The sequence below is a fragment of the Callithrix jacchus genome, chromosome X, assembly GCF_049354715.1.
Source record: "Callithrix jacchus isolate 240 chromosome X, calJac240_pri, whole genome shotgun sequence".
Taxonomy (NCBI): Eukaryota; Metazoa; Chordata; class Mammalia; order Primates; family Cebidae; genus Callithrix; species Callithrix jacchus.
This window is the reverse complement of record NC_133524.1, coordinates 2,745,086-2,805,966: the sequence shown is the minus strand read 5'-3', so window position 1 is coordinate 2,805,966 and position 60,881 is coordinate 2,745,086. Positions and strand designations below refer to the sequence as shown.

Below are 60,881 nucleotides of genomic sequence, written 5' to 3'. Positions count from 1 at the left end.
CATAGACTAATGTCTACGTTGGCAAAATGCCCTGAGATATGGAGTTGCAAAAGAGCCACAATTGCTGTGAAGATTGTAGAAGCTAAGGTCTGCAAAGCACTGAGAGTGGCGCCTGGCTCCTGTCAAGGACTGAATAAATGTCACATCTGTATTCATCATTTTTACCCTGAGGCCACATCCTGGCACAGGGAGATGGGTGATTATCCATTATCTAAGCTCTGGCAGTGGGTTGGGATGGCAGTGCATTGGCTGGTTTTTACGTGAACATAGAGAACTCGGCTCAGGGGCTGTGTCTTTGCAAGCTCATGTCCTCTGAGCAGCTGCTTTAGAGCAGGTGAAAATTGGCTGGACACAGTGGTTCATACCTGTAATTCCAGCACTTCGAGAGGCCAAGGTGGGCAGTTTGCTTAAGTCCAGGAGTTCAAGACTACCCTGGGAAACATGACAAAACCCCCTCTGTACAAAATATACAAAACTTCAATGGGTGTGCTGGTGCATGCCTGTGCTGTCAGCTACTTGGGAGGCTGAGGTAGGAGGATCACTACAGCTTGGGAGGCAGAAGTTGCAGTGAGCAAGACTGTGCCACTCTACTCCAGCCTGGGTGACAGAGCTAGACACTGTGTCAAAGAAAAAAAAAAGCCAAGCGTGATTGCTCACGCCTGTAATCCCAGTACTTTGGGAGGCCAAGGTGGGCAAATCACCTGAGGTCAGGAGTTGGAGACCAGCCTGGCCAACATGGTGCAACTCTCTCTACAAAAAATACAAAAAAGTGGCCAGGCATGGTGGCACACACCTGTAATCTCAGCTACTCGGGAGGCTGAGTAAGGCAGGAAAATCTCTTGAACCTGGGAGGTGGAGGTTGCAGTGAGCTGAGATCACCTCACTGCACTCCAACCTGGGCAACAGAGTGAAACTCTGTCTCAAAATAAATAAATAAACAGAACAGGTGGAATAAATGAGACTTCCCTCATCCCAGATGTTTTCATCCCATTGTGTGTGTGTGTGTGTGTGTGTGTGTTTGTGTGTGTGTGTGTGTATCTCACAGTTCTTTCATCCAGTCACTGATTGATGGGTATTTGGGCTGGTTCCACATTTTTACAACTGTGAATTGTGCTCCTATAAACATGTGTGTGCAAGTGTCTTTTTCGTATAATAACTTATTTTCCTCTGGGTAGATACCCAGTAGTGGGATTGCTGGATCAAATGGTAGGGTACCTTTTTTCTGAATGTACCTTATTTCTGAAGGTACAGGGATGCAGAGGAATGTGAACGAATTTTTTTATGTTTTTAGTAGAGACGGGGTTTTGTCATCTTAGCCAGGCTGGTCTTGAGCTCCTGACCCCAAGGGATTTAGGGTTTTCTTCTGCTCCTCATTTGGTGACCCTATGATTGAACCTCTTTCTCTTCTGTTAAACTAAAATCTGACTTGAGTGCTTGTGGGTGATCCCTAACCTGACTTGGTAGGTAGGCAGGCAGACGGCAAACCTAAGGCATTAGTCTGTTCCTGCACTGCGGTAAAGAAATACCTAAGCCTGGGAAACTCATAAACGATGTTTAATTGGCTCGTGGCTCCACAGGCTGTAAAGTAGGCATGACTGGGGAGGCCTCAGGAAACTTACAGTCACGGCAGAAGGCGAAGGGAAAGCAGGCATGTCTTACCATGCATGGAGCAGGAGCAAGAGAGACAGCGGGGAGCTGTCACACACTTTTAAACAACTGGATCTCGTGAGAACTCCACCATGAAACCAGCACTAAGGGAATGATGTGAAACCATTAGAAACCATTGCCCCCATGATCCGGTCACCTCCCACCAGCCCCACCTTCAATACTGGAGATTACGATTCCATGTGAGATGTGTGAGAACACAGATCCAAATCATACCACCTAACTTAAGAGTGTGCTTCTGCACCCATAGCTACATCTCCACCAATCCCAGCAGCCATGCTTAACCACTCACAGGCAGCCAAGTCTTGTAACCATGTTCAAATAAGGAAAACGCTGAGCTGTAACCAACTGAATTTCTTTCATTTTCTTTCTCTCTTTTCTTTCTTTCTCTCTTTCCTTTCTTTCTTCTTTCTTTCTTTCTCTTTCTCTTTCTTTCTCTTTCTTTCTCTTTCTTTTCTTTCTTTCTTTATATCTTTCTTTATATCTTTCTTTCCTTCCTTCCTTTCTTTCTTTCTTTCTTTCTTTCTTTCTTTCTTTCTTTCTTTCTTTCTTTTCTTTCTTTCTTTCTCTTTCTTTCTTTCTTGACAGAGTCTTGCTCTGTTGCCTAGCCTGGAGTGCAGTGGCGGGACCTTGGCTCACTACAACCTTCGCTCACTATAACCTCAGCTCACTACAACCTCCACCAGCTGGGTTCAAGCAGTTCTCCTGTCTCAGCCTCCTGAGTAGCTGGGATTACAGGCACCTGCCACCATGCCTGGCTAATTTTTATTATGTTTTTAGTAGAGACGGGGTTTTGCCATCTTAGCCAGGCTGGTCTTGAGCTCCTGACCCCAAGTGATTTAGGGTTTTCTTCTGCTCCTCATTTGGTGACCCTATGATTGAACCTCTTTCTCTTTCTGCAGCCCTGACTCTTGGGTTATAGACATGCTGTGTGTAATGAACCTGTTATGGTTACAGTTTAGCCTGGAGCAGGCAATAGAAGTGGGTCCTCACCAGACACTGAATCTGCCAAGGCTTGACCTTGGACTGTGAGCCATAAACGCTGGTTGGTGTAAGCCCTGCAGTCTATGGTGTTTTCTTATAGCAGCTTAAACTGAGAAAGCTGGGGAGCATTTGGCAGGTAGTCTCAGAGGAATGGCTTTGCCTGCGATGTCCCGTAACATCTTTGCCTGAGTTGGTCCAGGTTTCCGTTTTTCCATCTTTCACAATGGCTCACCTTTTAAATTTTATTTTATTTTATATTTTGAGATGGAGTTTTGTTCTTGTCACCCAGACTGGAGTGTAGTGGCGTGATCTTGGTTCACTGCAGCCTGAGCCACCTGGGTTCAAATGATTCTCCTGCCTCAGCCTCCCCAGTAGCTGGAACTGCAGGTGTGTGCCACCATGCCTGGCTAATTTTTGTAATTTTAGTAGAGACAGGGTTTCACTATATGTTGGCCAGGCTGGTCTCGAACTCCTGACCTCAGGTGATCCAGCTGCCTCGGCCTCCCAAAGTGCTGGGATTACAGGCATGAGCTGCGGCTGAGCCCGGCCTGGGATCCCTTTTATGAGGACACTTATCCCATTCATGAGTCTAGACCCCAAAATCACCATCTCCTAATGCTATTGTCTTGGGAATTAAGTTTCAACACACGAATGCTCAAGGCACCCATTGTTCAAGGCAAGCATTGAGATGCTAGCAACAGCCAAATCCACAAACCCTGCCAAAGAATGCCCTAACAGCTGCTGTTGTCTTCTACGAGGCTCTACGCAGCCTCCTGAAGGGCAGAATGCCTGGACTGGCCTCTCTGCCAGCCAGCCAGCAACAAGATTGCCGCTTGCAAGGCTCTCTGCTGACCCTGCCCTATGAATTCTGGCTAGCTTTTGACCCTTCATCCCCAATGGACCCCTCTCTAAGAGAAGAAATCCATTTGAATGCAAGATCACTGACCAGTGTACAAAACGACAAATAAGATATCTCAGTGTTCTTGGACAGAGGCCAAGTCTCCAAGTCACATGACCTGAACTGGGCTAGAAGGTGGTAATGAAAGAAGAAAGGAGATGGATGAGCCCTGCTGAATCTGTTTCAATCTTGCCGTCAGAGGCTTTTGAACCACAGCGACTCCATCTTGAATAGGGGCTGAGTAAAATGAGGCCAAGACCTGCCAGGCTGCATTCCCAGGAGATGAGGCATTCTAAGTCACAAGATGAGATAGGAGGTCAGCGCAAAATACAGGTCACAAAGACCTTGCTGATAAGGACACATGCACACCAATGTTCATTGCAGCACTGTTTACAATAGCAAAGACCTGGAACCAACCCAAATGCCCATCAGGGATAGACTGGACAGGGGAAATGTGCCACATATACACCGTGGAATATTATGCAGCCATCAAAAATGATGAGTTTGTGTCCTTTGTAGGGACATGGATGAACCTGGAGACCATCATTCTCAGCAAACTGACACAAGAACAGAACATGAAATACCACGTTGTCACTCACAGGCAGGTGTTGAACAACGAGAACACATGGACACAGGGAGGGGAGCATCACACACTGGGGTCTCTTGGGGGGAATAGGGGAGGGACAGCAGGGGGTGGGGAGTTGGGGAGAGATAGCACGGGGAGAAATGCCAGATATAGGTGAAGGGGAGGAAGGCAGCAAATCACACTGCCACGTGTGCACCTATGCAACTATCCTGCATGTTCTTCACATGTACCCAAAACCTAAAATGCAATTAAAAAAAAAAAAAAAACAAAAAACAGCATGCAGTAAAGAGGCTGGCCAAATCCTGCCAAAACCAAGATTGTAACAATTGTGACCTCTGGTTGTCCTCATGGCTCCATATATGCTAACTATATAGCATTAGAATTACTAAGAGACACTCCCACTCCTGCCCTGACAGTTTAGAAATGTCATGGCAATGTCAGGAGATTACCCTATTGGTCTAAAGGGGAAGAATCCTCAGTTGTGGGAATCGCCCACCTGTTTCCCAGAAAACTAAAGAATAATCCACCCTCTGTTTGGCATATAATCCACAAATAACCATTAAAAAAGGCACCGACAGCCCATGCTGCTGCGCGGCCTGTGGTAGCCATGCTTTCATTCCTCTACTTTCTTAATGAACTTGCTTTCCCTTTACCCTATGAAGTCACCCTGAATTCCTTTTTGCACGAGCTCCGAGAACCTTCTTTGTGGTCTTGATCTGGATTCCTTTCTAGAAACACAGCTATTAACCTTAAAGTGTTACCGACTGCAAACACCAGGGAAAACATGAAATGGCGAAGTGTGACCTTCCGGGGCTCTCCAGCAGAAAAGGAAGGATGCCTCAGACAGGCATTCACACAATCCCTAAACACACTGCACATCCTCACTTCCCAAGGGTAGGGAGTCCACTGCTGATGTGGGCAGCGCACCCGAAGGGACAAATCACGGGTACAGACTGTAAACCCCCAGGATCCAGGTTCAACTGCGTCGCTCTTGCTCTCTTTACCTTCAGGTGTGCACTTGGGTCTCTCCCAACAGTACCTTCCTTTCTTCCCTGTTCTAAGGCTTTTTTTTTTTTTTTTTTTTTGAGACAGAGTTTCACTCTTGTTACCCAGGCTGGAGTGCAATGGCACAATCTCGGCTCACCGCAACCTCCACCTCCTGGGTTCAGGCAATTCTCCTGGCTCAGCCTCCCGAGTAGCTGGGATTACAGGCACGCACCACCATGCCCAGCTAATTTTTTGTATTTTTAGTAGAGACGGGGTTTCACCATGTTGACCGGGATGGTCTCGGTCTCTTGACCTCGTGATCCACCCGCCTCAGCCTCCCAGAGTGCTGGGATTACAGGTGTGAGCCACCGCACCCGGCCTCTAAGGCTGTTTTAAATAAACTTCCACTCCTGCTCTGAAACTTGCCTTGGTCTCTTTTTCTGCCTTATGCCCTCGGTCCAATTCTTTCTTTTGAGTAGGCAAGGATCGAAATTTCCGCAAACCCATACAGACCTGTGCCAACTCAGATCTCTTCCACTGCTGTCAGGTACAGAGTTTCAGTTCTGCAAGACGAAAAAGTTTCGGAGACGCACTGCCCAGCAACGTCATCAATGTCATTAGACTTTACTGAGCTCTTAACTCTACTCCCCGCATTTTCTTTTTTAAATTTTTGTAATTTTTTTGTAGAGATGAGGTTTCTTCATGTTGCACAGGCTCGTCTCTGTGCCCTGAGCTTCAGAGATCCACTCACCGTGGCCTCCCAAAGTGCTGAGATTACAGGCATGAGCCACCACAGCTGGCCTGAGCTGTACTCTTGAAAATGGTTAAGATGGTAAACCTAATGTTTTGTGTTTTGCACAATACGAAATAGGGAGACTCCAGTTTATGCTGCTTGGACTCTTGTTCCTTTTCCTAGACTTTTCTGTTTTCTCCTCTCTGCCTTTTTTGCTCCCTCCTTTCCTCTGAGCCTTGACATATTGCAAAGCCTGTGACATAAACTGTCCTGAGAATTGCTGAAAAGGGACTGCACCAATAATACCAAGAAAGAGGCGTTTACTACAGTGACGACAGTCTCCAACTGATACGATGCCAGGTTTTGCAACAGCTGAAGGTGAGGAAAAGTGTAATTTGTTTTTTGGTCTTTTTCTTTGAGATGGAGTCTCACTCTGTCGCCCAGGCTGGAGTGCAGCGGCACGATCTTGGCTCACTGTAACCTCTGCCTCCAGGTTTCAAGCAATTCTCTGGCCTTAGCCTCCCGAGTAGCTGGGATGACAGGAGCATCACCATGGTGAGTCACTTCTTTTCCTGGACCACATGCTGAAGCAGAATCAATGAACAGGTATCTACCAGGTTTATTAATATTTCTAATACTTTTTCTTTCTGAGATTGGGTCTTGCTGTATTGCCCAGGCTGGACAGGATGTGGTGTGATCATGGCTTGCTGCAGCTCAGCTTCCCAGGCTCAAGCAATCCTCTCACCTCAGCCTCCCAGGTAGCTGGGACTACAGGCATGCACCACCAGGCCTGGCTAATATGTATATATTTTTATAGACCTGGCATCTTGCTATGCTGTCCACGGTGTCCTCAAACTCCTGAGTACAAGTTATTCTTCCACCTCAGCTACCCCCCACACCCAGCTAGTTACTGTCGTTGTTACTGTAGAGACAGGGTCTGGCTATGTTGCCTAGGCTGGCTAAATCTGCAAACTTTATCATACACAATCATAAACATAAACTTTCTTTTAAATCTTAGTGGTGCTGCTCCTTTTCTTTTCTTTTTTTTTTTTTTTTTTTTTTTTTGAGATAGGGTCTCACTGTGTTGCCCAGGCTTCAGTGCAGTGGTGTGATTTTGGCTCACTGCAGCCTACACCTCCTGGGCTCAAGCAATGATAATTTTTAAAATCCCAAGTTCCTGGCAGTATCTCTAAAGATCTCAATAAGGTCAAGCACGGTGGCTCACGCCTATAATCCCAGCACTTTGGGAGGTAGAGGCAGTCAGATGGCTTGAGTTCAGGAGTTCGAGACCAACCTGGGCAACATTGTGAAATCTACCTCTACTAAAAAAAAAAAAAAAAAAAAAAAATTAGCTGCACATTGTGGTGCATGTCTGTCGTCCCAGCTACTTGCGTGGCTGAGGCGAGAGTATCACTTGAGCCTGGGAGGCCAAGTGGTCAAGACTGCAGTAAGCCCTGATTGCACCGCTGCACTCCAGCAGAAGCAGCATAGTGAGACCCTGACTCAGAAACGTTTCGATCAGATGCTGATGAAGGGAGCAGCAGCTCATGCTTTCGTGCTCAATAGGTGCCGCACATTGTGCTAAGAGCTTTATGTTCATTGCCTGGTTTTATCCTCAGAAAATGCCCATGAGCATGTGGTGTTATAATCCCTATTCTACAGATAACGAAAGAAGATGTGGGCTTAGTGTTCATTTGTTACAAAGATGTTTCAGAGCTGTTTTTTAAACTACTGGCTGCATTTCCCTGATGAGGTATGAAGTAAAGTTAGAACATCAAAACTGGCTTGTTCTTAAAAGTAAGAGCCACTCACCATCACTTCCATTACACCTGACCTCTACCTCCTGGCAGAGCAGCAGCGGCATTAGAGTCTCATAGCAGCGCAAACCTTACTGTGAGCTGTGCATGCGAAGGATCTAGGTTGATGCTCCTCGTGAGAATCTAGTGCCTGATGGTCTATCACTGGCTCTCATCACCCCCAGATGGGACCGTCTAGTTGCCAGAAAGCAAGCTCAGGGCTCCCACTCTTTCTGCGTAATGCTGAGCTGTACAATTATTTCATGACATGTTACAATGTAATCATAATAGAAATAAAGTGCACAAAGAATGTTATGCACTTGAATCACCCCAGAACCAGTGCCCCCAGCCTGGTTTGTGGAATCATTGTCTTTCATGAAACTGGTCCCTGGTGCCAAAAAGGTTGGGGACTACTGATATATAGTCACTGCGGAATGACTATAGCTCAAAATAATATATAGTTTCAAATATATGCATATAAAAGGAGAGTACTGAATGTTCCCAGCACAAAAATGATACAGACTTGAGATGACGGATACGCTAGTCACCCTGACCTGATCAGCACACGTCACATGGATTGCAGCTTTCCTGCATGCCCCGTAAGTGACATGACAATTAAAAAACATTTTAATTAAAAAGTAAAATAAAATGTTTATTGCTTACTTTTAAATTTTTTCCTTGCAGTTCCAGCTCAAATAATGCTTATCGTTATTATTCGATTTTATTTGTTTATTTATTTTTTGAGACAGATTCTCACTCTGTCGCCCCAGCTGGAGTAAGGTGGTATGATCTCAGCTCTCTGCAACCTCCACCTCCCGGGTTAAAGCAATTCTTATGCCTCAGCCTTCCCAGTAGCTGGGATTACAGATGCGTGCCACCACACCTGGCTAATTTTTTGTGTGTTTTTGGTAGAGACAGGGTCTCACCACGTTGCCCAAGCTGGTCTTGAACTCCTGGCATCAAATGATCCACCTGCTTCGGCCTCCCAAAGCGTCAGCATTACAGGAGTGACACAGCCAGCCTGATGCTTACCATTTTAAAAACAAAATGCAACAGAAAAGGCCGAAAATAAAATAGGCCCTACCCTTTGTTTAATATAAAACACAACTCTGATATCACAGAACACAGGCAGACACGCACTGGAAGGAGACCACATGACTGTTTTTTAACGTTTTAATTTAAACACGTCAGTGTTTGTCCAAATGAGATGATGCAGTCTAGGACGCACAGCAGGATTCCATACTGGACTCACTCCATGAGCCAACTCATCGCTGCCTGTGAACATGAATTCTGGTCCCAAGAGAAGCTGACATTCTTTCCATGAATGTTCCCGCGGTCTCCCTCTGAAAGCCGACGACCGTCCGACCCTGACTCACCTGAGACTATATCCGTATGGCTATTTTAAATTAAGCCCTGAAATGTCCTATGAGCACTGCCTTCTGAGACTGCAGACTATAACCACTCAGATGGAAAAAGAAACAGTCCCTCCATCACCCACATCTTGCGCAAAAAACTGCCACCACTAATGCTTAATCCAACGGGCTAAACTGCTTCAGGTGACATAGAAAGTGTCCATGCCTCTCCACGGAAACACATCCAACCAACACAGGCCAGGAGTGAGCTCTCCCACGGCCTTCCTATCCCATCTCTCATTTCCTCTCTGCTTTTCCCTGGCATGTGCATGGTAAATAAACCTTCCAAACATTTCAAAAATCACACTTTCCTCTCTTTATTACAACGATGCCCATGTTAACGACACTCTCGGTGGCCCCTGATGGCCACCTGGTGACATACACAGCACACTGTGTCCATTAAATGAAGATGCTCTGACAATGAGCCTTTCTCATGGAATAAAGTGTCCTGTCTCATAAAACTGAGAATTCTCCAGAAAGAGCTGAGTGGGAATGGCTTTGAGGAGCACAGTAATTCAGTAAGTTACTGAGAACTGAGGTAGAGAGGGTAGCCTGACCGCACACTGATCTCTGTCGTCAAGCACAGAGCATCTCTAGATCCCGTTATCGTCAGCAAGTTGTTGCTCTAAATCGTTTGGGGGCAAACCCTTGATTCTTCTAAACCAGGAAGTGAATCGGTTTAGAAGAGCTCACATCCCCCGTGCCACCTACAATCTTTCTTCCCAACATCCACAAGTAGAGTTTCTGTCAACAGCACTAGAAGTCCTGTTAGGATTTAAAGCAGAGACCACAGCCGGGGTGTTTCTCAAATACACTTCACCAAACGTCCGAATGTTTCCTTAGCCCTACAGAAATGGGTCTCCTTTGCAAAGGCTCAGAGGTGCTAAATACATATATTAGCGTTGTTAGCTTAGTGATGGGAGGAAGTTTGCAGTGAGGTTTAATTCTAAATAGGGTAGGTCTCACAGCACCTGTACGACACGGCGCCACCGTACTTCAGAGGTCCTTCGGGCAAGAGCAGAGACCACCGCCAAGGGTCTACTGGAATTTTGCTATTGCTCGCTTTTGCCGACAAGGTGAAGGGTAGAACTGAGCTCTGAAGAGAGCCCAGAAGGCATTGGTGCAGGGGTTGGGGCGAGGGGCGTTAAGGTGGATTTCTATCCTCTACATTCCTTGTGTGAGGCACTCAAATGAATTAAGCATAAATAGAGGCACAAGGTTCAACAGCATTTCCCTCTGAAAGGACCAGAGGAGAGCTCCACGCAACACGACCACCCAACAACAGAACATTGTCTAACTCCACACAATGCCCATCACTGCCAGACTACTGCAGGAACCGGTCCAGCTTCTCCTGGATGCGGGCAAACGCGTCCTTCCCCATGTAGTCAATGCGGCCTTCCTCCCACTTCCTCCTCTCTTCCTCGGGGCTCAGTTCCTTCACTTTCTCTTCAATGGAGATCTGGGAAACAGACACGGCCAGGTCGACCTGGGGAAGACAGTCAGTGAGAGATGGTTTTTGCAGCTGTCCATTATCAAGGGAGAGACTGCTAGAATCCACCCAGCATAGGTTTCTGCAGAAAGATGCATCCCAGCTCTCAAAAACAGAGGGCTAATCACTAGCACTTTGTTTTTAATGAGAGAGGGTCTCACTCTGTCACCCAGGCTGGAGTTCAGTGGGGCAGTCATAGCTCACTGCAGCTTTGACCTCCTGGGTTCAGGAGATCCTCCCACCTCTGCCTCCTCAGTAGCTGGGACAACAGTAGACATCACCATGCTCAGCTAATTTTTGCTTTTTTTTTGCAGAGATGGGGTCTCATTGTGCTGCCTAGGGTGGCCTTGAATTCCTGGACTCAAGCAGTCCTCCCAATGTGCTGGGATTGCAGGCATAAGCCTCCACACCCAGCAGCACACACACTAGCTTTCGTATAAAATGCTTAGAAGATATTTTTTTGCTTACAATTTTTGAAATTTTATAAAATGTAATTGTATATGTTCTCTTTTTATGAAGAATTCTTTTCATTCTAGCCACTAAACCATTTTAAACACACACGCACACATGCACATGCACACACACACATGCACCCTACTGATTTAATATTGTCACCCATCAAAACTTCTGTTTTGTGTGACGGTGAATAACCAAACTATGTTAAATGAAACAAAACCTGACCTCATGTAAGTCAAGCCTAGAATAACTTGGACTGCTTGGCAAAGGAATTTAAATAGTAATTCAAATAGTTCTTTCAATGGCAGAGCGTCTGCCTTCTAAGGGACATATGAAAAAACAGATGAATACACAAGTGTATAACAACACACACACGCATACACACTTTCGTTTGGCATTGAGATGAGTCAACAGAAAGAATAAATACATTTGCTTTAAACACTTCCTACCAAGTACTAGAAAAAGACTTAAAAATTTAAAGATGGTAACAACAATAGACACACACATCTATCTGCCTATCTATCCATCCATCATCACCATCATCTATCTGTCTACCTGTCATTATCTATCCATCAAATCATCATTATCTATCATCTATCTAATCATCACTATCATTATCTATCTAATCATTACTATCACTATCTATCTAATCATCATTATCTATCAGCTATCTCATCTATCAACCATCTATCATCTATCTCATCTATCTACGTATGTTCCACCCATCTATACACCCATCCATCCATCCATCTGTCCATCCATTCTTTTTATCGATCAATCATTGGTTATCTATCACTCTATCATCTATCTACCTATTTATCTATGATCTCTATCTACGTATGTATGTTCTATCAATCTATCCATCCAGCCATCCATTCATCCACCCTATCATCTATCACTCTATCATTCGCCTACCATCTCTATCTATCTACTATCATCTCTCTCTTCTATATTTATGTATCTATCATCTAGATGTGCAGATGAATGGATAGATGAGACAGATGATGGATAGAAAATAGACAGATAGTGGATGCAGTGGCTCACGCCTGTAATCCCAGCACTTTGGGAGGCTGAGGAGGGCAGATCATTTGAGGTCAGGAGTTCAAGAGCAGCCTTGCCAACATGGTAAAACCCCATCTCTACTAAAAATACAAAAAAATGAACTGGGCTTGGTGGTGGGCGACTATAATCCCAGCTACTTGGGAGGCTAAGTCAGGAGAATCGCTTGAACCTGGGAAGCGGAGGTTGCAGTGAGCTGAGATCGCACCACTGCACTCCAGCCTGGGCAACAGAGTGAGACTCCATCTGAAAAAAAAAAGAAAGAAAATAGAATAGATATATAAGAGGTAGATAGATAGCTACATGATATGTAGAGAGACAGATACATATAAAGATCAAATTCAGTTTTATGCCACGGGCATGTACTATTTTCTTCTCTAAGTCCTTGCCACAGTGTTTTGAGAGGTTTCTACATACCACGCTCTGCCTTCTATGCTCAGTCCATATATTATGTTTCATTCAAAGACAGCCATCTTATTGATCAAGGTGATAACAAGGTTTAAAAGCTAAATGAAAAGGTCCACTGCAGGATACTGCAGCATCTCTCCCTCTAAGAGCACTTGCATTTAGATCCATGAGGTTCCTGAGAATGAAATGGTTCTGGAATTAACAGGACTGACAGCACCCTACCCCATGCTGGTTTTCAAGATAAAATAGTACCGTGATTGTGACATTTGTGCTACAAGAGTTGAGTATCAAGGGAACAATGAGCTGCTCCAGTGCTGTGAAGTAGGGCATCACACAAGATGCTAAATGAACAGGGGACGGTCCCCTAGAGGACAGCGTGGACACACAGGAGAAGGTCAAAGTGCCCCTGTTTAGCAAATCAGTGACCGAAAGCTTCCTAATCTTTCTGAGCCAGGCACTGACAAGGGCTTTCCCTGGACCACTCTCCTTTCTAATACCCCTCCTTCCAGTTCTGTGAGGTGGGCAACCCGATCTCCACCTCATGAACACTGAAGCACAGTAATGAACTCAGACTGGGCACAGTGGCCCATGCCTGGAATCCTAGCACTTTGAGAGGCCAAAGGAGGATCACATGAGGCCAGGAGTTCGAGAGCAGCCTGGAGAGTGTAGCGAAACCCCAACTCTACAAAAAATAAAAATAAAAATAAAAAATTAGCTGCTTGCAGTGGCCCCTGCCTAGTTCCATTTCCTTGGGAGGCTGAGGCAGGAGGATTGCTTGAGCCCAGGAGATGAAGGCTACAGCGAGCTATGATCATACTTCAGCCTGGGCTACAGAGCAAGACCCTGTCTCTAAATAATAATAATGATCACAATTTTTAAAAAGAAAAAGTAATGAACTCACCCAGAATCCCAAATCTACCACATGGCTGAGCTGCCCAGCACAGGTCTATCCAACCTCACACGGATGCCTTGTCACCCACAAATAACTACAGATTCGATTCATAGAGCCTCAAATAATGACCACAAGGGTGGAACATGCTGAAGGGGTGAATCCACATGTTTTGAAGAAAGCTTGACATCAACCAACAGCTATAGAAATTAAGTTCAAAATGCTGCATTGGAACAGTAACCAAGCAAGAATGAGGAAAAAACATTCAGGTTTTCTCCAAGGGTGACTGACTGGGGAAGACATTTAGCCAATGCAAACGTTTAGATAAAGTAGGTCCCATTCAATGGCATGAATGGCACACATGGTATCACTGGTATGAATACCACCTTTCAGTCTCCAGCTAGACCTAGCTCTAGAGCTGGATTGATTGTTACTTAAAGACCAAATGGCGTTATTAGATCATGCTTAAAGAGGAAGAGAAAACATTAGCAATTGCTTTCATTAAATCCATCAATGGAGAATGTAGTTGAAGATAAGAACACTGCTGAGAGGAAGGAACAGAAAGCATGCATCTCTCATTTCATCCTGAAAGAAGAAATTATTTGCATGCCCCATTTGGACTGGAACATTCACGTGCCCCCCCGCCCAACAATTTTCAGCTTTTAATCTCTCAACCTCCCTCCTGTTCGCTTTGGCAGAACAGCTTTTAAAGAGTGAAAAGGCATGATGATCAGAGTTGAAGATGGCAAAAGAGAGTCAGCCGATCACCCCAGGCAAACGCCAGAGAGAAGACAGAAGAATCAGAGGCAGGGGGAGAAGGAAGCCGATTCTGATTTTTTGTTAAATGAGGCTGAAAAATGAATTAACAGCTGTTGGGTGCATGCACTTGACCCCAGTGACAGTGGATGGCCTCCACCAGGAGCCTTGGACACGGGGAAGAATTCAGATACCACCTCCAGAGCATCCTGTGGACTGGTGTCCCTGACGACCTCAGCAGGGAGTTCCTGGCTCAGTTGGAAGGTTTCCTCGGACGGGACACTTTCGACTTTATTTGCTGGCTGCTGAAACATAACCATTCCATCATGAGTCTGCAGTGGGCTGCAGGGAACTGTATCCCTACCCTAAATGATGGAGAACTCTTTATCCTCGGGTAATATAAAATCAAATTAATGGGTTGAGACCAGGCAAAGTGGCTCATGCCTGTGATCCCAGAATTTTGGGAGGCCAAGGCAGGAAGACAGCCTGAGCCCAGGAGTTCGAGACCAGCCTGGGCAAAACAGCAAGACCCCATCTTAATTATAATTAACTTTAAAAAAAAAAACAAAAACAATGGGCTGTGCTTGCTCCTCTTTTCTGGGAATGCTAAATAAAAATAGCTCAGCTTCTCTCCCCTAACTTACTCTGAGCCATCCACCATGTGTCAGACAAGAGGAGATGCTACAAGTTCTTATGCAATTCATGAAAGTAAAATTTTCAGAGTTGACTTATTTATACCAAATGCCTCCAGACGCATTTTACTAAGATACTCTCTCTGAGAGATTAAAAAAAAAAAAAAAAAAAGAGGGAGAGGGTGTCCATAAAGCCAGTTTTTTGATGATATGTGGTAGTAAAAGCCCAGATTCATAAGGATAAATTTAGGGAAAACAGAATTAAAATCAAATCTGTAGTCATGGAATACTGACTTTAGACATGGTGCAAGTTCTATCAAAATTTTTTAAAAATTAGTGGAGACATAGATGCTATCTTGACATTGTATGTTTTTCTTCTTAAATTGTTTTAAGCAAAGTGGAAGAAAATAACAAAATGACCAAAAACAAAACCCCACAATAAATTTGAACAGACAGCCAGATTCCGTATCCACCAGGATAATAGAGAAATGGACTAATTCTAACACAACGTATTCCAGGCAGGAGAAGCCATTCAAAAAAGAAAACGGGAGGAATTTCAAAAGGCATACTGTGCCCCCACTGGTATGTAATGGGGATAGACACTGTGAGAAAATAACAAGCAATAAGAGAGGTGGCCATGTGTGAGTCATATAGATGAGGAATACCAAGGTGGTTTCAGTCTTTGTGAAGCCTGCAAGCTGAGGGGAAGGCTGGGACAGTGGGTCACACGTTATCACAGCAGGAGTCTCAATTTCAGGACAACCTATCATCTGTTATAAAGAAAGAGAGCAAAGGCAAGTTAGGTCAAACCTTTGAGCAAATAAATGCACTTAACTGAAAATACCCACTCTATTTTTTTCTTTCTCCATGATGCAAACACAGCTTGATACGGGGTGGGTCTGGGGCAAGGTCATAGGCTCACCAATACCTGTCTTCATTTCTTATTCTTCTTCTCATGCTAACGTCCAACTGCATTTTGTGAACTCCTTGTACCTGGACAGGACCATGGAAATGATTCTCACAAGCAGATTGAGTGAATGTGAAGAACGGACATGAGTTACTTCTGGGCTGGGCAATGAGAGAAATAAGATTTTCCTACTCCCTCTTCTTCTACCAGCCAGGTGAAAAACAAGGTCCCTCCACATCTCTGAACTGGGCCTCCATAAGAAAATAAAACCAAAGAGAGAACACATCAGGTGACTCTTTTCTCAGCTCTCCCAAGGGTGGTCCATATCTAACACCATTCTAGATGTGGAGGAGATAACTGAATTCATTACATACAATGGCTGTCATCAGCATCAGCATCTAATCCTCCCAAGGAGTTTCGCTTGAGAAGAACTGCTCTAGAAGGTGGAGCACAATAATAGCAGCATCCTGGATCTCTGAAAGACTGCATGGAGTCGAGGATACCTTGGCCACCCCAGCTGGCTGTGACACACATGAGAAATAAACTTTTATGTATTTGAGGGCTGTTTGTTATAGCAGCTAACCTACCTTGACAAATACAGGGTCAAGAAGCAAACTTGTGTCCAAACACTGGAGTCCTCATCAGGTCAGGTCACAAAGCACTTAGCTTAATGAGTGTGTGCAACAGAGATAAGATAACACTGACATCCTCACTGAAAACACACTGTGGAATTCTTGGGAGTGGATGCAGCTGAGCCTCAACATGAGCCCCTCTTGCCTACACCAGGATGACTTAAGAGAATTGTAATCATTCAAATGCAGACTCCCAGGCCAAGGTCCCAGAGATATTGAGTGATGTCAGCTGGAGTGGAGATCAGTCACTTGGATGCCCAGCTCCCAGATTTCTGATCCTAGCTTTCCCTTTTAGAAGAATGTGCAGTTAATTCTCCTAATTGAGGCATGAATGTATGCATTTCACAGGTGTTTACGGAGAGGTAGGCAGTGAAGATCAAACAACGGCCTACACAGATATCATCTCCACCTTCATGAAGCTTACTGTCAATGAAGACAGACAGTCAACTAATAACAAACACAAAATGGCAAACCATTACAAACTCGAGGAAAGGAAATGCTATTGTTATCAAGAGACCTCACCTGGCCTAAAGGGGGAGACACTCCTGGGAGAGCAATATCTAGAGTGAAGCCTGAAAGATGAGTAGCAGCCGATGATGTAGAATGACTGGAAATAATACAGTAAGAAGAAGAACATACTGAAAAATACACATGAAAACAGATCAGTATGTGCAGCACCCTCAGGCAGAGGAACAGGAGCACAGAAAGAAATAGAAAAAAGGCATCTGCAAAAACTGGACACCCACAAAAGTCATTATTAGTGAGATTTAGTGAAACTTTAAGATGCAAAACAATGTAACTATGAACTTGTTTTTTTAAAACAATCATGAACTTGTTTTCTTTAAAAAAAAATTGACTATTCTAACTCATAATCATGAAAGTATAAATTTATTTATTTATTTATTTTTTGAGATAGAGTTTCGCTCTTGTTACCCAGGCTGGAGTGCAATGGTGCGATCTCGGCTCACGGCAACCTCCGCCTCCTGGGTTCAGGCAATTCTCCTGCCTCAGCCTCCCGAGTAGCTGGGATTACAGGCTGTCGCCACCACGCCCAGCTAGTTTTTTATATTTTTTTTAGTAGAGACGGGGTTTCGCCATGTTGACCAGGATGGTCTCGATCTCTTGACCTCATGATCCACCCGCCTCGGCCTCCCAAAGTACTGGGATTACAGGTGAGAGCCACCATGCCCAGCCTAGGAAAGTGCAATTTAAATAACTCACAGAAGAATGGAGTAGAATGTTGGTTGCCAGGGGCTGGGAGGGGCTTAGAATGAAGACATGTTGGTGAAGGAAGATGAAGTTTTAGTTACACAAGATAAATACGTTCTGGGGAATCTAACATACAGCATGGTGAGCACAGTTAACAATATAGGATTGTATACTTAAAATTTGCTATGAGAGTAGAACTTACGTGTTCTCATTATCAAGAACTGAAGGAGGAGGAGGAAGAGGAGGAGAAAACAGCGTTTATGTGAGGTGATAAAAATGTTAATTGGCTTGATGCAGTGATTGTGTTACAATGTATACACACAGCAAAGCATCAAATTGTACTCGTGAAATACGTATCAATTTTTATTTGTCAGTGGTACCTCAATACAGCTGGAGACAAATTTTTAAAAATTAACATTAAATAAAATATGGGCTCCTTCTTTGAGATCTCAGCTATGTATGTAAAATCCAAACATAAAACTAGGTTCCAAGAATTATGGTGTAAAGCAAAATTCTAAGTTGTCAAAGACGTCAGAAAATCATGATAATAGCACTCGTTTTTCAGTGGACGCTCATGGCTGGCTGCTGAATGGCACTCATAAGCTTCTCAGCCATGATTCCTTTTAATCCCGACAGCCCTATGAGGCAGACAGGTTGAGCCTTCCTCTTACTGCTGCAAAGTTTAGCTTGCAGACAGAGATACTTGTCCAACATATGAGAGATAGCAAGTGAGAGAGCGGGATTTGGGTATGCGCCTCTGTGTCTGCCAAACCTTGCCCTTGAACTGTATGCAATGTACATGATTTTCCAGGGTCTGCAAAACACTGAAATGAGCCTTGGGATAAAATGATGAATGCACTAAGTGCATTATCATGAACTACATGAATCCTGTAAAAATGAATCGCTTCTTTCTTCAAGCAGGGCTGGTAGAGGGATGTCCTGGATTTGAATACTGACACATCAAGGACAAGGATCTGGAGAAATGACTCTGAGCTCTGCGGCTTCCAGTGGGATGTCCCACAGACAGTTATTGTGATGGATAAATGAAGCAGCCAGGCAGGCAAAGAATACGTGCTGAAGAAAGGATGCATTGAATTGGATTAGGGAAAATGTCAATCTGTTTCTGTCATCTAATTTCTCCCGACAATGAACACATAACTAAGTTAAATGGGGCCAGTCATGAAGTATAATCCTTCATTGGAAGGGATTGAACTCGGGGTTACGTGCTTGATTACAAAGGGTGAAATAATGATGCAGTTTTCAGCTTGCCTTCTGCAGATGTGCTACGATCTTATGAATTTCAATGAGGAAGAGAAGTTCAGTCAGCCCTTGCTAATGTTTCTCATCAAGACCCGCGGGCTTACTAAACACTGAATATTAACAACTGAAATATAAAGCAACGTTTATGAATAAATATCACCATTATTCTTACCAGTCAGAAAAGAAACTTCCTCCTTTGCATATCATGCACTGAGAAATTTTTGGATGAGATGGCAACAATCTCAGAGTCTGCTCTTAAGATCATTGTTGGCAAGCTCGTGAATACATGAATATAAAATGTGACTTTTACAAACTGCATTGATTTTTAGCCTTAGGTAACAGCTATTCTACTGATTTATCCCCTAACAGCCTGACTGAAGATGGGGTCACCTTGAAAGAAGAGACTCCAAAGCTGGAGGCAGGCCAGAGAATTGTCAGCTCAGTACAGAGAGAGGCTGAGATATGCAGAGATGCTTCAAAGCAAAACGCTCTGTGTGGGAAGAGGAGAGCTGAGAGGACATGGTAAAAGCAGGTGACGCAGGGAAGGATATACAATAGACACGGAGTGTTCCAGTACACAATCCAAGGACATACATTTAGAGCAAAAAAGGAAGCACTCCTATGCATTATGGACTGTACATTTCTGAAAGTTAATTACTGCCAGGTAAATGCTAAAAATACAAATAGCTCAGGAACTGAAATGAGATTTTTCCACTTTCAGCAATTGATGAAGCTGTTGTTTTACACTATGTCTTCTTCTGCCAAAAATACCTAAAAAGGCTACACAAATAATGTATATAAAACTGTTTTTTTTTAGATGGAGTCTTGCTCTGTTGCCCAGGCTGGAGTGCAGTGGCACCATCTTGGCTCACTGTAACATCTGCCTCCTGGGTTCAAGTGATTCTCCTATCTCAGCCTCCCAAGTAGCTGGGATTACAGGCATGTGCCACCACACCTGGCTAATTTTTGTATTTTTAGTAGAGACAGGATCTCACCATGTTGGCCAGGCTGGTCTTGAACACCTGACCTCAGCTGATCTGCCTGCCATGGCCTCCCGAAGTGCTGGGATTGCAGGTGTGAGCCACCGCGCCTGGTCTAGAATTTTTTTTTAAGTATATCAGCTACAAGGCAGCAAAAACATTAAGAGTAAAGACAGCAGAGACAAACAGAAGAGTAATCCTTACATTTGTTACCTTACTTCAACTCAGTGCAAATAAGACTGGGCAGCTGAGAAACTGAGCAGAGTTTCCAGCAGTGCTAGGAGGCTGAGGGGCCCATAAATATTAATAGCAAGGACCGATGAGGGATAACCGGAAATGGACTGGTTCTCACAAAAACTGAAGCCCAATTTCCCTCCAGCTCAGCCCCAGATAGGATCGGGCCAAACCACCTCAGGGTATGAAACCACATCAAATCACATCCATTTTAAAAACCATCCTCCTTTGGAGGATAATATGATACGATAATATGATTCAGAGCTACAAACTGTCTCTGCGAAGTTTTTCTTCGTTTACCGTGTGTGGCTGTCAAGGGAAAAATTAACTATTACACAAGAAAAGACCAAATGAGCGAAAATCAAGAGCCCAGTGTGTGATTTCCCAGACACGGGCAATAATTACATGTGAGAAACACTAAATAAACTGGGAGGAAAATAAACATTTTCAAGGTAGTATTGAAACTCCACCCAAAAAATCTGATGTTAATTTGCACTAAAAACATAATAGCTGAAAACTAGAATGTGGGGTTAACAACGGATTAGACATGGCCAAAGAGATGAGTTAATAGTAAATAGGTCAGTAGACAGAAGTATGCGGAGAAAGACTGACAGAAATGCAGATAACTGTGTCACAGACATACGGGACACAGTCAATGGTTCCACTAATGTTAGCGGAAGCTGGGCATGGTGGCTCACACCTGTAATCCCAGCACTTTGGGAGGCTGAGGCGGGTGAATCACCTGAGGTCAGGAGTTCGAGACCACCCTGCCCAGCATGCTGAAAACCTAGCTGTACTATAAATATAAAAAGTAGCCAGGTGTAGTGGTGGGCACCTGTAGTCCCAGCTACTCAGGAGGCTGAGGCAGGAGAATTGCTTGAACCTGGGAGGCAGAGGCTGCAGTGAGCCAAGATTGCACCACTGCACTCCAGCCTGGATGACAGAGTGAGACAACATGTTTAAAAAAAAAAAAAAAGCAGGACACACTTCAACAGAAAAGTGTATTATAAATAAAATAAGATTCTCTACAAACAAGAGCAAAAAAATCTGAAGGACAACACTAATCTTTTAATTAACTACATTCCCCTACCCCAGATACTGGAAGGCAAAACACTGGAGAAGATACTAATTGCATTTTTTTCTTTAATACATTAATGTATGTGGAGAAAATTAACATTCAGCTTTACTTTTAAAAACACAGACCTGGCACGGTGGCTCACACCTGTAATTTCAACATTTTGGGAGGTCAAGGTGAGTGGATCACTTCAGCCCAGGAGTTCAAGACTAGCCTGGGCAACATGGCAAAACCCGTCTCTACAAAAAATACAAACTATCAGCCGGGCATGGAGGCACCGCCTGTAGTCCCAGCTACCTGGGAGGATCACCGGAGCCTGGGAGGTCGAGGCTGCAGTGAGTCAAGATCGTGCTGCTACACTCCAGCCTGGGTAACGGAGTGAGACCCTGTCTCAAAAACAGGAACAACATCACAAACCAGAGCACAACAACCTTGTCGTCATTATATATACTAAGGGAGCCACCTGGATTACAGAGCCCCAGGATGCACCCTTGGCTTTTATGAAGTTATTGCGATTTATGAAAATAACCTTTTTTTAATTCAATTTAGGAATTCAGCTCCCCTAAATAAAAAACTCAGAGTAACTCAGTAAATGGACGACAGCAGGTGAAAGTGAAGCTGTGAAGCTGCATGATTCATTTCAAAAAGCACCTGGGGTGTGAATTAAGGAAATGGAATTTCTCTTGATATTCATGGAGGATTGGTTCCAGAAGCTCCTAGGGATACCAAAATCCATGGACGCCCAAGTCTCTGACATAAAATGGCACTGTGTTTGCATATGACCAGTACACAGTCTCCCACAGACTTTCAGTCATCCCTAGGTTAATTACCATATCTATTATAATACACGTGCTATGTTCATACTTGCTATATCATATTGTGTAGGGAATAATAACCGTAGAAAAAAGTCTGTACATGTTCAGTGCAGATGCAGTTTCTTTTCCCAAATATTTTCGATCCAAGCGTGGTTGAATCCACAGGTGTGGAACCCACAGATGCACAGGGTTAGCTATGTATCAGATAGTGTATGGACAGCATCCGTCCCACTTTCTTTTGAAAGATGTTCAGAAATACTGATTTATCCAAAGTCACACAACTAGTATACAAAACAGCTCAAACTTTCAGCTCCTCGTTCAGTGTTTTTAAATATTACCTTGGAAAATGTGACAGTGAGATATTATAATAGTCAATCAACATGGCTTCTGTTAAATAGAGTGTTTTGTTTTTTACTTTAAGTCCCAGGACACGTGTGCAGGACGTACAGGCTTGTTACACAGGTATACGTGTGCCATGGCGGTTTGCTGCACCTATCAACCCGTCACCTAGGTTTTAAACCCCGCATGCATTTGTCCTGGTGCCCTCCCTCTCCTCACCCCCAATCCCTCCCTCCGAAGAAGTCATTGTTTTTAGAAAAATATCAGAAAATATATAGACCGTAACAAAATGTTTTAGGTCAGTGTCCCCAAGCCACTATTCACCTACATTAGGATGGAGAGGTGGGGAGAATGGGGAGTGAGATTGAAGGATAAAATTATGTGGACACAGGAACTCCAAAATTCCTTTTTCTTTTTTTCTGAGATGGAGTCTCACTCCGTTGCCCAGGCTGGAGTGCACTGGCACGATCTCAGCTCACTGCAACCTCCGCCTCCCGGGTTCAAGCGATTACCGGCTAATTTTTGTATTTTTAGTAGAGACTGCATTTCACGGTGTTCGTCAGGCTGGTCTCGAGCTCCTGAGATCAAGTGATCTGTCTTCCTCGGCCTACCAACGTGCTAGGATTATAGGCCTGAGTCACCATGCCTGGCCCAAAATACCTTTTTTGCTAGTATTCTTTTTATTTCGTCAGGTTTTTTTTGGATCTGTATTGCAGTCAGCCAACATAATGCTCCCTAGTTATCTTCTTCTTTTTCTTCTTTTGAGACTAAGTCTTGGTCTTGTCCCCCCGGCTGGAGTGCAGTGGTATGATCTCGGCTCACGCAGCCTCTGGGTCCCATGTTCAAGCCATTTTCCTGCTTCAGCCTTCTGAGTAGCTGGGATTAAAGGTGCCTGCCACCACACCTGGCTAATTTTTGTATTTTTAGTAGAGATGGGGTTCCACCGTATTGGCCAGGCTGGTCTCAAACTCCTGAGCTCAAGTGATCTGCCTGCCTTGGCCTCCCAAAGTGCTGGGATTACAGGCGTGAGCCACTGTGCCCAGCCTAAATGCATTTTTGACTTAAGATATTTTCAGTTTGCGATGGGTTTGTTGAGATGTAAACCAATGGTAAATCGAAGAGCATCTGCATTTCAACTGCTTTGGTTTCACCTCCATCCCTTTCTTCCCATTCCTGAATCTCTCTATTTGAATTTCTCTGCCTTTCTGCTAAATATTTAAGCCAGTCTCTAAGTCTTCTGCCCACTAGGTCTCCAATGCTTGGGTGTCTCCTCCTTTCCCTTGGACCTAGGCAGCCATCCCCGCTCCTGCTGCAACTAAGCATTTCAGCATCCGAGTCTGAGGCCAGCGTGCTGTCTGCTGCCTGCCTCCCCTTCACGCGGTGACTCGGCCTCTTGCAGGGCTCACAGATACCTTCTTCCCTTCGTCACTTTCCTGTGGATCTGTTTTCATCTCCGTTGCTGCCCCCTCTGTGATGTGCAGATGCTGTTTATTCATTTAAGGGCCTGCAGCTGGGCACTGCGCTGTCATCTCCCATTGATTTTTTTTGAAGCCCATGGACGGGCACGATGGTGGGGTAGAGGGAGGGGTGAGGCTGGGCAGAGCCCCCAAGATAAGAGATTCGGGTTGTGCAGTTACTTTTGAGAACTGCTTAAATATCCTGAGCAAACTACACTCAGCCCAGCTGGGGGGTCATCTCCCCTCACCGTAACCTTGGTCTTGAGCTCATGTTCAAACTGACAGCAGAAAGATGGGAGGTCCCAGGGCCACCTACTGTCCCCAGTACCACCCAGACAGAGACAGATTCTACCTGCAAGTGTTTTCTTCATCTCCTCCTAGATCTTGTCCTGGGCCCTGGAAACTGGTGATTCTTCAATTCTTGAGATTATTTTTTCCACCCTCCTCCTTTCTGCAATATTGCCCCTTGAGAATGGGGTGGGGATTTGGAGCCATGCCAAAAATGTCCAAAGGGCACTGCAGTCTCACTGTGTATGAAACCAGCTGACAGTCTTCTCGAGGCTGCTGGCTGTTGAACATGCTTTTTAAAAAAAATTTACTTTTTTAAAATGGACACATAATAGCTGTACATGTTCACAGGGTACATAGGGATGGTTCAACACATACGGGGTTCAGTGTTCCGGTCAGGGTAATTTGCATATCCATCGTGTCAATTATGTATTATTTCTTTCTTTTGGGAACGTACAATATCCTCCTTCCAGCTCCATGAAACTGTGTTACACTGTTGGCTATAGCCATCCTCCAGGGCTATGGAACAGGACCACACATTCCTCTTGTCCAGCTGTAATTTTGTGTCCTTTAACAAATGTCTCCCTATCTTCTCATCTCCCCCCACCTTTCCCAGTCTCTAGGACACTCTCTTCTACTTTTTACTTCTGTTTTTGTTTTTTTTTTTTTTTTTGACAGGGTCTCATTCTGCTGCCCAGGCTGGAGCCCAGTGGTGTGATCTTGGCTCACTGCAGCCTCAACCTCCCAGGTTCAAGCATCCTCCCACCTCAAGCTTCTGAGTAGCTGGGACCACCAGCAAGCACCACCACACCCAGCTAAGTTTTGTATTTTTTGTATGTTGGCTATGTTGCCCAGGCTAGTCTCAACTCCTGATGTCAAGCAATCATTCTGCCTCAGCCTCCCAAAATGCAGGGATAACAGGCGTGAGCCACTGGGCCTGGTCTTGCTTTTTACTTCTGTGAGATTAAATTTTTTTAGCTTCCACAGATGAGTGAGAACATGTGATATTTCACTTTCTGTTCCTGGCTTATTTCACCTGCCATAATGTCCTCTATTTCCATGCCTGCTGCTGCAAATGGTGAATTTCCTTTCCTTTTTCATGGTGGAATAGTATTCCATGGTGTATCTATGCACGGCCTTTTCTCAACCCTTTGACGGACACTTGGGTTGAATTCATATACAGGCTGTTGTGAACAAACTGCAGGAAACATGGACAGGGACGGATGTCCCTTCAATATACTGGTTCACTTTCCTGTGGGTAAACGTCCAGCAGTGTGATGGCCGGATCATATCGTGGTTCTATTTGTAGTTTTTTGAGGAACCTTCATACTGTTCTCCATCCTGGCTGTACTTATTTTTAATCCCCATCAACAGTGGCTAAGAGTTTCCCTTTCTCCACATCTTTTTATTTTATTTTATTTTATTATTATTTTTTTTTTTTTGGAGACGGAGTTTCGCTGTTGTTACCCAGGCTGGAGTGCAATGGCGCGATCTCGGCTCACCGCAACCTCCGCTTCCTGGGTTCAGGCAATTCTCCTGCCTCAGGCTTCTGAGCAGCTGACACTACAGGCGTGCGTCACCATGCCCAGCTAATTTTTTGTATTTTGAGTAGACATGGGGTTTCACCTTGTTGACCAGGATGGTCTCGATCTCTTGACCTTGTGATCCACCCGCCTCGGCCTCCCAAAGCCCTGGGATTATAGGCGTGAGCCACCGCGCCCGGCCTTTTTTAAATTTTTTTATTTTATTTTATTTTATTTTTTTAAAGCCTACAGCACCCGGTATTCCCAGGCAGTCTCCCATCCAGGCCCGACCCTGTCCACATCTTAACCAGCATTTTTTTTTATCTTTTTGACAACAGACAGCACCTAACTGGGTTGAAATGAATGTGCTTTTGTGTCCTTGTCCATCTCCTTGGGCATCAAGTCAGGATGATCCTCAATTCTACCACCATGATGCTCTGCACGTGCTTTTTCTTCAGAAGCCCCGTTACTCCACGGGAAAGCCTCTCCTTGGTTTGGCCTGATTGGCTCTGACTGAGATGTGGCTCGGGGGCCGACAACACGCAGCTAGACGTCTATTAAGTTGCCGCCGCATGCACAGTTATGAATCCAAAGCAAAAGCAGAAGTGACTTATGTCAACAAAAGATCACCGCAACAATTCCACGGAGATTAATACGAAGTGAACATGCCGGGCACTGTTTTGGAGAAAGCAAAGTGCGAAGTGCTCTCACTCTAACTGGGTCTGTTTTTTTCTGAGATTGGCAGGGCTACAACTTGAGCTGCAGCTGGGACTGGAGCTTCCTGGCTGTTTGCCCTTTAGGAGTCTCTGGAGAACCACTGTTTGCCCTGGGAAGCTTGTTTTTAGGGGCTGTGACAATCCATGTAAACCCCTCGAGGGGCTGAAGGGTGAACACACACTTGCTTCTGAGAGAGGATGGCTAGCATTACAACTGAGGCAGTGCCCACCGTGGTTCAGAACAGACTTTTAAGATGCTTTGAATGGACAGGCGCGGTGGGCTCACGCCTGTAATCATAGCACTTTGGGAGGCTGAGGCAGGAGGATCACTTGAGGTCAGGAGTTCAAGAACAGCCTGGCCAACATGGAGAAACCCCATCTCTACTAAAAATGCAAAAATTAACCAGGCGTGGTAGCTCACGCCTGTCCACCTACTCAGGAGGCTGCGGCAGGAGAATTGCTTGGACTTGGGAGGTGGAGGTTGCAGTGATCTGAGATCACATGATTGCATTCCAACCTAGGCAATGGAGTGAGACTCCATCTCAAAAAAAAAAAAGAATGCTTTTAAGATCATCTGCAAAAACACAATCCTTTAAAATAATCCTTATTCAGACAAAGCTCAGCCCGCAGTTTGAAAAACCACTGATGTTCAAGACTCAGGGACAGAATAAGATTAAAATTACATAACCAGAAATAAGAAAGATGGTTTGAATACTGTTTTCTGAGGACTCAATAGAGTCTTGTGAAAACAAAATAAATCTCGGAACTGCACTATCACTAAGTCGAGGGGAACGTGAAGCTAAGCAGCTGCTTGGGCAAACCTGCCTCCCGTTCTCTCAGTCACCGTCTGCTCACTGCGATAAACGCGTATCTGATTGCCTCCTTCGGAGAGGGGAATCAGACACTCAAAAAACAAATACAACCATTTGTCTCTATCTGCTTATGAGCTGGAAGCCCCCTCCCCACTTCGAGTTGTCCCACCTCTCCGGACTGAACCAATGTACTTGTTACACATACTGCTACGTCATGTCTCTCTAGAATGCGTAAGACCAAGCTGTGCCGTGACCACCCTGGGCACCTGTCATCAGGACCTCCTGAGGCTGCGTCACAATGTGTCCTTAACCATGGCAGAAGACACTTCCTAAATTTGTTTTCATGAAGCATTCAATCATATTTCTCTTTTAGGCGAGGAGTTTGAGCATTCAGTTATTTTCAGTACATGTCAACAGTGGATCAGAGGCCCCCTTTATTTGCATTAAGGTGCAGTAATGTAAATAGAAGCATGAGCCTTGAATGGTGCAGCAAACTCTTTGGTTTAGGGTTCAAACTTTGTTACCTACTAAACGTTTCATGTAAATGCGAGCTTTCCTTAGACATCCTGATCTGAGCATGGCTCAGCTCCACTGCCCGTTTTGCACATCACGTAAGAGCTCAACCGACGGGATTCTTCACATTCCAGCAGCAACAAGCAAATGCCCTTGCCTGGACTCACATGAGGCACGTCCTGGGGCCAGACCCAGGCTATGGGATGCTCAGACGCACCCGAGGAACGAAAAACCAGAAAAACAAATTTTACACCTCCCCAGTCGTCACCACCTGAACCTAAAGATCTTTTCAGTGTGTTTGGGTCAATGTGAACTCAGCACTCCGACATTGTTAATGCATAAGGTTGCCAGGGCATAATTCACAGCACAGCGCAGGGAAGCCCGTGGAGTCTTCCATAGCAACGAATGCATAACGCAAAGGCCACTTGTTTCCAAGCAACAAGAAACAGCTCTCCTGAAGTGCCCACCATGAAAAGAAATATATATACATTTCTATCTGAAATATACAGAGAAGAATGACTTCCCTTCAGCCCCGTCCCCAGATCCTTCTCTAAGTAAGATCTCAAAATAATTCTGTTGAGAACCTTGTTAGGATGAGTGGTAAAGATTTAAAACAAGAAATCTTTTTTTTTCTTTGAGACAGTGTCTAGCTCTGCCACCCAGGCTGGAGTGCAGTGGTAAGATCACAGCTCACTACAGCCTCAGCCTCCCGGGGCTCAAGCGATCCTCCTGTCTCAGCCTTCCGAAGTGTTAAGATTCCAGGTGTGAGCCACCATGCGTGGCCCCAGGAAATCTTTAAACACAAGATATAATTCCAAAGTATTCGCCTAGAAAGTGGCACTGGAGAAATGACAGCCTCCATTATTTGTTTTGCAAATAAGATGCGTTTTCCTTTTTCTTCTGTGGAGACAAAGCTCTGCAGACTCAGTCTCAATAGACACCACTGGGCAGGTCGACATTAATTTGAACATTGGGCCCTGGCAGGAATTCATCTTCGCCTGAACCCCTGTTCAAGTCGGGGCTTGGGCTGAAAGCCCTCACGACGCACGGCCCAGTAGCTGGGTCGAAGGAGCACTGAATCACAAAGAGCTCTGTGCCCCCAGACTCCATAAACAGCTTGAGAGTGAGCATGTGTCTCCACGCGGCACCAGTGTTTTGAGGCTGCTATGTAAGAAACGGCCACACACTGTGGTTTACGCCAAGGCAGACTGACCGATAGTTCTTGGCACCAGAAGTCCAGGGGGCTAAAATCAAGGTGTTGGCAGAGTCGGTTCATTCTTGGGGACCTGGAGGAGAATCCGCTTCCTGCCTTCTCAGGCTTCTGGAGGCCACCATATTCCCTGGCTCGTGGCCTCCTTCTATCTTCAAAGCCAGCCACACAGCCTCTCCCAATCCTCCCTCTCTGTCCTCTGCTTCCAGCCTCACTTCTTCTTCTCCGATCTTGACACTTCCACCTTCTTCTTTTAGGGGAGGCTCGTGATGAGTAAGAGCCCATCCCCATAATCCGAGATCATACCACCCCATGTCGAGGTCCCTCATTTAATCACAACTGCAGACTCCCTTTCGCCACACAAGGTCACTTTCACAGGTCCTGGAGATTGGGACTTAGGTATCTTTCTGGAGGTGAGCTTGATTCGGTGTGCCACAGTGCAGATAAATGCAGGAGCTTTGAATGCCGAAGCAAACTAAAGACCAGCCCTTCCCTCCATCAGCCCTCCCCAGAGAGCCAGGGAAGCCAGTTCTCTCTGCTCTCTCACTGAGAGCCAGCGTCTGACTCTCCATCACACCTGTGTGGAATGCAGGTACTTACAGCTTCTGAACTGCGTCCTTCAGGCAGGGATAGCGTCTCATCCACTATGAGATGGGTTGGCTCGGGAAGGCCCTGAGCAGGCTGGTTAGATCCAGGTGTTGAATTTGCACACGGCATGCTGGGACTAGGTGCTGAATTTGCACACGGCTCTCCAGCACCAGACACTGAATCTGCACACGGCGCCCCGACATCACTGAGGCAAAGCTGCCCAAAAACAGACACATGCAGTGAGCTTTCCGACGTCTTGTCAATTCACCCGCTGTCCTGCAGGAGGGGGGCCCTGCTCCCATCTGCGATCATTAAATAATTGTCCTTCATGTCTCATTTCTCAGAACCATTTGGCACTAAGCCTAAAAATTCCCTCTTATGCAATCCAGTACTTAGCAAAATGCCCAGCAGGAAATATGTGGCAAGTCAATGTTGGCGAAGTGAACACAGATACCTACTTGCTAGTGTCAGATGACGAGACGTATTTTCAGCAGTCCTTAAAAAGTAGCCCCTGGCTTCACCCAAATCAAAAACCATACTAAAAATTACAATAGGAATTCTCTTCAACCTCCCAAGCAATGCATGTGCTGATAGCAGACTCTGTGGTATTAGCAAATACTCCAGTAAAATAAAAAAGGCCAGGCGCGGTGGTGCATGTCTGCAATCCCAGCACTCTGGGAGGCTGAGGTGGGCGGATCACTTGAGGTCAGGGCTTCAAGAACAGCCTGGCCAATGTGGCAAAACCTCATCTCCACTAAAAGTACAAAAATTAGCAGGGCATGGTGGCATTCACCTGTAATCCCAGCTACTCGGGAGGCTGAGGCAGGAGAACTGCTTGAACCTGGGAGACAAAGCTTGCAGTGAGCCGAGATCGTGTCACTGCACTCCGGCCTGGGCGACAGAGCAAGGCTCTGTCAAACAAACAACTCTAGTTTTCTTTAGTTAAAAAAAAAAAAAACACTCTGGTGCTCTAGAGCACTAGTACTCTAGTGCAAACACTCCTTTAAAAAATAAGCTCCTAACTGCAAAAGGTTTTATGCAAGGCAGGTGCATTCCATATTCAACACACTGCAGGTACTTCCCTATCTAGCACACCTAGGGGCTATTGTTATATTTTCTTAAATCAACTTGGTGTCAATCAAAAATTTACAAAATCCGCTTCAGACACTTCCTCCAATGGCTATCTCAAATGATGGTTCCAAATGACGTCATAATCAGTCATTGTGAATAACTTGCCCATGAGTGTTTCTTACTCTAATGAGGATGCCTAATTTCAGCAACCTATGTATGCACCAGGCCTATAAATTAAAACAGTATCTCTACTCATTAGGAATTCCCCATTTTGAGGCAAAAAATAAAAATTTTTTAAAAAGGTGCTTGCTTCTCAGTAGTCTTTTCCATAAATATAATGTTTAGACAGAAATGGGCATTTCAAAAAGACCACACCAGGCCTTGGTGATGAGGATGTTCTCCTCGCCCTCAGCTGTGGGTTTTAAGGGAATCCCCCACTTACTGTGTGTCCAGGAGCTGCGAGTGCTTCCCTTCCTTGGATGCTTTGATAAAGGGGCAAGACGTTGTTCTGGTAGATACTCCACCAGAGATTAAGGAACGCCACCTGGTGCTGGCTGCTGGGCGCCGAGCCCTGCTCCAACACCGAGCCGCTCTGTGGATTGTACTTGTAGTTCCAAGGCTTTGTGGACCCCAAAAAGTGGACGACCTTTGCACTGGAACCGAATCTGAGAAGGGAATAGAAGAGATTCTGACTTCCACTCAGAAGCGATAAAAGACACCCAGAAAGCACCCAACTACCATGGAGCTCCTCAAAGACAGCCTCCAAAGGACTTGTCCCAGTGGATTTCCATTACTGATTGTTGTGATTGATTATACTACTATTAGCAGCATAGTAATCAATATATAATCAATAACAGTACACTACTACTTCCAATGCAGTCATCAGCATATGATCCATAATAGACTACTACTACCAATGTAATCAACATATAATCAATAACAATATACTACTATTAGCAATATAGTAATCAATATGTAATCAATAATAATCAACTACTATCAGTGCAGTAATCAATGTAGAGTCAATAATAATACACTACTATTGGCATAGTAATCAATATATAATCCATAGTAACGTACTACTGCTATTAATTCAGTCATCACTATGTGATCAATAACAAACCACTATCACTATGGCAATCAATGTGTAATCAATAGTAACATACCAGTACTGTCAATGCAGCGACCAACATATGAGCAGTAACACCATACCGGACTCAAGCTAGCGTCAGCATATAATCAATACTACTCCTCCAGCTAGCGGCATAGTAGTAGTAGTTTCATTTGCAGTTACTTTACATAAAGATATATTTTTAAATCACGGTTTTTGCAGTTATTTTATTTTCTATATGTCAATAAACATAATAATAATCCTTTGAGATTTTTTTTCCCAAAACGGGAAGAATAAATCAGTTGTTTAAAAACGTGAAGTATGGCAGCCCAAATCATATCCTTAAAATGACAGGGACAAAAAAAATAATAGCTGTTACAGATATACTTGGATAGCAAGCAGCAAAGCAGCTGGGTTTTTTCTCTCTGGCAGGATTCTAAATTTTCCCCTCGCCAGCTTTTTCGTTGCTCCTCATCACCACCATCCTCCAGGAGTCTTTTTAAACATTTTTTTTTATCACCTCCTTGTGAAATATGAATACAAAAGTCACAGAATGACGTACCTATGTTCTGTACATTACAACTGTGATTATACATTAAAAAATAAGTTTTTCACTGATCGATTTCTTTCTTGGAGACACTATGTCCTCTGTAGAGAATACAAACTCCAGAATTACTCATTCCCAAGCTGATTCTCAGATTCTCTGTTTTCATTTATAGCCCTATCTTCTGGAGCAGTGAATTTCACAGCTTCTGGTCCCTTCACCCTTGACCCTCATAGGGACCCAAAGAGCTTTGCCCGTGTGGATTCTTTCTTTTCTTTTCTCCTGAGCTGAGGCTTGCTCTGTCACCCAGGCTGGAGTGCAGTGGCATGATCTCCGCTCACTGCAACCCCCAGCTACCAGGCTCAAGTGAGCCTCCTGAGTAGCTGAGACTAGCGGCATGTGACACCACATTCAGTTAATTTTTTGATTTTTATTTTTGGTAGAGACAGAAATTTGCCTTGTTGTGCAGGCTGGTCTCAGACTCCTGAGCTCAAGTGATTCACCCACTCCCTCCCGAAGGGCTGGAATGACAGGCGTGAGCCACTGTGCCCAGCCATGTCCCTGTGGATTCTCTCTCTCCATATTTACAATAATTTTTTTTTTTTTTTTTGAGACGGAGTTTCACTCTTGTTACCCAGGCTGGAGTGCAATGGCGCAACCTTGGCTCACTGCAACCTACACCTCCTGGGTTCAGGCAATTCTCCTGCCTCAGCCTCCCGAGTAGCGGAGACTACAGGCACCCACCACCATGCCCAGCTAATTTTTGTATTTTTAGTAGAGACGGGGTTTCACCATGTTGACCAGGATAATCTTGATCTCTTGACCTCGTGATCCACCCGCCTTGGCCCCCCAAAGTGCTGGGATGACAGGCGTGAGCCACCGCGCCCGGCTATTTACAATAATTGAGATAAAACTGAGAAATTAGAAAACATATTTATCAATCCCTTAAAAAAAATTAAACCAGGCTGGGTTTGGTGGCTCACGTCTGTAATCCAAGCACTTTGGGAGGCCAAGGCAGGTGGATCACGAGGTAAAGAGATCGAGACCAGCCTGCTCAACATGCTGAAATTCTGTCTCTACTAAAAATGCAAAAATTAGCTGGACATGGTGTTGTGTGCCTGTGGTCCTAGCTACTTGGGAGGCTGAAGCAGGAGAATCGCTTAAATCCAGGAAGTGGAGGTTGTAGTGAGCTGAGATTGCATCACTGAACTCCAGCCTGGTGACAGAGTGAGACTCTAAAAAAAAAAAAAATCAAACCATTATGCAGTAACATAAGTTTCATTTTTTTTTCATTAAAAATACCTTCTATATTAAAAAGAAAAACCATTGTGAAAACAGTGGAATCCATTTTCCCAAGAGGTGACAGCTGGTTCATCCTAGCTGTCTGTGTTACCTTATCACGTGCCATGCAGTCTCTGTAAAAGCCCAGCATAGACGCGTGAGAAAACGGCAGAAAAAAGGGGAAAAAATCACATCTTAGAATTCTTTCAGAAAAGTAGCTGTGACTTTGAAGACACTTGAAAGAGTTACAGGGAACTCTTCAGGGTTCCTTGGGTCACAGTTTGGGAATCATTGTCATAGCACCTTAACTACCTATCATTCACAGCAATAAGCAAGCAGGGGATGAGATGCGTGTGTGTACGTGTGCGTATATACATACATAAAGATGGACATAGATGCATGTATTAATATGTAGACAGATGTCCAGATCTAGATAGATAGACAGATATACAGATATAGCTAGATAGAGATAGGCAGACAGATAGAGAGATACAGATATCTATGAAGAGATGTGGATCTAGACAGACAGATGTGTATATATAAATATCCAGATCTGTCTGGATAGATACAGATAATAGATATGATAGATAGATATAGATAGATAGACAGATATCTAGGTCTGTGTAGACAAATATCTGCATATATATATATATATATACACACGTTAGATAGATGAATGTATATAGAGAGATATCTAGATCTAGATATAGATACATATGTAGAGATAGATATATAGCTCTATGTATACACATAGATATCCAGATCTAGATAGATATGCATGGATAAATACACACATAAACAGATACATACATACATACACTGACAGATACATACATACATACATAGACAGACAGATATATACATACATACATACACAGAGAGACAGACAGACAGATACATACATACATAGACAGACGGACAGACAGATACATACATACATAAATACATACATAGACACATACATACATACATAGACAGATACACAGACAGATAGATACATACGTGCATACACAGACAGACAGATACATACATATATACATACATACACAGACAGACAGATACATACATACACACATACAAAGGCAGACAGACAGATAGACACACAGATAGATACATGCATACATACATACATACATACATACAAACATACACACACACATACATAAACAGACAGACAGACTGACTGATAGGCAGGTAGATAGATAGACAGACAGACAGCAGACATAGATAGATAGACAGACAGACAGGTAGGTAGGTAGGTAGATAGATAGATAGATGATAGATAGATAGATAGATAGATAGATAGATAGATAGATAGATAGATAGATAGATAGATAGATAGAGTTTTAAAATATGCCAACAGCTGGTATATCTTCCAAGAGGGAAGGTGGCTCAGGAGAGGCAGAGCTGGCAGGATTGGCCAGGGCGGAGAACTCACTGCTTGAAGGCAGGGCTGTAAGTGTACATCGTGTTACTACTCAAGTTATAGATGAACGGCAGGTGCTTTCGGATGTCTGCTGTCGACCAGTTCCTGAAGAAACTATTCAGCAAGCCTTGGTCTGCCCCTACAGATGAGCAAACAGAAAAGCAGATGAGGAGAGTGTGGTCCGGTCCACTCTAAGAACACGAGATGTGCCTGATGCTCTCAACGTAAACACATGCCCTCAGGGTTACCAATTCCATTTCTTCTGTCTGCCAGCTAACACATTCTGTCTATTCTCAGAAAGGGCTGACAACCCAAGCCACTGATAAAAATACATGCCTATTTCCTGCAAGTCTCCACTAGGAGCCCCAAGATGAGTAAGAAAATTGCATATGGAGTCCAAAGCACTCCACTCATCCCCTCACGAATGCTCCCTGGTAGTGACAATGCTTTTCCCACCCTTTTTGCCCATTTTATTAACTCTTGGCCATTACCCTAGAGGCAATTCTTCAATGGTCCAGTATTTTCTTTCTTTTTTTTTTTTTTTTTGAGACAGCGTTTTCACTCTTGTTGCCCAGGCTGGAGTGTGATGGCACTATCTCGGCTCACTGCTACCTCCACGTCCCAGGTTCAAGCAATTCTCCTGCCTCAGGCTTCTGAGTAGCTGAAATTACAGGCATGTGCCACCACACCCAGCTAATTTTCTATTTTTAGTAGAGGTGGGGTTTCTCTGTGTTGGTCAGGCTGGTCTCAAACTCTCGACCTGAGGTGATCTGCCCACCTCGGCCTCCCAAAGTGCTGGGGTTACAGGCACTGCACCTGGCCAGTATGTTCTTTTACTTTATGAAAATTCTAGCATGTGTCCTCTCTACTGATGCCTATTTGAACAAATACGTGGCTTCGGGTTACCTCATTTTAATTCTCCCCTATATTCTACCAGGGGTCAGCCAACTACACTCTCTGCATGTTTTTGTAAATAAAGTTTTATTGGAACACAGCCGTGCTCTTTTCTTTTCTTTGAGACAGGGTCTCACTCTGTCACCCAGCCTGGAGTACAGTAGTGCAATCATAGCTCACTGCAGCCTTGAACTCCTCAGCTCAGGTGCTGCTCCCAACTCAGCCTCCCAGGGAACACAGAAAACAGGTGCCATCATCACATTCAGCTTATTCTTGTAATTTTTGTAGAGATGGGGTCTTGCCATGTTGCCTAGCCTTGTCTTGAACTCCTGGCCTCAAACAATCTGTCTGCCCTGGCCTCCCAAAGTGCTGGGATTATAGGCATCAGCCACCAGGCCCAACCCAAGTTCAACGCCAAGTACAGTCACACGACACATAAAAGTGCTGGCAATACATATGACAGTGGGCCCGTAGGAGTTTATCCTGCATTTTCACTAGAGCTTTGTGAGGCTTGGATATGTTGAGAACCACAGATACCTCCCACTATGTGACAGCTGCCTGCAGCATTCCGTGCAGTCACACGCTCTATGGGTGTGTAGCCTAGGAGCCGCAGGCTCTACCATCCGGCCTGGGTATCCGGGAGGCTGCATCATCTAGTGGCGGGATGTTCACACAATGACACAATCTCCTAACAACTCATTTCTCAGACCGCATTCCCGTTGTTAAGTGAGGCGTGGTTGTCTGCTCAATGGCTGACGTCGGGCAACACCTGCAGAGCTGAGTGTGTGCAACAGAGACCATAAGGTGGGCAACTCTGAAAATAGCTACCATCCAGACCTTTACAGAAGGACTTGCTCCCCTGATTTATATGCCTGGATTGTCGAGCTGTTCTTTGTACTTAGCAAGGATATTTCCAATGGTTCTCTCAACTGCATGTTTCCTTGTGCACTTCCTGACGTCTTCCTATACCCCTGACTGGCCGTATTCTTCAATTCCCACCTCGATCTTCAGGCAGCCATTCCCAGATAAGGGGAAATGCGGGGAGGCTGCAATGTGGCTACAGGCAGCAGTCCCGTCCTCCTCCTCAAATGTCCAGGCTGCCCTGGCTTACTGTCAAAGCTGCCGTGTTCCACAGCGTGCTGCAGCAGGAGTTTATGCGTGTGGAGCGAAGGCTGGAAGACAAACACCCCGCTATTGAAGCAATCCGGCCATCCTGGGTCTGGGGCTGCAGAAAACTCTCCCCGGTCAAACAGCTCATCCACATTGGACAGCACCTGGTGAAGCAAAGACGGAGAATCTGCCGCAATGCTTCTTTTTTTCTATTCTTTTCTTTTCTTTTTTTTTGAGTGGAGTTTTGCTCTGTCACCAAGCCTGGAGTGCAGTGGTGTGCTGTTGGCTCACTGCAGCCTCCACCTTCCCAGTTCAAGCAATGCCCCCACTTCAGCCTTTTGAGTAGCTGGGATTACAGGCACCTACCACCACACCCAGCTAATTTTCTTATTTTTACTAGAGATAGGGTTTCACAAGTTGGCCAGGCTGGTCTCAAACTCCTGGCCTCAAGTGATCTGCCCACCTCGACTTCCCAAAGTGCTGGGATTACAGGCACTAGCCAGTGTGCCCGGCCAATGCTTCTTTCTGCAAAGGCAGATTGAGTTTACAAAATAATACAGTAGGAACTTTAGGATGGGCCTGGAAATGCTTGATGGTTGGAAACCTGCGTCCAGTTTTTGTTTTTTGTTTTTTTTTGAGTGACTCTTAAGACTTTCACACTTATGCTCAAAGGAAAAACATTTGTGAGAAAGACTGTTCTGTGGTTATTTCAAGTGGTTGAAGCGACACTGTCTAAAATTATTTCCTCAAGGTTCTTAAAATCCTCCATGAAATTCTCTTAATTGTATATCCTCAACACACGCAAATGTCAGCAATGACATTACAGAAACTCATAAGCAGAGAGGTTTGAAAGTCAACATAATGTAATTAATTGCCTTATAGAGCTTGACAATTAATTTCAGTTCTTCTTTACCTGGTGGTCCCCAAGATTTTTGGCAATAGGGACCAGTTTCCTGGAAGACAGCGGTGGTGGGAGATGGTTCCAGGATGATTCAAGCACATGACACTGATCGTGCACTTTATTTCTATTCTCATTGCATTGTAATATGTAATGAAATAATTCTACAACTCAACATCATGTAGCATTGGTGGGAGCCCTGAGCTTGCTTTCCTGTGAGTAGAAAGTCCCATCTGGGGCTGATGGGAGACAGTGACAGACCATCAGGCCTTAGATTCTCATAAGGTACGTGCAGCTCAGATCCATCGCACGCGCAGTTCATGATAGGCTTCGCATCTCTATGAGAATCTAATGCCAGGGCCGGGCGCAGTGGCTCACGCCTATAATCCCAACACTTTGGGAGGCCAAGACGGGTAGATCACGAAGTCAAGAGATCGAGACCATCCTGGTCAACATGGTGAAACCCTGTCTCTACTAAAAATACAAAAAATTAGCTGGGCACGGTGGCGGGTACCTGTAATCCCAGCTACTCAGGAGGCTGAGGCAGGAGAATTGCCTGAACCCAGGAGGCAGAGGTTGCGGTGAGCCGAGATCACGCCATTGCACTCCAGCCTGGGTAACAAGAGCGAAACTCCGTCTCAAAAAAAAAAAAAAAATCTAATGCCGCCGCTGGTCTGACTCCATGAGACGGAGCTCAGGTGGTGATGCCAGTGATGGGAGTGACTGTAAATACAGACGAAGCTGGCTCGCCTGCCCTTCACTCACCTCCTGTTGCGTGCCTTGCTTTCCAGCAGACTGGTGCCTGTCTATGGCCCCAGAGGTTGGGGAACCCCTGCTTTAACACATGTGGATTTTCTAAACTAGGCAACACTGTTCTGATTATCATTCTTGGTTTCTTCTTTCTCCAGACCTGGTTTTACTTAACCAAGACAATCCAGAACTGACTTCTAACACTCCACCTTCATTTCCCATTTTGATTTTCCAATGGATGTTTTTGAAAGTGCCCACTGTGTAGGTGACTAGCCCACTTAGCGATTAGGGGATACCATAGCTTAAAGGGCCCGGTGTACCAGTCCACACAGGACCACATAATTCAATATACAATCATGGCGACAGGTTTTTTTCTTTTTCTTTTCTTTTCTTTTTTTCTGAAACAGGGTCTTGCTACGTTGCCAAGGCTGGAGTGCAGTCACATGACCTTAGCTCACTACAACCTCTACCTCCCAAGTTCAAGTGATTCTCATGCCTCAGCCTCTCAAGTAGCTGGGATTACAGGTGTCCATCAGCACACCTGGCTAACTTTTGTATTTTTTGTAGAGACAGGGGTTCACCAGTTACCCAGGCTGTTCTCAAACTCCTGGCCTCAAGTGATCTGCCTACCTCAGCCTCTCAAAGTGCCAGGGTGGCAGGCATGAGCCACTGCACCCAGCCACAGGTTTTTCTTTCCTAATGGTTCTATTTTGCTTGTGTAAAGTATTATGGTTATAATTCATTCCTGGGGTAGGAACATGTCTTCCAACTCCTCATTCTCTTCAGCAGGGTCTAGCACAGTGCTGGGGGTATGTCTGATTGTAATACACTGAATACTGTGTTAGAAATAGAAACGCACATGACCTCACAGGCATCTGCCAGTGAGAGCTGACAGCCTGGCCAGCATGTTAAAACCCTGTCTCTAAAAAAATTAGCAGGGCATGATGGCGGGTGCCTGTCATCGCAGCTACTCAGGAGGCTGAGGCAGGAAAATCACATGAACCGGGGAGGCGTAAGGTGCAGTGAGCGAAGATTGCACCACTGCTCTCCAGCCTGGGAGACAGAGCAATTCAGTGGCTCACGCCTGTAATCCCAGCACTTTGGGAGGCCGAGGCGGGTGGATCACAAGGTCAAGAGATCGAGACCATCCTGGTCAACATGGTGAAACCCCGTCTCTACTAAAAATACAAAAAATTAGCAGGGCATGGTGGCACGTGCCTGTAATCCCAGGTACTCGGGAGGCTGAGGCAGGAGAATTGCCTGAACCCAGGAGGCGGAGGTTGCAGTGAGCCGAGATCGTGCCATTGCACTCCACCCTGGTAACAAGAGAGGAACTCCGTCTCAAAAAAAAAAAAAAAAGAGTTGACAGCCTGCTTAAGGATGGAGAGATGAGGTCTTGGAGGTTTCTTATCAAGTAGGGAATCTTCACTCACCAGAGTGTCTGCGTCCAGGAAGACACACTTGCTGTAGTGAGTGAGAGTCCAACAGTGAAGCTTGGTGAGGGTGACCCCAAGCTCAGGTCTCTTCAGAAAGGCCAGGTGGATGTAGTCTGCACTATCGATTAGATTCACTTCAATCATTTCATCGAACACCTTGGAGAGGATGGCCCTGGAACAGACATGTGCCAAATAGGAGGACAGTGGGTGAATATTTAGCACAGAACTGCCTCTTCCTTTGGGAGGGTGCTGCTTTGCTGCTCACAAACGTGGAACAGAGAGATTTCCCCACTGGCCTCCTTGCGATCTCCATGTTCAGAGCTCATTTCCATGGATGGCTCATACTTGAACGCAAACGTCAATGGTGTGAAATGCCACCGTACTGGAAGAATCAACCTACTACCTTAGTAATGTACCTGAGCTAAATGACTGAAGCTTTAGGGGTGCATAGAAACCACCACAATTCGTAGGACATTTTGAAATGATTTAAATATTTTTGAACATGCTTCTTTGATAGCCAGTGTTATATTTTTCAATCAACACAAAGCACAATGATTGCTCTAAGTTCAATATTTTCATATTCATATATTTAAATCCATGCAAGGCCTGGCGTGCGGTGGCTCATGCCTGTAATTCCAGCACCTTCAGAGGCCAAGGTGGGCGGATCACTTGACGTCAAGGGTTGGAGATCAGACTGTCCAGCATAGCGAAACCCCGTCTGTACTAAAAATGCAAAAATTAGCCAGTCATGGTGGTGTATGCTGAGGCACGAGAATTGCTTGAACCTGGGAGGCAGAGCTGGTGGTGAGCCAAGATCACACCATTGAACTCCAGCCTGGGAAATAGAGCAAGACTCTGTCTCAAAAAAAAAAGCAAAAAAACAAAAACAAAATCTGAAGAGCAATGTATAAAATAATTGACAGTTACCTAGATTGGATAGTGGAACAGAATCATATCAAATGCATCCATTTATTTTTAACTTTTTGTTTCCTTGTTTGTAATTAAGCTGCCTCTTGCGCTACTGTATGTCTGGGTTTTATGTTTATTTTTCCATTCAGAAAGTCTATCTTTTTTAAAAGGAAGTTTAATCCATTCATGTTTATTATGATCACTGTTACATTTGGATTGAGTCCCGCAATTTTGTTTCATGTTATTTTCCCTTTTTTACATTTATCAGACGTTCTACTTCTTTGGTGTAATTCTCTTCCTCCCACCTCTGATTGTGTGAATCGGGTTTTCTTCAATCCACGCATTTCCCATTAAGGCTCTGAAAGGTGTACAAATGTTTTCTAGTTTTCTGGTGGTGACCATCTTTCAACTGCCTAAGCTGATATTTTCTACCAAATATAAAGATAGTCATTATCTATGTCTTCTTCCCAGATGAAGCAAAAACGTGAACATATGCTCATTCTCTCTTTCTTCATTGCTCTTTGAATTGCCTCCCATGTGAAATGTTAATTCCAGATTATTTTCATAATTATGCATTAACACATTCAGACTTAACTGTGTTTTATACATTTATTTATTCATCACTGCTTCCTGTGTGCACTGTTATTATTATTATTATTTTGAGACAGGGTCTTGCTCTGTCACCCAGGCTGGAGTGCAGTGGTGTAATCAATCATAGCTCACTGCAGCTTCAATCTCCTGGGCTCAAGTGATCCTCCCTCTTCAGCCTCCTGAGTAGCTGGGACTATAGGCATGCACCACGACACTCAGCAATTAACAAAATTTTTAGTAGAGATGAGATCTCACTATGTTGTCCTGCTGGTGTTGAACTCCTGGACTCAAGTGATCCTCCCACCTCAGCCTCCCAAAATGCTGTGGTTACAGGCATGAGCCACTGCACTTGGCTCCTCTCACCTTTCTTGGATTCACATTCCATTTTGCTGGAGTCACTCAACTAACTTTTTCCTCAAAGGTCTTTGAGCGATACAATTTTTGTGCATCTGCATATTTGAAAAGTATTTGTTTTGCTTTCAAATTACGGTACTAAAGCTGAATACAGAACTTTTATTTCAAAGTTATCTTGCACCAGAATTTTGAGACATCAATTGTCTCAACTGATAGAGAAAGGCATTTAGGATTTTTCTTCATTTTTTCTGCTCTGAAATTGTACCACTTTGTGGTAAAACTTGAGCTTTCTTCATTCACTGTGCTCAGCATCTGGAACACTCTCAATCTAAACATTTTTCTCAGAGCTGAGATATAAGAGTAGTTACTTCTCTCTTTCTCTCTCTCTTTCTTTCTCTGTCTCTCTTTATTTTTCTTATCTGTCCTTCCTTCCTTCCTTCCTTCCTTCCTTCCTTCCTTCCTTCCTTCCTTCCTTCCTTCCTCCCTCCCTCCCTCCCTCTCTTTCTTTCTTTCTTTTTCTCTCCTATTTGACAGATGTTGAAGTTCTCCAGCCTTTTATATCTTAGCATTTCTCTTGGACTCTACATTTATTTGTAGGATTTCACTGCACAGTATTCAAGGTAACTGTTTCTCTGAAAAAGTACCCATCTTTCAGCAAATCTTCCTCTGCTTTTGGCCCAGTTATTTATGGAATTTATGGCATCTTCACCACAGTTGCATAAAGATCCGGGCGGGGGGAGGGCAAGAGAAGCAGCACTCCACCTCACTACATATGGCACTGTCATTTATGTCCTTACATCCTTTTGTTCAGCTCTGCTCATTTCCCTATGATAAAAACTCCTGGAAGCAGAATTACATTTCATGAGTACGGTTAGTTCAAAGCTATAAACGCAGGCTCGTGGCACGGTTTCCCTACAAAGAGATCGCTCCACAACATGCTGGTAGCACACAGCCTGAGTGAAGGGCCATCTCCCACCACCCACAGCCCTAGTCATTGCTCATGGCCCATCTTCTACTCCCTGACCACTACAGAGCACCATCCCTCAATTCTCCCCACGACTGTGAAATACACAGGAAAAGGTCGTACAAAACCTCGACCCAGTCTGCAACACTAAACCCTTCCCACCATTTCTGTCATGTTGTTTCAGACTATTTGAAGTTCCTCTTGAGTAGATCTTAAGTCCACCTCGATAAAGGCAGGCAATAAGCGATAATCACATGATGGAGAATGCAATATCCATCCCCTCAAGCATTTATCCTTTGTGACACAAACAATTCAATTATATGCTATAACGTCATTTTTCTATCCCTTCCCCCAGCTGGGAAAATAACACAGGGAATCTGCTGGTGTATTTTTGAACCTCAACATAGTCAGGTTTTTGTTTTTGACCAAGTCTTGCTCTGTTGCCCAGGCTGGAGTGCAGTGGTGTAATCTCACCTTACTGCAACCTCTACCTCCCAGTTCAAGTGATTCTCCTGCCTCAGCCTTCTGAGTAGCTGGAATTATAGGCACCACCATGCCCAGCTAATATGTTTTCTATTTTTAGTAGAGACGGGTTTCACCATGTTGGTCAGGCTGGTCTCAAACTCCTGACCTCAAGTGGTTCACCTGCCTTGGCCTCCCAAAGTGCTAGGACTACAGGCGTGAGCCACCACGCCCGGCCCTACTTTCATTTTTTTAATTTTAAAAATATTTAACACTGGATACAGTGGCTCATGCCTGTAATCCCAGCACTTTGGGAGGCCAAGGCAGATGGATTGAGTGAGTCCAGGAGTTCAAGATCAGCCTGGACAATGTGGTGAAACCCTCTCTCTACCAAAAATACCAAAAAATAAAGATGAAAAACAGCCGGGCATGGGGGCGCATACTTGTGGTCCCAGCTACTTAGAAGGCTGAGGAGGGAAGATCACAGTGAGCTGGGATAGCACCACTGCACTCCAGCCTGGGCAACAGAACGAGACCCTGTCTCAAAAACAAACATGCAAAAGGAATTGAGTTTTCAATTTCCATGGTTTTGAGAACGAACAGTAACCATACCCAGTATTGTTTCTTAAAGTACTGTGAAGCTGATCCCACACGTGTTTTCATGTGATTCAAAGATTCATTACAAATGTCAGAGGCCCATTGTGATTGCCTGCCAGCCAGGCCTGTGAAGAAGGTGGTCAGCCATCAGAATAACTCCGGGGACCTCTAGCGGGAGAGGTGACCCTCCTTCCACAGGACCGAGCTGGGCACAGGCCGCATCTCTAAGCCTTACCTGAGCAGGCTGGACACCTGAGGAGTGATCAACACCACCAGCTTCCTCGTCAACCTGTGTCTCCTCAGTGACTGACCCAGGACCAGGGCACCCTGGCAGTAGATGTCATTGGTGGCCAATGTGACAAAAGCCTGATCAGTCACTGTGAAAATCAACAAAAACACCAGAGTTACACTCGTGAGGCATGGCAGGGGTGATGGTCCCATAGTCACCTCCTCTCCTCTCCCGAGCATCATGGCTGGGGCCCGGCCGGCGGCTCACACGTAATCCCACACTGTGGGAGGCCAAGTCGGGTGAATTGCTTGAGCTCAGGAGTTAGAGACCAGCCTGGGCAACATAGTGAAACTCCACCTCTACAAAACATATAAAAATTAGCTGGACGTGGTAGCATGCTTGTAGCTACAGCTACTTGGGAGGCTGACGTGGGAGGATACTTGAGCCTGGGAGTTCGAGGCTGCAGTGGGCCATGATTGCACCACTGCACTCCAGCCTGGGCGACAGACTGAGACCCTGTCTCAAAATAAAAATCACGACTTGTGGTGAGTAGTCAGTGCTCTAATTCACATATACGTTTCCTTTCATTCTAAACAAAAGAAAACACAGGAGTGTGAAGAAGCCTCAAACATGAGGCAAAGTCAACCCAACTGCTATGGCCATTTCCTCATGCTGCAATGCCAGGGAAGCTCACAGCTACAATCTACATGAGTTCCAGTCCTTTCTTTTATATTGTTTCACTCTTGAAAACTCAGCCAAAGTGTTTAGATCTTAGGTGAAAACAAAAGGCAAAAAGTGGAAGCAATGGCTTGATTACCTGAGTTACAGCAAAGATGTAAACCACCTCACTCAAAACAACTGTGCTCTGCGCTAGTGCAGTGGCTCATGCCTGCAATCCCAGTGTCACAGGAGGCCAAGGAAGGAGGATCGTTTGGGCCCAGGAGTTTGAGACCAGTCTCCCAGCAAGACCTCATCTCTACTGAAAACAAAAAAAAAATTAGCCGGTAATCCCAGCCCTTTCAGAGGACAACGCAGGTGAATCACCTGAAGTCAAGAGTTTGAGACCAGCCTGATCAACATAGAGAAACCCCATCTCCACTAAACATACAAAATTAGCCAAGTGTGGTGGTGCATGCCCATGATCCCAGCTACTCGGGAGGCTGAGGCAGCAGAATCTCTTGAACCCACGAGGTGGAGGTTGTGGGGAGCCGAGATCATGCCATTGCACTCCAGCCTGGGCAACAAACAAGAAACGCCATCTCAAAAAAAAAAAAAAAAAAAAAAGGCCAGGTGAGGTGCTGCATCACTGTAGACCCAGCTACTTGGGAGGCTGAGAAAGGAGGATCGCTTGGGCACAAGAGGTCAAGGCTGCAATGAGCCAGGATTGCACCACTGAACTCCAGCCTTGGCAACAGAGTGAGTGCCTGTCTCAAAATAAAATAAGATAATTTTAAAAAAAGAAAGAAAGAAAAGAAAAGAATCATGCTTTGTAAAGAACAGCCAAATGTTATTTAAATTCTGGACAGATCGTTTCTTAAAAAGACTTCAACTCAGGGATGTATGAGGCAGGAGAGGTGACATAAAGGAAAGTATATTGATTCGTTAGGTAGAATGTGCTCAGCTTCCTAATGCCTCAGTAGGAGAGGAAGGAACTCTCACAGCAGATATAATTTATGGCAGTTTTAAGTCTCTGCGCATAAGACTGATGTGAACTTCTGTAATGACTTTCGAACCACTTGATTCTTGGGCACTCAAGCCCCTGTTGCCAGGAGGAAGACAGCAGTCAGGAGGGCAGCCAGCAATGCCAAGTCCCACACAGTGTCTACCCCAATATACTGTCTATGGAAATTAAAATTCTCAGCATGCAGGCGACCATGGCGCCTTCCCCGGAAGCAACACTCCGAGCAAAGCCAGCCCGCAATTCGCACTAAATATAACAAACACAAGTGTCCCAGGGCTGCCTTCTCGACCTTCACATTCCGATGGGGTGAATTCCAAAATGAGCCTGTTACAGCTGCTCCTGTAGACAACTCCTCCCCACCCTTGCACGAAGAAGGAAAGAGAATTCCCGACATCCCCATTACAGACAGCAAACTTTACAACTGAATTCTGCAGAACAAAAGATACCTATCTGTCATCAATCTATATCTAGCTATCCATCATCCACCCATCCATCCATCCATCCATCTATCTATCATCTGTCTATCCATCCATCCGTCTACCATCTATCATCTATTTATCCATCTACCTATCTACCATCTGTCTACCCATCTATCCATTTATCTATCATCTATCCATCCATCCATCCATCATCTATCAATCTTCTTATCCATCTACCTGTCATCTATCATCCATCCATCTGTCTGTCATCTAACAGTTCTCTGCACATCTATTGTTATCTATCATCTATCTCTATCTATCCATCATCTGTCATCCATCCATCCATCATTTATCTATCCATCTATCCATCATCTACCAATTCTCTGTACATATATTTATTATCTTATAGAATCTATCTGTCTCTATCATCAATCCTTCCACCCATCCACCTATCTATCTCTATCATCTATCTATTCATCTATCTATCATCTATCCATCTATCCATCCATCCACCCATCATCTACCAATTCTGTGTACACTTATTTATTATCTATCTTACTATAATCTGTGTCTATCATCTATCTATGCAGCCTTCCACCCATCCACCTATCTCTATCATATATTCATCTATCTATCATCTATCCATCCATTCACCTATCATCTATGTATTCATCTACCTATCACATGCCTATCCATCCATCCATCATCTACCTATCATCTACCAATTCTCTTCATATCTATTTATTATCTAGCTTACTATCATGTACCTCTGTTATCTACCTATCTATCTAATCCATCTATCTCTAACATTGATTTATCATATATCATCTGTATCTATTTATCTATTATCTATGGATCTATCATCTTTCTATCATCCATCTATCTATCTCCATCATCTTTCTACCTATCACCTTTCTATAATCCATCCACCTATCTATATCTATCATCCACCTATCATATATGTGTACTCTATACCCTCTATATATTTACTTATCTATGTCTATCAATATTTCTAGCATCTACCTAATTATTTCTACCACCATCATCTACCATCTATCTCTAGTTTTCTTAATTACTAGCTTTAAAATGATAATAATGGTGATTACTACTCCTTTAGACATTTCCAAAGGCCTGAGCTCTGATCAAAATTACCTCCCAAGAACAGGCATAGCTGTCATGAACCTGTTCAGTCATCTGTTAGGCTCTTTTGTCTCTAAGCAGAGGAGAGAGATGGGAGAGAAAGCAGCCACTGGGGGCTGGTAGGTACACAGCCCAGAGCTGGCCAAGTTAAAGGTGTTGTGTAAACTTCACCCACAGACCTCAAAAATCAGATAATGCATAAAACAGAGCCAGAGATCCAATCCCCTATGCCGTCCTCATCAAAGTTTCTCTGATCCATATCTTGAAAGAATGTGGAGGCAGAAAGAACTACCAAGTTGAACCCCCAGTGTTGAGCCCTAAGTGTGAACATATTTCTAAGCAGCATAATGTGTATCCCCACATCTAAACATACAACCTGCTTAGAGCTTCACCTTTCCATGCAAACTCTCAGAATATTAATGGGAAATTAACATAACATAAAATGAACCATTTTAAAGTGCACAGGTTACCGGTGTTTACTCCATACACAATGTCATGCAGCCACTACCTTCAGGTAATCCAAGGACATTCTCATGACTCCAAAAGGGGGCTCTGTACGCATTACGCAGTCACTCCCCATTCCCTCTTTCCAGCCCTGGCAACCACAAATCCACTTTCTATCTCTATATTCCTATTTTGGATATTTCCTACAAATGGACTCATACACCACATAGTCTTTTGAAAATGAAATACTTTTCTTTATTTTTTCTTTTTATTTATCACAATAAACTTCACATGACATAAAATTCACCATTGTAAAGAGCACAATTCATCACAATGTTGTACACCCACCACCTCTGTCATTACCCCAAAGAGAAGCCCTGCACTCATTCAGGAATCTCTCCCCATTCTCCCTTCCCCAGCTCCTGACAACCACCATTCACTTTTTTATCTCTGTGGATTTGCCTGTTTGGCACATTTCATGTCAATGGAATAAAACACCATATGGCCTTTTGTGTCTCACTTCTTTCCATCAGCATGACGTTTTCAAGATCCATCCATTTTCACCAATTCAACCATGTCACTGTAAGTGTAAACCAGGAATCTTCCAAGCAAAGATGGTGGACAGGGAGCTCCTAGTTTCTCATTCTTTCCTTCTGAGATAAAAGGAGAACACACTAAAAAGTGTGCTATGGACCGGAAGTGTGAACTCCAGGCCAAAAGGAGGCAGGAAAAAACCGTCAGCAAATATCAGAAACTGGAGAAGTCACTGAAATTCTGCAAAATTCTCAGAAGCCCAATATGCGCATCACTGGGGGAAAGTCAGATAAGAGGATCTACTCTACAGGAAACAAAAAGCTCCCCCAAAAAATATTTACCACCACATAAAAGTGGAATTCCTAACCTATAACATAACCTTGACAAATTCAGACAAGTCGGCAACCCTTGCGAATGGGCGCAGCTCAACTTACATTCCTCATTTTTATACATGTGGATATAAAACATTACCAGACATTTGAAAAACACCTCCATAAAAAAAGAGAGAATTGAAAAGTTATGGGGCAGAGTGGGAAGAACCCCACAAATACCAGGCAGTCCATGAAATAGAAATTCAAGGACAGACAGACATAAAAATTCTGACTGCACTAATTAGTTTTATTTCAAAAGATTAGGGGGAGAGGTATACAACTATAAACCAAGAATCAAATGCTACAGAAAAGATCACTCCAAGGAGAAGAAATAGTTCTTAGAAGTTTAAAACATGATTTGCTGAAATCAAAACTACACTGAGATACCATCTCACACCAGTTAGAATGGTGATCATTAAAAAGTCTGGAGACAACAGATGCTGGAGAGGATGTGGAGAAACAGGAACACTTTTACACTGTTGCTGGGAGTGTAAATTAGTTCAACCATTGTGGAAGACAGTCTGGCAATTCCTCAAGGACCTAGAAATAGAAATTCCATTTGACCCAGCAATCCCATGACTGGGTATATATCCAAAGGACTATAAATCGTTCTACTATGAGGATACATGCACACGAATGTTCACTGCAGCACTGTTTACAATAGCAAGGACCTGGAATCAACCCAAATGCCCACTGATAATAGACTGAACTGGGAAAATGTGGCACATATACACCATGGAATATTATGCAGCCATCAAAAACGATGGGTTCATGTCCTTTGTAGGGACATGGATGAAGCTGGAGACCATCATTCTCAGCAAACTGACACAAGAGCAGAAAATCAAACACCGCACGTTCTCACTCATAGGTGGGTGTTGAACAATGAGAACTCATGGACACAGGGAGGGGAGCACTACACACTGAGGTCTATTGGGGGAAATAGGGGAGGGACAGTGAGGGGTGGGGAGTTGGGGAGGGACAGCATGGGGAGAAATGCCAGATATAGGTGAAGGGGAGGAAGGCAGCAAATCACACTACCACATGTGTACCTATGCAACTATCTTGCATGTTCTTTACATGTACCCCAAAACCTAAAATGCAATTAAAAAAAAATATGAGTTGCTGGAGTGAAAATGGAGTAACAGAAAGTTTGGAAAGTGTCATTGAGGAAATCTCTTAGAAAGTAGAACAAAGGGACAATGGAAAATTTCAAAAAGCTAGAAGCCTATGGGAGCAATTCAAAAGGTTCACCAACATGGGTTTCAGAAGAAGAGAATAGAAATAAAAAATAGAAAGAAGAAAAGTTTTCAAAGATATTAAACAGAAAATTTTCTCAACAGCAGAAAGTCAGTCCTCAGATATAAAAAGCCCAGAGAGTATGCAGCAAGAAAAAGAAAACCAAGAAAGAAAGAGAGAGAGAATGGAAGGAAGGAAGGAAGGAAGGAAGGGAGAAGGGGAGGGAAGGTGAAGAAGGGAGGGGAGGGGAGAAGGCAGAGAGGAGGGAAGGAGAGTGGAAGGGAAGAGAGGAGGGGGAAGGGAGGGGAGGAGAGGGGATGGGAGAGGAGAGGAGAAGGAAGAAGGGGAGAGGGAGAGACAGAGAGAGAGAGAGGAAAAAAAAGAAAGAAAATCAATAGCCCTTTTCCTGACAATATGTTTCTGCAATTTAAAAACACCAAGGATAAGGAGAACATCTTGAAAATGCCAAGAAAATGAAAGTAAAATAAAAATATACATCAATCCTACAAAGGATGAGACTTAGACTTCGTATCATGAATAGTAGACACTAAAACAGAGCTCCATATCTAAACTCTGAGTGCAATGGTCCTCAACCTAAAATTCTATACCCAGACCAAATAGCTAAAATTCTATACCCAGGGCAATTAGTACATCTGCTGCACATTTAACTACCATGTACCATTTCTCTGGCAAGTATTGGAGTATGTGTTTCATATTGAAAATGTACTTGTATTCATTTAGTTCACAAATAGATTTTTGGCACATGCCCGTAGTCCCAGCTACTTGGGAAGCTGAGACAGCAGGGTTGCTTGAGTCCAGAAATTAGAGGCTGCAGTGAGAAACAGTTGTGCCACTGCACTCCAGCTTGGGTGACAGAACAGAACCCTGTCTTTAAAAGAAAATGCGTGTGTGTGTGTGTGTGTGTGTGTGTGTATTTAATTGCAAAGCAGATGGCAAAGTAAAAAAGAAGATAAATCAAATCATACATATTATGAAAAGAATCATCAGCAAAGTAATGTCAAACTGAAAACAAAGTGCCATTTACAATTTTTAGTCTTTCATTGGCGATATTAGGATTTATTTGTAATCTCCAATGTACAGATTATGGAAATCTGAGGAACCATGTTTAAGGACCATGTGAATTGAAGAATAGAAAGGAAAAAGGATTGCGTTGTTTAGGAACTACGATGACAAAGGTAAGACAACCCCCGATAGGGGGGCATTCTTTTGAGATTTTCTCCTGAGCTGACTTCTGTCCACCTTCGAGATGCTCAGAGGCATTGATTCCCCTCTGAACTTCACCAATGAATCTGAGAATGGGGGCTAAATCACACTCCAAAGGCCAGACTTTGGGATTTTCCTTCAGAAATAGATGATTGAGGTTAGACCTTGCTATTTAGATGCCTGGTCCTGCAAGAACAAGCTTTGCAGAATATTTGCCATGCCAACTCCTATACCCCAGTAAGGAAGAGTCCACTGTCTCCAATCCCACATACTGACCTGCACTCTTGAGGAGCAGAGAGGAAGAACAGATAATGTGTAAAATGAAACTTGGCATCATCTGACCTGGGTCATGAGCTCCTGAACTGGCAGATTCAGATTCCTATTACCTACCTCCTAGGTCTCCCTAAGAACCCCAGAAGCCTCCTCTGTGCAGAGCATTTATGACATGAATTCTATGGTAAGGAGAAGTCCACTTGCCTCCAGTCCCATATTCTACTCTTGTATAACTAACCTGAGATCTTAAGACAGAGGCACCACAGAAAATGTTGGGGTTTTTGTTTATTTTGCTGTGGTGGTGGTTTTGGAGACAAGGTCTCCCTCTGTTGTCCAGGCTGGAGTGCAATGGTATGATTTCAGCTTACTGCAGCCTCAACTTCCTGGGAGCAAGCAATCCTCCCACCTCAGCCTCCTGACTAGTTGGACCACAAGTGCACACCACTACGTCCAGCTATTTTTTATATTTTTTGTAGAGACAGATTATGTTACTGAGGCTGGCTTCAAGTTCCTGGGCTCAGGTGATCTGTCCACCTCGGTCTCCCAAAGTGCTGGGACTGCAGGTATGCCACTGTGCCTGGCCTTTTTTTTTTGAGACAGAGATTCACACTTGTTACCCTGGCTGGAGTACAATGGTGCGATCTCGGCTCACCGCAACCTTCACCTCCTGGGTTCAGGCAATTCTCCTGCCTCAGCCTCCAGAGTAGCTGGGATTACAGGCATGCGCCACCATGCCCAGCAAATTTTTTGTATTTTGGGTAGAGATGGGGTTTCACCATGTTGACCAGGATGGTCTCGATCTCTTGACCTCGTGATCCACCTGCATTGGCCTCCCAAAGTGCTGGGATTACAGGCGTGAGCCACTGTGCCTGGCCCCCTTTTTTTTTTTTATCAGGGTGTTGCTCTGTCTGTTATCTAGGCTGGAGAGCAGCAGCATCACAGCTCACTGCAGCCTAGAACTCCTGGGCTCAAGCCATCCTCCTGCCTCGGCCTCCTGAGTAGCTGGGACTACAGATGCTCACTACTGCACCTGGCTAAATTTTAATTTTTCTGTAGAGATGGGTTCTCTTCCTCTGTCACCCAGGCTGATCTCAAACTCCTGGCCTCTGGTGATCCTCTGGTCCTGGTCTGCCAAAGTGCTAGGATTACAGGTGTGAGCCACTGCGTTAGACTAGAAAACATTTAAAGTGGGTCTCACATCAACCACCCTGAGTGACAACTATCCTCCTTTGCATTCTGTGCTCTACCATGTAGATTCTGCTCCCAGTTATCTGTCTCCTCAGTCCTTAAAACCACATCTTCGCCAGGCGCGGTGGCTCACGCCTGTAAACCCAGCATTTTGGGAGGCCGAGGTGGGTGGATCACTAGTCAAGAGATCGAGACCATCCTGGTCAACATGGTGAAACCCCATCTCTACTAAAAATACAAAAAATTAGCTGGGCATGGTGGCGCGTGCCTGTAGTCCCATCTACTTGGCAGCCTGAGGCAGGAGAACTGACTGAACCCAAAAGGCGGAGGTTGCGGTGAGCCAAGATCACGCCATTGCACTCCAGCCTGGGTAACAAGAGCAAAACTCTGTCTCAAAAAAAACACATCTTCTCCCCCAATATACAGTGAAAGTCATCAGCTGCCCTGGAAGCCAATCCCTCGGAGTTCTTCCTGCAAAACTTGCTCCCTAAGACAGCCCTTCTCATCACAGTCCCTCACCTCCCATGAGGCAGGACCCTTCATCCTTATCTACTGCACTCATCTTGCTTACCGGTGGGCTCATCACTGACTCCTTTCCCTAGCAAACTCATGAATGAGTTTCCTGAGGCTGCCGTGAGAAAGTACCACAAACTGGGAGGCTTCAACAACACACATGCACTCTCTTACGGTTCTGAAGGCCAGGATTCCAAAACCAAACTGTAGGGGAGGGTCTTTCCTGCCTCTTCCAGCTCCTGGTGGCTCCAGATGTCCCTGGCTTGTGACCACATCACTCATGTCTGCCTCCATCTCCACGTGGCCTCCTCTGTGTCTGTGTCCCTTCTTCTATCTCTTAGAAGGACACTTGTCATTAGTTTTAGGGCCCACCCAAGTAGTCCAGGATAATCTTATCTTGAGATGCTTAACTAATGACATCTGCCAAGACCCTATTTCCAAATAAGGTCTGTAAACCTAAACTAAAATTCTAGTCCTCCCAACTATGTAAATGGCCAATGGCACTCCAAAGTTAACCTGGAAAATGAGAGCAGGCCATACTAAGAAGGGATGGTCAGACTTGCCTCATCATACCGTCCTCCCTTTAGGAATTCAGGAAAAACTGACCACAATGAACATTAGCACAGACCTCAAGTCTGATAAGACCCATTTGCAGTCTATTGCCTCTGAAGACTGTTACCTGGAAGCTTCATCTGCATGATGAAACCTTGGTCTCTACAACCTCTTCCCATAACCCATTTTCAAATCTACCTATGACCTGACACCACCCCCAGCAACTCTCTTGCTTCAAGTAGTCCCACCTTTCAGATCAAACCAATGTACATCTTACATGTATTAACTGATGTCTCATGTCTTTCTGAAATGCGTAAAAGCGAGCTATGCCCCCACCACCTTTGGCCCAAGTTGTCAGGACCTCCAGACGCTGTGTCATGAGCATGTCCTTAACCTTGGCAATATAAACGTTCTAAGTTGATCGAGACCGGTCTCAGACACTTTTGGTTCACAGGTCCCATTCACAACTTCTGGGGGAATGTGAGTTTTAGGGGGGACACTGCTTAGCCCAGTCCACATTGCTGTGCACATAAGCTGCCCATACAAGGGCATCTGCTTAGTGAAAGACGAAAGGATTGAAGCTGGAGGCAGAAGACAAAGAAGGTGAAGAGGCAGAAGACGTCTACGTGGACCTAAGGACCTGTTCTCAGTGCATTACACGTTCATTGTGAATTCAAGTTCCAGGCAATTCCCACACATGAGACTGTGCTAGGTACTGGGCCCAGCAGCTGACAAAGTGCAAGCTCTGTCCTCAGGCACCTGCAGCTCCATGAGAAACATCAGCCCTAAGAAATGAGCAGTTTTTGAAAGGGCACCATATAAGCTCAGGGATAAATGGTCAGGAAGAACTTATCCAGGAATCAGTGGATCAATAACCAAGAATGAATACAGCTCCCGTCCATCCAGGGTCTAGACGAGGGGTACCTATGTACTATCATTAATTCCCTTTGCAACACAGAAATGTGCTTCAAAAATGAGAAAACCAGGCTTCAATGATTAATTAAACGTCTCAGGTCACCTCTGACTCCAACACCCACAAAAGCCCTCAAAGGAGGTACTGTGTCCTGCCTCCAATAAAAAACTGAATTAAAAATAATAAGGCAAAGAAGGAAGAGGCGAAAATAGTCCGTGAGCCAAAGCCAGAGGTGGAGATGATAGGTTACATCAGCATTCCTGGAGGACGAATCCTCCCAGTGTAGCAGCAGTGGCCGGAGAACAAGGACCAACGGGGAGGTGGATGAGAGGGCCCGGACTACGAAGGTGATATGCAGCATTTCTATTATGCTCAGGCGTATGAGGAGCCATTTGAGGGTGCCAAGTCCTGTAAGAAGGTCTCATCTCCATTGCCAGGGAGGGCCCTCTGGCTGTCTAGAGAGGATGATGGAAATGAATTGGCCCAAAGCAGGGTGCAGAGGACAGTGAAGAGAAATGGGGAAATGATCAGCGATTGATCCCCACCTGCGCTGGTTTTACAGCTCTTCATGAGGACACCAGTGACAACTAAGAGAAATGGCAAACTGATCAATGGCAGGTAACCAGATGCACTGGTTTTTTGCCTCTTCGTGAGGATCTCAGTGACAGCGAAAAGAAATGACACAGTGATCAGTGATTGACAACGATGTGGGCAGGCTTTTTATCTCTTCATCAGGACGTGAGTGACAACTAAGAGAACCGGCAAAGTGATCGATGATTGGTAACCACGTGCTCGGGTGTTTTGATCTCCTCATGAGGATCTCAGCGACAACTATGAGAAATGGCGGAGGGCTCACTGATTGAAAAGCACCTGTGCTGGTTTATAGCTCTTCATGGAGACCTCAGGGAAAACGTTAGGATTAATGGTTGTTACAGACGGGTGGTAACCCATTCTGAAATGCCTATGAGAAAACCCTAAGCCACAGGACCTCAGAAACTGTCTGTGTTTGAAGATGAGGATGGTAAGGAGGTGACTGAGGTCAAATGAGATCACTAAGGTGGATCCAGCAGCACTGCTGTCCTCCCAGTGAGAGACAAGGACACGGACACACACTGAGGGATGACTTTGTGAGGATACAGAGAAAGATGACATCTCCAAGCCCAGCAGAGAGGCCTCAGGAGGAGCCAGCCCCGCCCACACCTGGACCTCAGACTTCCAGCCTCCAGGACTGTGGGAGAGTCAAGGTCTGCTGTTTAAACCCCCCAGTCTGTGGGACTTTGTTATGGCGGCCACAGCAGGCAAACACAGCAGGATTCAAATGAATGAGTTATCCAATTATGGGCTGAATTGTGCACCTCCAAAATTCATATATGAATGTTGTAACCTCCAGGACCTCAAAATGCGACTGCATTTGGATATAGGGTCTTTAAAGAAGATATTAAGGTAAATGAGGTCACTCGGGTGGGCTCTGGTCCAATAGGATTGGTGTTCTTATAAGAAGAGGAGATTAAGCCGGGCGCGGTGGCTCACACCTGTAATCCCAGCACTTTGGGAGGCCGAGCCAGGTGGATCACCAGAGGTCAGGAGTTCAAGAACAGCCTGGACAACATGGTGAAGCCCCACCTCTACTAAAAATACAAAAATTAGCCAGGTGCGGTGGCGGATGCCTGTAATTCCAGCTATTCAGGAGGCTGAGACAGGAAAATCGCTTGAACCTGTGAGCTGGAGGTTGCAATGAGCTGACATTGTGCCACTGCCCTGCAGCCTGGGGGACAAGAGTGAAAATCCATCTTAAAAAATAAAAGGAGAATAGGACACAGACACACACCAAGGGAAGACTCTGTGAGGACCAAGCCTACAAGAGAGGCTTCAGGAGGAAGCAGCCCTGTCCACACCTACCTTGATCTCAAACCCAAAATACAGCACAGACATGGCTACATTTAGAGTAAGAGTTTTATGGAAATACTGGACGCTCTGTTTCTCTCTTTGGTTTAACATGGGTGAACACTGACCACAGTCACATAACGACAAGACAACACCAGCTGGCACAAGAGCTCTCTCCAGGAACAAGGGATCTGACACTCGGACTTTTCCTCTGGAACAAAATCGTGCGCCTCCTGAAGGTCAGCCACTTCCCACGCAGGGCACTGTAAAAACCCATCTAAAGTGCAAAGACAGATCAGCAGATCGCCATAGAACAGAGAAGAAACAGTGATTGACAGGCGCTTAGCTTCCACATCGCCATGCCTCAAAGAAACGACTGGAGATCAAGTCCTGGTGCGGTGCTGGAGAACAGCCACAGTTATCCAATGCTGCGTTGAAGGAGGCACTTTCAGCAGCAGCACGGAGTAGAAACACAGCAAGAAAATCTGTCACTGCACTCCACAAAAAGGAGATATTGTCACAAAATTAAGTCCAGCCTGGAGATCACAGGGGCTGAGAATTTATGAATTTGTGACAACGGTTTCTTTCTATCCCTTGCCTGCCCTCTGCACTCAAGGCATCTTCTAATCGCCCATCAAAATCACCTTAGCAGCTTCCTTCTCAGCCCTTCTCTACTCAAAGGTGGCTTTTGTTTTCTGCAGAGCTGAATTTTCTTTTCCGGCACGAGGCTGAGCAAGATGTATCCGAATGTCCGTCTTGAATGCTGCTATTATACAGACCCTAGCAGCCTTGGGGAACCGTGTGGCTTTCACTTTAGAGAGCTCCAAACGCACCCCTACAACAGAGAATCTTTTCTGCCATGCCTTGGAACAGAGTTTGCCAGTACACCTCATGAAAACAGCTCTTAAGATCCCTCCCCTGATGATTTTCCTCTCTAAGTCCAGAGTGGGAGAAAACAGGATGGAAGCAGCTCTGGGATTTACTAAATCTCTCCTCTGAATAAGGAGTAATCTGTTTGTGTGCCAGGCGTGGTGACTTGTGCCTGTAATCCCAGCACTTTGAGAGGCCAAAGGAGGAGGACTGCTTGAGCCTACAAGCTGGGCAGCATAGTAAGACCCTGTTTCTACAAAGTTAAAAAAAATTTTTTTGAAAAGAAATACATAAAATGCACTCAGGAATGATCCAGTCTGGTCTGGTACAAGGAGGTGTCTTAATGATTTAACGATAAAAAATAGAACCAGCATCTTTATTATGGGATGATGTTACAATCTACCTTCTCATATCTAGGCCTCTGAAGTCAACCGGTCTATCTGATGTCCACAGAACCAAGTGCAGAGAGATGGGGCTTGCCCGTCCTCAAGGGGCAGGACTTTCTGGCCTTTCCTGCCTGCTGCCTGCAGGAGGATTTACCTGGGTTCATATTTTGTTTCTTGGTGTTTTTGGAGTCAGGATCTCACTCTGTCACCCAGGCTGGAGTGCAGTGGTGCCTCCTTGACCTCCTGGGCTCAGGACCTTCCCACCTCAGCTTCCCTAGTAGCTGGGACCACAGACACATGCCACAACTCCCAGCTAATTTTTATTTTTATTTTTCCTAGAGATGTGGTCTGCCTATGTTGCCCAGGATGGTCTCAAACTCCTGGCCTCAAGTGATCCTGCTGCCTCAGCTTCCCACAGTGCTGGGGTTACAGGCCCGAGACACCAAGCCAGGCCATCCCTGCATCTGTGCTGGGCACGGAAATTAAACCGATGGCCTGGACTCCAAGTACCGGAAGACCGCCTCTTCCCAGAGTTTTAGGGCCATTTTAGGAGAACAGACTTCTTACCATCGGCCTTCCACGCAGTGAGAATCTCAGACAGTTCAATGCTATTCCCAAGAAACGAGCCCAGTGAAACTTCCAGGACTACATCTTACAAATGGAACTGGTGAAATCCCAACGCCACCCTCACTTGCTACCAATCACCCCCTCCCAGCAGCTGAAGCCCACCGATATTTCCAGCAGCGTCGGATGGACCAGTCCCTCCAGACCCACAGAGACCTGGGTGAGGCAATGAGGGGAGACTCGGATTTGGGGCAGTCCTGGGTCAAACTGGGTTTCTCCGCAGCGCAGACCAATCTCACCCAAGCCGGCAGGAACAGGCAGGCCGAACTGAAGGAGCTTGAGCTACTCACCCGACATGGTCCTCCGGGCCGCGAGCAGTGGACGCCGGGGAGCAGTGGGTAGACTTCCCCACCACGAACCCGCAGAGCAGAGGCGCCGTCTCCAGGAACCCGCGTGGATTTCCAGGCCTGCGGGCGACAGCGTGGCGGTCCCGACACCCTGAGCCTCAGGCGCCTCCAGCGTCACCCCCGGCCAGCTACGCACCCCGTGTCACTGGGCCCCACTGGACCCCGGCCTCCTCCGACGCCTCCCCGCACTTCCTCCGTGGCGCTCCAGGTCAGCCTCCTGCCCTCTGGCCAGGGTCCCCTTGATCCCCTGTCCTCCACCCTGTCACCTGTGACCCCGCTGCGTCTAAACACTCATGTGCCCAGCAACGACATCGCCCCCGGAACCCCGAGCGACCTCTGCGGTATGAGCAGCCGCCCCGCCGCCCCGCGCACCTGCTTGGAGTTCTGGGCATCTTCTTTCCCCACCCCAGCTGGCGCCCCCCGGTTACCCCGCCCCGTCCACTCCCTGGCCCACCCCTGCGCTCCCGGACCCCAGGATCTGCACCTCCTCGGAGCTTGGTTGCGCTGCCTCTGCCCGCGCCCAGCGGCCAGGCGCCCCTTCCCCCGTCACTCCAGGCCCCCCAGGCCCACCCCTGCGCCCCTCGCCCTCCTCCCCGAGAGCCCCCGAATCCGTTCCACGCCCTGCACGTCTCCCTTCCCCCGCGCTACCACAGCCTCTGTCTTTGACCGCGCTCCCAAGCCCCAGCCTCCCAACCTGCGCCCCCGCCTCCCAGCCTGCGCCCCCGCCCCCGTCTGTCCTCCGTCCTGGGGCAGCCTCGGTGTCCCCGCGACCCGCCGCGCCTGGACCTGTACTCCCCAGCACTCGGCGCCCCCATTCGGCGCACCCACCCCCAAGCGCCCCAAAATCCTCCCCTCCTTCGCGCTTGAGCTACCTCTGACCTCCAGCGCCCTGCGCCCCTCACCCCTCCTCTACACTCCAAGCCGTCGCCCCTCCCCCAGCACCCAGCCTCGGCCTCCCCACCCCGCTGTACGCCACCCCCCCAGACCTCTAGGTGTTGGGGCAGCCTCTGCGCACCCCGGCCGTCCTCTGCGCACCCCGGCCGTCCCCTGCACCCAGGCTTCCTCCGCGACCCACGGCCCCCTGCACCACCCGGCAGCCCCCGGCACCTCTTCCGCGCTCCGGCAGCCTCTGCCCTGGGCCGGCGCTAGAGGCTCCGAGGGCATCGATTGGCTTCTGTCCGGAAGCCCGGCCCCGCCTCCGCCCACCCCCGCGGGCGCGGGTCGTCTCCGCCCCGCTGCAGCCCCCGCCCGCAAACAAGCCCGCGCGCCGCCTGGTGCCCAGCCCGGGCTGCCGGGGAGAGACACCTGGGAACGGCCCGGGGCTGCGCCCCGTGCCGCGCCCCGCCCCTCGCCCGCCGCGGCCCCCACTGCAGCCCGCGGTTTCCCGGTTTGGACATTTAACCTTCCATCAGCCGGCCCCGAAGTAAATGTTTGCGATGGCTTAAGGCCCTGGGCCCAAGGCCAGCGCGCAGCCCGGGTGGAGGCCGCTCCTCTGGTAGCGTCCCGGAGGGAGAAGGCAGGGCTCGTACCCGATCTCACTGAATGCATGAAAAATGCACGTGTGCATACTTGCACGCCTGAATGAATGAATGAGTGCATGAAAGAGAGAATAACTGAGTGTTCAGGCCTCGGCTGTTGCATGCGTAGTGAGTGAGTGACTGGCTGTCTGCACGCGGTGTCTATGCATGGATGAGTGGAGGCCGCGTGTGTGTGAATGCATGTGAGGCGTGAATGGACAACTACACGTGAATGAGCGAGCGAGGAAATGGATGAACCATCAGTGTCTGCGCCAGGGAGGGAATGAATGCATTCACAGGTGAATGCGTGAGTTGACGGCATGAATGAGCCAATGCACGTAAGAATGAATTCAGACATATATGCATGAATGGAGGAGTGACTGTGCCGAAAACCAGGTGCATGCATACATGCATGAATGAAGGCACGAATCTATGAATGAGTGAATGAAAGAGTTGAATGCACGAGTGATTGAACAAGTGATTTCATGCGTAACTGACCGTGCATGAATGACTGAAAGTGAATTTATGACGCATGAGTGACTGCATGAGTGAGTGAACAAGGGAATTCATCCTGTATGAGTGCTGGAATGAGTGAAAGGTGAGTTCATGCACACAAGAGCGAGGGCATGAGTGAATGGATGAGTGAATGAACAAATGAATTCACACCTACATGAGTCAAGTGTATGAATGAGTGAATTAATGCGTGACTAAGTGCATGGATGACTTCAGTAAATTCACGCATGTACAAGTGCATGTATGAGGGAGTGAACAAGGGAATTCATGTGTGCCTGCGTGAGTGAGTAAATTCATGTATGCAGGATTGAATGAGC

General features: G+C 45.6%; 1 protein-coding gene across 18 annotated transcripts; it reads right to left on the bottom strand.

Moving 5' to 3' along the window:
• Positions 1-8,808: 8,808 nt before the first annotated feature.
• GYG2 (glycogenin 2) lies at positions 8,809-59,837 on the bottom strand. 18 transcript variants are annotated; one of them, XM_078362405.1, is made up of 11 exons: positions 59,521-59,837; positions 58,478-58,594; positions 43,942-44,083; positions 39,827-40,001; positions 36,747-36,909; positions 34,754-34,880; positions 30,822-31,044; positions 29,321-29,524; positions 15,416-15,520; positions 14,316-14,423; positions 8,809-10,547 (listed from the first exon to the last, which is right to left on the bottom strand). In XM_078362405.1, the coding sequence occupies exons 1-11, from the start codon at positions 59,696-59,698 to the stop codon at positions 10,386-10,388; spliced, it is 1,704 nt and encodes a 567-aa protein (XP_078218531.1). In that variant the 5' UTR covers positions 59,699-59,837; the 3' UTR covers positions 8,809-10,385. The 18 variants fall into 18 exon arrangements, with proteins under 18 accessions (XP_078218531.1, XP_078218533.1, XP_078218541.1 ...); XM_078362407.1 differs by having other exon boundaries at positions 14,316-14,420; XM_078362415.1 differs by having other exon boundaries at positions 59,642-59,837.
• Positions 59,838-60,881: the final 1,044 nt, after the last annotated feature.

Coding starts and splice junctions, on each gene's coding strand:
- GYG2 (XM_078362405.1), bottom strand. CDS start 59,698: ATGCCCTCGGAGCCTCTAGCGCCGGCCCAGGGCAGAGGCTGCCGGAGC. Junction 40,002..43,941: donor CAGGTGTCCAGCCTGCTCAG/GTAAGGCTTAGA, acceptor TGTCTGTTCCAG/GGCCATCCTCTCCAAGGTGT. Junction 31,045..34,753: donor TACAGCCCTGCCTTCAAGCA/GTGAGTTCTCCG, acceptor TTCCCTTCTCAG/ATTCGGTTCCAGTGCAAAGG.